The 59,014-nt window shown below is 41.0% G+C and overlaps 1 protein-coding gene and 2 pseudogenes across 3 annotated transcripts; 1 reads left to right on the top strand and 2 right to left on the bottom strand.

The window, feature by feature from the left end:
* Positions 1 to 13,480: 13,480 nt before the first annotated feature.
* Positions 13,481 to 57,542, top strand: Rnf8 (ring finger protein 8). 3 transcript variants are annotated; one of them, XM_076860187.1, is made up of 9 exons: positions 13,481 to 13,507; positions 14,001 to 14,206; positions 22,749 to 22,877; positions 33,631 to 34,359; positions 36,779 to 36,841; positions 47,582 to 47,671; positions 50,565 to 50,672; positions 52,846 to 53,050; positions 57,086 to 57,542. In XM_076860187.1, the coding sequence occupies exons 2-9, from the start codon at positions 14,096 to 14,098 to the stop codon at positions 57,100 to 57,102; spliced, it is 1,452 nt and encodes a 483-aa protein (XP_076716302.1). In that variant the 5' UTR covers positions 13,481 to 13,507; positions 14,001 to 14,095; the 3' UTR covers positions 57,103 to 57,542. The 3 variants fall into 3 exon arrangements, with proteins under 3 accessions (XP_076716302.1, XP_076716301.1, XP_076716303.1); XM_076860186.1 differs by lacking the exon at positions 13,481 to 13,507 and having other exon boundaries at positions 13,980 to 14,206; XM_076860188.1 differs by lacking the exons at positions 13,481 to 13,507; positions 36,779 to 36,841 and having other exon boundaries at positions 13,980 to 14,206.
* LOC143402619 (ribose-phosphate pyrophosphokinase 1 pseudogene) lies at positions 16,606 to 17,536 on the bottom strand (annotated as a pseudogene).
* LOC143402640 (U6 spliceosomal RNA) lies at positions 37,491 to 37,585 on the bottom strand (annotated as a pseudogene).
* Positions 57,543 to 59,014: the final 1,472 nt, after the last annotated feature.

The following is a 59,014-nucleotide window of genomic DNA, read 5'->3' as shown; positions in this document are numbered from 1 at the left end:
AGCATCACACAAGTAGGCTAAGGGATCTCAGACATGCACCAGCTCCACTTTCCAAGCCACAGAATGGATTAAAGAGGGGGCAAAATAGAAGAAGGAACCAGGTGCAGTAATGCCTGCCTGTAATACCAGCTATTGGGGAGGGGGAGGCAGGAGGATAGCAAGTTTGAGTCCAGCCCAGCAACAGCCATATCCTGTATCAAAATTAAAAAAAAAAAAAAAAAAAAAGAAGGGCTGGAGGCAAAGTTCAGTGAAGAGCTGCTTGCTTAGTGTGCACAGGGCTCTGGGCTTGATCCCCAACACTGCAGAAAACAACTTATGAAAATAAGTTGAAAATGGAGACAGACTTTTCCATAAGTACATGGAGGGAATTTAACTTTGAAATTCTAGTGACTGTTCACAATTAACTTTAGAATTTAACTTTTGTCATGAAAACATGGTCACTCTTTCTACTTCATATTATTTGTACTGAGGCCATTCGTTGTTCCTGAGGCTGAAAATAACTAATCTGAACTAGGCTTTATTTAAAAAAATCTGCTTTTCATTTATGCAGAAAGTCAAGCATCTTCTAACATATGTTTGATTCTGACTAAAAAATAGATGAAGACTTCCAAACTGATCCTGGCATACTCTGACCTGCAGTTCATCCAATGTTTCTGCAATCACAATCTCCAGAGTTCGTCTTAAATAGCCCTTCCCTGAAGCCGTTTTTATTCACCAGTGAAAGGATAGTGTCACAGATTCCTCAAGTAGTGACCTCATCTTCTAGAGGAGAGAGTCTCTTGTTGACAGCAATGGCTTGGATTGGACTTCTGCATGTCAGTATGTCTATGTGAAGCTTTGTGCACTTGAAGCAGAAACAGCCCCAGTAGCCCAGTCCTTCAGTAGCCAAGTCCTCTCTTGGGACTTGGCAATACTCATCTCCTGGTAGAAGACAGTTTGGGAAGCTACTAGAGACACCAGAGTGGTGACTTTTAGATTCATGATGAAAAAGGTGAAATTCATACAGAATCAGAAAGCATGAATTACAATGCCCCAGGACCAGTATCTTGTGAGCCTGTGCCCATTTTGCCAGGGTAGTTGCAGCACACGTACAGCTGTGTCAGATCAAAGCCATCCTCCCAAAGAGTGCATTCCCTGACTTTGGCAAAGGTTGAATTAGAATTCTTGGAAGTAAAGGAACCCCTGATCAGTTTGGTGCTTCAGGGGGTTTATGAGCTCTGAATTCTTGGGGTGAGGTGGTGTGATAGTCCCTGCCTAAAGTGACAGCTGTGTGGGGAATGTTGAGCTAGTCCCTGGGGTACATAGCTTATAGCCACACTAGCTCATTTCACTGGTGACCACTCCACTGTACCACCCAACCCAGGTATCTAAGAGAAGAAAGCCCAGACCTGCTCTTCAAACCACTGGTCTCCAATTTTTCTTTTTTTTTGACCCTTTTAAGTTATGTGTGTCTTTAAGTTGTTACAATGGTGAAGGCAGAGATGCCAAATGTCTTTAAGTTGTGTGTGCCTTTATAGTTAATGTGGATTTCTTAGAGACAAATAGAGCTGGGTCCTATTCTCCAATTCAGTCTAACAATCTCTTGGGTTTTTCTTTTCTTTTTTTCTTTTTTCTTTTTCTTTTTTCTTTTTTGTTTGTTTGTTGTTGTTGTTGTTGTTGTTTTGTTTTGGGTGAATTTAGACCATTTACAATTAATATGGTTGGATTTAGGTCTGTCTTTTTATAACCAGAGTCCTAGGCCAGAGACCTGACTTGGGCTGTTCCAACAAAGTAGGTTCAGCCATTTACCCCAAAAAACAAACAGAAAAAAAAAGAAAAACAGCTGTATTAGGAAGACAAAGTGAGATCAAGCATCTCGCCCTTTGAGTCACTGATAGAAGTTTTAGATTTGTTTATTTATTTATTTAGCAATACTGGGGATTGAACCCAGCGGACTCTACCACCAAGCAACAACCTTTTATTTTATTTATTTTTAAAATTTTGAGACAGGGTCTTGCTAAATTGCTGAGGCTGACCTTGAACTTGCAATCCTCCTGCCTCAGACTCAAAGTTTGCTGGGGTCGCAGGTGTGCGACTGTGCCCAGCTGAGTTTTATGTTTAAACAGAGGAAGAACTGGGGGCAAGGGAAGAGGTGCACATAGTTAAGCAGTCTTGGTCAAACTGTGGTCTGGTTGATCATTCTCTTAGTTCTGGTTCTGTGCGGTGGCTCTGGAGAAGTCCAGAGAAGTCATTATCACTTGAGGGAACAATTTTTATTCATTGCTTAGGATGTTTTATTTATTAAACCTGTGATCCTGGAAGGGGCCAGTTCCCAGTTCCCATGAGATGACTTCTTCTTCTTTTTTTTTCTTTTTTTAAGAGAGAGAGAGAGAAAGAATTTTTTTTTTTTTTAATATTTATTTCTTAGTTTTCGGTGGACACAACATCTTTGTTTGTATGTGGTGCTGAGGATTGAACCCTGGCCGCACGCATGCCAGGTGAGCACTCTACCGCTTGAGCCACACCCCCAGCCTGAGATGACTTCTTCTATTTCAGAAGGCAGTCTTCTTGTGGGGTAATGCCTGCAAGTTCCCCTGTTCCTGGAAGGTGACTGCAGATTTAGGGCAATGACAGGAGACTCTAGACACCACTCCAGGGGTCTAAAATAGGGTGCTGTAAAAGCTGAGAGTCAAATGTACCTGTAAATCTTGGCTTAGTCTTAAAGGGAAGCAAGACGGATTAGGTAAAATTAGGGCTAATAAACCTCACATTACCAGTTTTTAGATGAATACTCCTTAAATGATGAATATGCCTATGTGCAGAGCAGAGCAGGGATCTGAAGACAGATACAAAATGAAGGCAGAGATGCCAAGTTCTATCCTGCTTTTAGTTGCCCACTGGGCATCTGCAGGCCCAAGAGTCACTGCCAAATTGATTGCTTGCTCAGTGTGTGTGGGAAAAAATCAACACACTGGTGTCAGAAGTAGTCTGATTGACTGGATGTGGTGGTGCACACCTGTAATCCCAGTGGCTTGGGAGGCTGAGGCTGGAGGATTTCAAGTTCAAAGCCAGCCTCAGCAATTTAGCAAGGTCTAAGCAACTCAGTGAGACCCTGTCCCTAAATAAAATATGAAAAAGGGCTGAGGATGTAGCTCAGTGGTTAAGCGCCCCTGGGTTCAGTCCTCAGTACAAAAAAAAAAGAATCTATGTTGCTTGTTGAGTGAGAATATAGGAGAACCTGACTTGTTTTTTCCCTACATAGTTGAATGAGTTCATCCTGTTTGGAGTTCACTGAGTTTTCTTTCTTTTCTCCACCCCCCCCCCACGCCCACCCTGGGGATTGATGCCAGGGTCTCATGCATGTAGGCAAGTGCTCTGCAGCTGAGTTATACCCCCAGCCTACACTGAGTTTCTTGAATCTGTAATTTTATGTCTTTTGCCAAATTTGAGAACATGTCTTTAGCTATTTTTTTCCTGCATCAATTTCTTCTCCTTCCGCTGGGACTCTGATAATATGAATGTTAGGCCAGTTCTGAGACTAGCCATTACTTTGTTAATTCCCTTTTCATGTCATACTTCAGATTAAATATTTTCTCTTCATCTATCTTAAGTCATCTATCTTAAGTCATCTCCATTCTGCTATTAAGCACATCCAGTGAATTTTTATTTCAGATATTGTGGTTTCGGTTCTAAAATTCCCATGTGGTTTTTTTTATAGTTTCTGTTTCTTTGCTGAGAAGGTCTCTCTAGCCTTTAAGTGTTTTTACTTTTAACACAGAAAACACAGTTATAATAGGTATTTTAAATCTATATCTGATAATTTCAACCTCTGGGTCAACTTGAGATTGCCCCAGATCATAAAAAATGGTTACATGTTCCTAGGGCTTAGTTGAAGAATTTTGGATTGTATCCAGATTTTATTATTATTACTATTATTATTATTATTATTAGTGGTGGTGGTGCTGAGGATTGAACTCAGGGCCTTGCGCATGTGAGACAAGCACTCTACCAACTGAGCTATATTCCCAGCCCCTGTACCCAGATATTTTGAACATTATGTTGTCACTCTGGGTCTTGTTAAAATCCTCCACAGCAGGCTGGGAGCATAGCTCAGTGGTAGAGCACTTGCCCAATATGCACCAGGCCTGTGGTTTGATCCCTAGCACCATTTAAAAAAAATATATATATATATATTTTTTTTTCTCTACGATACCGTCATTCTCCTTTTGTTTTTGGTTTTTGCACATGCTGGAGATTGAACCCAGAGCCTCAAACATGCTATGCTATGACCCTAGCCCGCTCTTGTTTTTGTAACTACTTTTCTACTGAAATACAGTCAAACCTGTTCATTTACATACTGTCTACAAATGCTTTGGCACTACAACAGTAGAGATGAATAGTTGTGACAGAACTTCATGGTCCACAGAGCCTAAAATATTTACTGCCTGGGTGGGGGTGTAGCTCAGTGGTAGAGCACTTACTTGCCTGGCACATACAGGCCCTGGGTTCCATCCCAACATACACACCACACACACACACACACACACACACACACACCAAAAAAAAAAAAATAGATGAGAATCATTTGCTTTATAACCTTGGATTATAAAACTCAAGGTTCATTAGCACCTTATCTCCCCATCTTCTCCAACCCTGAACAAAGATGAATTGAATCAGGGAACTTTGTGATTTTTATAGTGCACAAATAGCCAACTCAGAATGACATAATTTAATATTAAATCAGCCCATGACTGAATTTTATATTAGGCACTTGATACTGTATATTACTTTCAAAATAAACAACCTGAAGCCAACTCTTCAGGGAAAGGAAAACGGGCAGTAATTATTGATGCCTGATCCCCCCTGCCTTCCTTCCCTCCCTCCCCTCCTCCTTAATAAAATCAGATGGGCAATAAACATTGGAACTGGATGCTGATCCTTTGCAAGCTAAGAGATATAGATGCTTACATAGCCAGGACCCAAGCTAAAAAGAAATTAGTCAAGAAGACAATTACCTACAATACTAATTATAAGCACCTTCTCAATATCTATCTTAATTATCAAGATCTACAGATACCTCCAGAATATAATAATGATGACTTGTTATAACTATTTCCAAAATACAATAAACTTGATTAAAGGTATTAGAAATATCTTAAAGCAGTTATATACTAGAAACCTGTGTTTACATAAAATAGCACTGAATACACAAGCCATCCAAAGCAGATGGTCCCTTTTTTTCCTCCACTTTAAATTTGCTAGAACATTTCATAATCGAAAGACATCTTCCCCTGATTCTTTCAACATAGAGTGTGACATCCTTGGAGGTGGGTGAAGAAATGGTAAGGAATAAAGGAGTTAGAGAAAAGGTAGAATTAACTAGAATGTGGAGCCATCTGCCCTCCACCCCATTCCCCAACCCCCCTTTCCAAGGGTGGATCATCCCAACCTGGACTGCACTGCCTCAATCACCCTGCTGTGTGCCCCAAGCTTAGGGTGCCCCAAGCTTGGAGTGCCCAGTTCTCACTCTTCCCACCCTCCTCCTAAGATATTAAGCTTAGTGCCATGTTGAAAAGCTGACCTGTGGTTGCAAGATTAGAGAGTACTGAGTACATGGGACTTTGCATGAGAAGGGTGGCACATGCCTATAATTCCTGCGGCTCTGGAGGCTGAGGCAGGAGGATCATGAGTTCAAAGCCAGCCTCAACAATGGCGAGGCACTGAGCAACTCAGGGAGACCCTATCTCTAAATAAAATACAAAATAGGGCTGGGGATGTGGCTCAGTGGTCGAATGCCCCTAAGTTCAACCCCCAGTACCAAAAAAAAAAGAAAAAGAAAAAGAAGCAGAAGAAAGAACCAAAAAAAAAAAAAAAAAAAAAAACAGCCAACAACCTCTTTCCTCATTGTTCAGTCTTTCAAAATGTAAAGAAAAAATGTTCCATCTCACCTTGGACCTCACACAGGAGAATGACACTTCAAAGCGAATAGAAGAGTTATGGATCCACCTTTGCTCATAGGAAGAACTATTTGGTTTAGACTTTTCAAAGCCCCATCTTGCTTGGATATGGCTTGTAAAAGAGTCTAAAATTGCCTGAAGGGATTTCTATCTTTATAGCCTTCCCAATGTAAAGAGGGGAAATATCTTATTTTTATGTGTTGTGGACAAGAGAGCGTAGAGTGGGCACAGAGGACAGTGTTTATGCTGGCAGGAAGTAGCTTCTGCAGAAGAACTGACAGTCCATTCTTCAAAAGAATAGCCAACAGTAATCAGGAACTGTTTTGGTTTGGATATGAGATGTTTCCCAAAAGTTCCTGTGTTCATGCAGGAATATTAGGTGGTCTAATGATTGGCTTGTGAGAGCTGTAACCCAATCAGGCCATCTGGGTTTGAATGGACTAACTGGGTGGTAAAGGGTGCTAAATAATGGGTGGTAACTGTAGGCAGGTGGGGCGTGGCTGGAGGAGGGGGGTTACTGGGGGCGTATCCTGAAGGGGTGCAGCTTCCCTGTGGTTCCTTCCTCTTTTTCTCTCTGCTTCCTGACTGCCATGAATGGAGCAGAGTCCTCCACCATGCCTTCCGCCATGATGTTCTGCCTCAACTGGGTGTGGAGTTAGTCCACCATGGACTAAACCTCTGAAACCGTGGACCAAAATAAACTTTGCCTCCTCTAAGTTGTTCTTGTCAGTTATTTTGGTTGAACTGATGAAAACTAACACAGGTCCCTGTTCTGCACCAGGCATAGCCATCTGACAGAATTAACACACTGAACAAGTTAGGTGCTATCATTAGTATCACCTTTACTTTATAAATGGGGAAACTGAGACTTGAAACAGTCAAATAGCTTGCTTAAAGTCTCTTATCTGGTAAATGACAAGAGCTAGGATTTGAACTTGTAGCTGGCTCCAGAGTCTCCGCAACCAATCATCCTGTTCAGCAACCATGGAGTTGAATGAGTTGGTCACATAAGCTTTGAAGTGAGCAGAATGCCAAGCTTTTACCCTGGAGATATAAAGAAAGGAGACTGGAGGGGCTGGGGATGTGGCTCAAGCAGTAGTGCGCTCGCCTGGCATGCGCGCGGCCCAGGTTCGATCCTCAGCACCACATACAAAGATGTTGTGTCCGCCAAAAACTAAAAAAGAAAAAAGAAAGGAGACTGGAGAGAGAGCTTTGTTACCATCGTCATTTTTATGGGTTCCAGTCTGGTAAAATTCATGCTGCCTAGCTGAGCACAGTGGTGCACACCTGTAATCCCAGCAGCTTGGGAGGCTGAGGCAGGAGGACTGTGAGTTCAAGGCCAGCCTCAGCAACTTGCCAAGGCCCTAAGCAACTCAGATCAGGTGGAAGTCGTATCACCTTTTATGATCTAGCAACACTTCTGATGGAGTCACATGCCCACCTGTACTCACTGGGAGGAATAACAGACTCCATCTTGCAACGTGAAGAGGACTAAAGTCACATCATAAGATGTTGTAGGATGGGAGATCTTGTTTATGTTCATTCTCTTCCTCCCCCCACCCTCTGTCTCTTGGAATTGAACCCTAGAGTGCTTAACCACTGATCCACATCCCCAGCCCTTTTTATTTAGAGACAGGGTCTCCATAAATTGCTTAGGGCCTCACTAAGTTGCTGAGGCTGGCCTTGAATTTGCAACCCTTCTGCCTCAGCCTCCCAAATCGCTGGGACTATAGGCAAGTGCCACCATGCCCAGATTGTTGTAATCTCTTGTAAAAGTGTAACTAGCCACAGTTCCTTTCCATATTTTCTCCTCCTTTCCCCTTTCCTTTTGCCCTGTACTTCCTCCTACTTTTTCTTTCCTGCTCCCCAAGTGTTTGAGTCAGCTTTTCTCTGCTGTGACTAAAGGACCTGACGAGAATAATCTTAGAGGAGGAAAAGTTCACTTGGGGGCTCACGCTTTCAGAGCTCTCAGTCTGTAGGCAGCTGGCTCCATTCCTCAAGGCTGGAGGTGAGGCTGATCGTCATGGCAGAAGAGTATGATGGAGGGAAGTCGCTCACATGCTGATCAGACAGCAGAGAGAGACCCCACTCTCCAGATAGATGCCAAAGGCATGCCCGTGACCCACCTCCTCCAGCCACACCCTACCCACCCTACCCTGTTAATCCCTTTAGGGGATTAATTCACCAGTTGGGTTAAGGCTCTCATAACCCAATCATTTCTCCTTGAACCTTCTTGCACTGCCTCACACATGAGCTTTTGGGGGACACCTCACATCCAGTCCATAACACCAAGCCTCTCCACAGTCGACACCAACATTCCTCATCTCTGTTCAGTTCCTATCAATTGAGCATATATAATGTGAAGGGCTCGGGTCCTCCAAAGACACCGACAGCACTCCTCTTGCATTTTTGCACACTGTTTTCTCTTTCTCCATTTTGAGAAATACAGGGCTTCTCATCCTCAGCATTACTGACATTTTGGGCTGGGTCTCTTACTTGGGGGGTGGGGGTGGGCTATCTTGTGATCTGCAGGGCGTGTTGCAGCATTCCTGCTGGTCTCTACTCATTAGACATCAGTAGCACCTTGCCCCGGTCATGATAATCAAAAATGTCCCCAAACATTGCCAAATGTCCTTCAGGGGGAAAATCACTCCCCAGTAAAGAACCACTGTTAATAGGGAGTACACACAGGAGGTGGAGTTGACAAACCCCAAATCTTAGAAGGCAGTGGTCTTCAAGCCGTTTTGATCATGCAGTCTTAGCTACTGGGTAGCGTTTGAGCACAGAGCCCAACAGATGCTTATTTACTTATTCATCAACAGTATACATGTCCTCCATGTTGTTCTTTTATATAGTTATAAAGGATTCACGAAAGTGGACTCTTTTGAGAGGGTACTTGGGATTGAACCCAGGAGTGCTCTTCCATTGATATCTCTCTCTCTCTCTCTCTCTCTCTCTCTCTCTCTCTCTCTCTCTCTCTCTCTCTCTCCCCCCCCACTCTCTCTCTCTCTCTTTTTAAGTCCTGGGAATTGAACTCAGGGGCACTCAACCACTGAGCCACATTTCCCAGCCCTATTTTTTTTATTTAGATACATGGTCTCACTGAATGCCTGAGTGCCTCACTGTTGATGAGGCTGACATTGAACTTGTGATATTCCCACCTCAGCCTCCTAAGCCACTGGGATTACAGGAATGTGCCACCACAACTGGCTCCCAGCTCTTTTTTAATTATTAATTTTTTTTGAAACATGGTCTAAGTTGTCAAGGCTGGCCTCAAACTTGTGATCCTCCTGCCTCAGCCTCCTGAGTAGCTGGCATTGATCACAGGAATGTGCCATTGTGTGTACACAAAATGGACATTTTTTTAAAAGGATAGGATAAAACCTAATTAAACATTCTTTTTTTTTTATGGTACTGAAGATTGAAACCAATGCCCTGTTCATGTTAGGCAAGTACTTTGCCAATGAGCTACACTCTCAGTTCTTTTAAAACTTATTTTGAGCCAGGCACGGTGGCACATGTCTGTAATCCCAGCAGCTCTGGTGGCTGAGACAGGAGGATCATGAGTTCAAAGCCAGCCTCAGCAAAAAGTGAGGCACTAAACAACCCAGTGAGACCCTGTCTCTAAATAAAATATCAAAAATAGGACTAGAGATGTGGCTCAGAGGGTGAATGCCCATGAGTTCAACCCCCAGTACCCCCCCAAAAAAATTATTTTGAGACAAGCTCTTCCTAAATTGCTCAGACTGACCTCAAACTTGCAATCCTTCTGCCTCAGCCTCCTGAGTAGCTGGGATTACATGCCCAGCTGGAGGATTGATTGATTGATTGATTGATTGATTGATTTTTGTACTGGAGACTGAACCTAGAGGGGCTGTACCACCAATCTACATCTCTAGCCCTTTAAAAAAAATTTGTAGTTGTAGATGGACAGAATGCCTTTATTTTATTTATGTTTATGTGGTGCTGAAGATAGAACCAAGTGCCTCACATGTGCTAGGCAAGCACTCTAAAGTCCTGGCCCTCTAGCACTACCTCCCTATTTTTTATTTTTTTTTAGTTTTTGATGGACACAATACCTTTATTTTGTTTATTTTTTAATGTGGTACTGAGGATCGAACCCAGTGCCTCACACAAGCTAGGTGTGCAACCCCAGTACTGCCAGCCCTTTTATTTTTTATTTTAAGACAGGGTCTCACTAAATTGCTGTGGCTGGTCTTGAATTTGCCATCCTCCTGCCTCAGTCTCCCAAATTGCTGAGATTACAGGCAGTGCCACTGGAGAATTTTTTTTTTAGTGTGATGAAATTATTCTTTATTGATAGTATACTGGTAGATACGTAACATTGTGCATGTGTACACCTATGGAAACAACTTTTTCAACTACAGTGCAGTATGCAAGTCTTTTGCCTTTAGTCCTTCAGACTTTGCTTATTTCTGAAGTTATTTAGATCATCACTTTTCACTCAACTCCTTCAGAGTTGTAAAACATCAGTATGGGCTCATGTTTAGCTTGGAGACATGTATACAGTTGGCCTTCTATATTCAAGGGTTCTGCATCTGCTGATCCAACCAACCAAGAATTGAAAATACTTTGGAAAAAATGTACCTATACTGAATATGTACAGACTTTTTTTTTTTAAATTATCATTCCCAAAACAATAAATTTAAAAATAACTATTTGTATAACATTTACACTGTATCGGTACTATAAGTAATATAGGGGTGATTTAAAGTATTCAGGAGGATGTGTACATGTTATATACAAATACTATGTTAAGTAAGGGTCTTCAGTATGCTCCAGTTTTGATACCCGCAGAGAGTCCTGGGAATTGATCCCTCTGGAGATCAAGTAATAATTATATATAATTATTACATAAGTATAGAAAGTATGCACATGAATATGTGTAAGCATTCATAAATGTGTGTATAGAGGAGCTAGTTCACCTGTATATTTACTTGCTCCAACAGGTAAGAGGGTCTAGAAGCAATGACGTCCCAGCAGCAACAATAATATCTAGTGCCCAGATCTTGGTTTCTTAACCAAGGAACAAAGGCGCTTTGGAGAATTGGTTGATTTTAGGTCTGGATCACTTTGTGCCAGAAGTATGGAGGTGCTCAATAAAATACAAAGATGGGAGTATGCCATCACAGCCCCCTAGAAGAGCATTCAGTGGCCAAAGCAAAAAAGGATTTGAGTAATATAGTAATAAAGCAGTACTGGACTATAACCCAGAGTATAAAATAAATATCCATAGGTCCATAATGATATTAATAAATTATGGAACAAATAAATAAACAGGAGGAGTGACAAACCTTCTTTATAGAGAATCCCACTCTCTTTCTCTCTTTTCAGTACTGGGGATTGAACCACTGAGCTATGTCCCCAACCCTTTTTATTTCTTACCTTGAGACAGAGTCTCACTAAGTTGCCAAAGTTGGCCTCAAACTTGTGATCCTCCTACCTCAGCTTCCCAAGTTGCTGGGACACCATCCCCTGCCCCACTTGCTCTTAAAGAAGTGGAGCTTAACTCCCCACTTCTTCAGCCTGGGCTTCTAATATTGACTTTTTCCAAAGTATACATTATAGAAAAGGAGAAACAAGAGTAAGTTTACTGTGGAGAAACCTGACAAACACTAGCCCAGCCAGGTGCTCAAGATTAACATCCATAGTGATTATTTGTGTTGATAGCACATACCCCAGATATGAGTATGGTGGTTTACCTTCATGGTCTTCCATCTCAAAGTAACCCTGGTCTAAGTATAAGAAAAACATGGGGTAAGTTACAACTGAGAGGATTCTTCAAAATACCTGCCAGTAGTCTTAAAATTGTCAAGGTCATCCAAAGTAAGGAAGGCTGAGCATAGTGACATACTCCTGTAATCCCAGCAGCTTGGGAGGCTGAGACAGCTGAGAGAGGAGGATCACAAGTTTGAGGCCAGCCTCAGCAACTAAACGAGGTCCTAAGCAACTTAGTGAGACCATTGTCTCAGGAGAAAAAAAAAAAAAAAAAAAGGTTGTGGGGAGGCTGGGGATATGGCTCAGTTGGTAGAGTGTTTGCTTAGCATGCACAAGTCCCTGGGTTCAATCCCTAGCACCAAAAAAAAAAAAAAAAAAAAAAGTGTAGAGATCTGTCACAGGCAAGAGAAGCCTAAGGAAACACAGATTAAGTGTCAAGATGGCCTCTATGTGCAGTTGCTGGGACAGAATGCTAAGGTGGGAAACCAACAGACACACATCCATACATCCACAGTCTAGGGAAGCTTGTCCTGACTGCATCTATGGCTCCCCCTCATTGTCCTGGCCCTCTGTGAAGATATGGGGCTGCAGTTCTTGATCTTATAGTGCCACAAAGATGAATCAGTCCAAGCTGGGTTTGCAACCAGAGTTAGGACATTAGGCTTTGGAAACAGACTAGTCGTCATTTTTTTTTTTTTTAAACACAGGTGTGCTGGGTTACTGAGGATGGAAACCAGGGAGGGCCTCAGGCATGCTAGCTCAGCTCTACCACCCAGCTCCATCCCCAGTTCCCCCATTTGTTACTTTTCAAACCAACAAATTTGTTTCTTTTTTACTTTTCAAAGTCACAAATGTGTTACTAAACCTCCCTATGTCTCTTCTTTTATCCTCCCCAAAGTAGGAGTTATAATTGTAACCACCATCATCAAATAGTTCATGAAGAACTCTTAAAATCAAGTTGGTAGGAGGTTTGGACTAGTCTCTGGTTAGTGCTCAATAAATGTTAGCCCTTGATTGTTATACTTTTTATTATTCATTTAGTACACTTTTTTTCTGATAGAACTTACTATAACTAAATTATTAAGCAGGTATTGGAAAACTGAAAAAGCAAAAGGCAGCACTGAGCTATCAGAATAGTTACTACAGGTAGCAACTATGACCCTATACTGGAGAATCCAAGGGAAGGAGTTGAAATTGCAATTAAAAAAAAATTAATGGCTTATAGAGGATAGTTTACATACCACAAAATCCACCCATTGGAAGTGTGCATACCACAAAATCCACCCATTGGAAGTAAACTTGTACAGGTGTGCAATCATAACAATATACTTTTAGAACATTTCTATTACTACCCACTTCACAAGCTCATTTGCATTCAACACTCACTTCCTCAATTAGCCTCTGGTACCTGTGCTTCCTGTCTATGTAGATTTGCCTAGAATAAAATTTTAAAATCCGCTAACAAAAGGAGATCGTGCAAAATGGATGAAATTTAGGAAAAGAATAAGCAACCTAAAATGTATCACAAGTGTGTGTGGGAACACACCTGTAAACCCAGCTACTAGGGTGTCTGAGGCAGGACGATGGCCAATTCAAGGCTAGCCTCAGTCATTTAGCAAGATCCTGTCTCAAAAAAAAAAAAAAAAAAAGGCTAGAGATGTGGTTCAGTGGTAAAGCGCCCCAGGTTCAATCTCCAGTATCACTCTCCACCCCCCACAAATCTCAAATCTCAAGTTATTTTAAAAGTAGGTCATAATGGGTTGGGGGTGGGGCTTACTGGCTGACCAGGTATTTCAAAAAAGCCCGGCGCCGGCGCGGAGGACGGACGCGAGGTGAAGGCAGGGGGTCCTGTTGTGGGGAGCGATGGGGTCCCGCTGGGGCGACCTGGGGGTGGAAGAGAGCCGGGGGACGGGAGCGGCGGCGTCGGGGCGGCTTATCCCAGCTCTTTGGGAGGTAGAGGCAGGAGGATGGGAAATTAGGCAATTGAGATACTGGGTGAGGGAACGCGGGCCACAGTTTAAGTAACAGGGTTATCATCATCACCATGTGGTCATAAAGCAAAAAAAAAAAAAAAAATCTTTAAAAGGGGAAAAATAAGGAGCGGTTCCAGTTCGGGTGCGTAAGATTGGGGTGAGATGTGAGGAATTTGTGACACCAGAATCACAGCTGTGGGCCAGCCCGCCCCAGCTGGGACTAGCACCTGCGCCACCCAACGCGCAGGCGCGGCGCTCCGACTTCCCGGCTCCGGGTGCACCAGGCCCGCAGCCCGAGCTAGAGTTCCCATCGATCCCGATCTCCTAGCGATTGCTTCTGTCTGTTGTTTAGGTATGGCGCCGGCGAGGAAACCGAGAGACGGCTGGAACCGGGATCGGGACCAGAGTTTCGCTCGTTGCTGAGCGGCACCCAGGGCCTAGTGGGCTATGGGGGAGCCTGCTTCCTTGGTCACTGAAGACCACGCCGGTGGCCGGAGCTGGTGCTTGCGGCGGGTGGGGATGAACGCCGAGTGGCTGCTGCTGGAGGACGGACGCGAGGTGAGGGCAGGGGGTCCTGTTGTGGGGAGCGATGGGGTCCCGCTGGGGCGAGCTGGGGGTGGAAGGGAGCCGGGGACGGGAGCGGCGGCGTCGGGGTGGCTGCGATGAATGGGGTAGCCGGGGGATGGGAGAGCGAGGAGCAGCAAGAGGTGGGATCCTGGGCCGCGTAGTGAGCGCGATCGCGGGCGCGCGGTGGAGGGGTCTGAGGCGGGAGGTGTTGCGGGAGAAAGATGAAAGGGTTCCACTCGGGGGAGACCTTCGGGGCCCCGGAGGGCCGTGGGGACCGGGTCCAGGCCCGCGGTGCCGAGGCGGGAAGATGGCCCCTGGAGGGCGGCTGGGCCGGAGGGCGGCTGGGCCGGAGGGCGGCCGGAGCTGGTGTACGCCGACCGCGGCGTGGAGGAGCAGGGCCGGGCAGAGCAGAGGCCGGGGCCGCGCCGTTGGGGTCTCCCGGAGCCCGCGGTGCCGGCCACAAAGGCGGCCCGGCCCGGACCGAAACGCCGCCCGAGGTCTGATGCGGTGTGGACTTTCTCGAGTTTATTTTGAAACCGACTGCGAATTAGGATTTGTCATCCTTCAGGTACTCATGTAAGAATGACTTCTTTCTTTCCGTCTCTTTGAGGAAGATCGGCTGTTCGGGATGGGTCACGTTTAGCCTGGGAGTCTGTGTGCCTCCAAGTGGCGCCCCCTGAGATGGGTCAGGATGGGGATTCAGAGTTCTCTCCAGAGGTTGCTGACACTGTTTGATAAATGCAGATGAACAAAGAATAATGAATGCATGTTAAAAATAAAAACAAAAAGGAAGGGTGAGGCATGGTACCAGTGGGGGAGAGGGCGCTAGAAGTGGGGTGGTAGGGAGAGAATTGCAGACAGCTTGGAAAGAACTGGGTCAGGAACAAGCTCTTGGTGATGAGGAGCCATTTGGGTTTTGGAAATCATTTGTATGAAAAGTTCACTTTGCAGTAATACTGAGTGGTAGTGTTGTAAATTAAACAAGTCTTGATTATTATTTAGTTTTAGTTAGGTCTTTCTTTCTAGATTATTTTTTTAAGGTTTTTCTTATAAACCATCTAGTCTCAATGTAGTTTCCCAGATATTTATCTAGTGCTTATGTTGTTTGGTGTACTAGAGACAGATGATGACTTCTGTAGTCAAAGAGCTTATGGCTTGAATGAGAAAATTTATACAGTGAAGCAGTCTGACAGTATCCGTGTGGGCTGAATAATTAATTGCCAAAACGTGAATTATTTAGCAATAGTCTAAAGCACTAGTTCCTTAAGTCAAGGAAGGATTCAGGTCCAGCCTTAAATGTTGCTAAATTAAGAGATTATGAAGGGTTACTTTGTGTATAATTTATATACATTACTTGATCTGGTCCTGTAGATGTACTACACACACACACAACCGGTATGGCACTTTAATAATCAAGTGTTAGCTTATTCCTTTTTTTTTTTTCTTCACACACAGACACTTTATTAGTTTCCTCTACAAGAGACAATAACATCAAACTTTTAACAGAAATGTCAGGTCATTTGAGAGGCCAAACAAATTCCAGGAGGGAAGACCACCTAAAACTCACGACCACAATGGAAGTAGGAAGGTTAAGCTACAGCAGATTATTTAATGTGAATGTTAGCAGTTACACAGCAGGAAGCAAATTTGTGTTAAGAAGACTATGGTACAATGATTATTTGGACCCAGGAGTATATTTGGCCAGAAAAAGGTCAAGATGGCTGAAGGTAAAGCCATAGAAAGGAATTGGCACAAAGGGACTACATGCTATGTGGTCAAGCAGATGGCAATGAATCAGGCTTCTTCCTCCCTAGAAATATTGGCTGCACTGTGCTACCCTCTCCCCCATGGTGATCCCACCCAACCATTGTTTGCGGGTTTTTTTGTTGTTTTCAGGTTGAGCTGCCTGCTTCTGCCTTAAAGGGTGCTTGCTCAGCTATGGAAATAGGTCTATGGAAAGCCCAGGGCTCTTGTTGTTAATTTAGTTTAGATCTTAGAGAACTTGTCACACATGGGCTGCTTTGTTACTAGTTGTTCTGACAAGGAAAAATCTCCAAAGCATTCACAAGCAGAGTCTGAAAGTCCCCAACCATTCAAACAGCTTTATTCAACATCCTTAGAAGTCTGAAATCTGGCAGCAACTGAACTCTAGTTAGAGCTGTAAGGTTCACAAAATCATTAAGGAAGCCAGGATGAGACAATGCAGTTAAGAAATCCCAACAGTTAATATCAACCTGTCTTTCCCCAATTTCCAATAAACTCTCAATTACATGATATGGGATGTAGAAGGGCTATAAGGAGCAAGCTGGGTCTTCTGAATTTGTCATCAAATACCAAGGGAAAGAAGGAGTGGGTTGATTTTATTTTTTAAAAAGCCTCAAGTTATTCTGTTATAAAGGAACATGGCTGAACAGGTAGGAAACAGATTCCCCATTATGAGTTCTCCTGATGGCTTCTGCAAGGATCACAGAGATGTCATTCACCTGTATTTTGGAGCTTCATCTTGTCCTCCTGAGGTATGGTATCGTTGACCACTACTACTTCAAAACATATATTACTGATGCAAGAAATGCCTGGCCCAGAAAAGATTTAATGAGTCAAGATAGCATGAACTCTGGTGGCTCCAGCTGAGATAAGTTTGTCAGCTGCATGGCAGATGGTACCACATGTGACAGCCATGTCATCTACAAGGATAGCCACCTGATCTTTCACATCTCCCACTAACACCATGTGGTCCACTTCAGTGGCCTTCTTCCATTCCTTGTGAAACAAGGCAAAGTCCACATTCAACTGGTCTGCAATGGAGGTCACTCTTGGTTCCACCAGCATCAGGTGACACAATAGTGCAGTTCCTCCACTCTGAGATATTCCCCCTACTCCACTTCAGGACAGCTGGCTCTGATGTCTGCTAGGATATCAAAAAAGCCCTGATTTTAGGAAGCAAGATCCATGGTGATAATATGATCTGCACCAGCTACAGACAGCGTATTTTTAACAAGCTTGGCTAAGATTGGAACCCGGTTCTTATCTTTATCCTGCTGGGCATCTGGGAAGCGTGGAATGATTGTAGCAATCCAGCTGGCTAAAGTGATCTTGCAGGCATTAATCATGATCAAAAGCTCCATTAGATTGTTGATTTTACCACAGCCACTATGAATGATGTAGACATTATCTCCATGTACACTTTCACCGTTTCCACACGGGTCTCCTGGTTGCTGAATTTCTTGGTTGCACCTTGCCTAGCTGTAGGCCCAGGTGGTTAGCAGTTTTCTGGTGTAAGTCCTGATGGGAGCTGCCACTGAAGATTTTGATATTTGGCATCTTGGGCAGTTACCCTAGGTGTTCTTCACTCAGCGATCACTGCTGCTGCAGGGTTCTGAACTGAAATCGACTCAGAGACTTAATATTAACCGCTAACCTTTGCTACTGCGCCATTTTCAAGTGTTAACTTCTTCTTTTAGATCAGATCAATGAATTACTTCATTAATTTCTCCTGAATAGCTTGGGAGGTAGTCCTGGATTTTGTGGGAGAAGGGAGGATAAGGGAAAATAATGATGTAAGACAAGGAGTCTATAAAGCTGGGCATGGGATTATGTTTGTAATCCCAGCAATTTGGGAGGCTGAGGCAGGAAGATTGCAGGTTCAAGGCCTGCCTCAGCAATTTAACCAGGCCCTAAGCAATTTAGTGAGACCCCTGTCTAAAAATAAAAAATGGCTGGGAATGTAGTTCAGTGGTAAAACATCCCTGTGTTTAATCCCCTCTGCCCAAAACAAAAAACCCAAGTCCATAAAGCACTTCTAGATATGTTCTAACCTATTTGATAGATTTGTGTAGGCCCACCTCTGTGGGGAGAGACCAATACAAACCAAGTGAATGGAAAAAACATACTGGGGACATTATGGCTTGCCTGATAGCCTGTGTGTAGAAGCTTGCCAGGCCTGGTTGTCTGCAAGGTCAGGTCTTAGACAGTAGTTAGAGCTTAGCCTATAGTGTGTGTGAAGAGAGTCTGAATTAAAGCCAAGATGAAGTCTTACAGTAATGGTTCTTAAACCACTAGTTGGTTTGCACAGATTTTTAAGAGGTGTGGTGATATCATTTAATTATAACAGCAGTCAGTTCCCCACCTTTCCAGTTCCTTTCAAAGTTTCAGATTTTGCAGATGAAATAATAAAACATGGCTTCCCTCATTTTGTTGAAGGGAATACTATAGTAAAATTATCTGTTGGTCATGGTATTTTAAACTTTTTAATACCTGTTCCGAGTTTGGTGTAAAAACAAATGTTTTATTGCAAATTGACTAGTTCTTAGGTCCTATAACTATCAACCCTAAAGCCATAATATCTTTTTTTCTTGTTTTCTTCTCTCATATCTGGTTTTCTTAAAGCTTTCTGCCCTAAGAGGGTTGAAAAAGGGAAAGGATGGTTCTAGAGTATTTTCTGGTCATCTGGAAAACAGCAGGAGTTGTGCCCAGGTGGAAAGGGTAGCATTAGTGAAAGTGGACATGGTCAAGATGAACTTCTAGATCAATAATGTCAACATGCTCAAAGACTTGCAAAACTGTTGTACATGGATTTCCAAATGAGCACAGCTGTACTCTTTTAACTGTAGTATAGGTGAAATATCAGAATGCTAAGGTAAACTCTTGGATGAAAGAGTGAAAGGATGTGAAAAAAATCTTTTTCTGGATTTGCAGTCTGTAGGAGGCAATTCAGAAAAAGGCACTCCTTTGTTTTTTCTGTACTATTTTCCCTGGTGGCAATCAGGCTGTTTCCCCCCCAAGTATTAAAATGGCAAGTGGAAATTTTTATTTCCTCTCTTTGGGGGAAGAAAAAAAACCAAAAAAACTATCAAAGCTGGGTGTGGTGGGTGCAGGCCTATAATCTCAGCAACTCTGGTGACTGAGGCAGGAGGATCACAAGTTCCAGGCCAGCCTCAGCAATTGAGTGCATTCCTGAGCAACTTAGGGAGACCCTGTCTCAAAATCAAAAATAAAAAGGCCTGGTGATATAGTACTGTGGTAAAGCACCCCAGTTCCAAAAAGAAAAATGAAAAAAAAGCTATCAGGATGGAAATTCATACTGAATATGAATGACAGGTAATCTTTATACACTTTCCTCTCCCAACTATGATGGGACCAAACCTAGCGCCTCTTGCATGCTTATCTAGGGCTCTACCATTGAGCTATGCCCCAGCCTTCAGAGGAACTTCTGTAATTAAATGTTAAACTGTCAAAAGCTTTGGACAAAAGAGTTTTGGTAGAGATGGCCACCACAATGTTTTAAAGGGAAACAAGTCTGATTTTAAGAGTTCCTAGCTGGTGCTCCATATTTTCCAGTGTAATAATTTAGCTTCCAACTTCTGACCTAAAAAATGTCCATTCTAGAATCTGGAATGATCCATAGGCAAGATCTCTTTGTCCTTCTATTCATTTAGAAATATTTGCTGAACACCATGTCCAGTATAGGAATACTGTGTTAAAAAAAAGATAAAGTCCCTGCTCATGAAATTTATGTTCTAGGAAATGCGGAGGGGGAGGTGAAACAAGCAAGATAATTTAATCGTGATAAGTGCATGCGGAGGAGTGTAGACAGCAACATTAGATAAGGGTAATCAGTGTAGGCCTCTGAGGAGTTGAAACTTGAAAAAGATGAGAAAAGTAGCCTATGCAAAAGTCTGAGAAAAGAGTGTCTTTTTTTTTTTTTTTTTTTTAGAAAAGAGTATCTTAAGAAAAGAGTGTTTTAAGCAGAGGGGACAAGTTTAAAAAAAAAAAAAAAAAAGCCTTCCAGTAAGCTGGAACTTGGAGGAGGTTAAGGAACAAAAAGAAGGCTCAAGTGGCTGAAGAAGCAAGCTAGTGTTGGCAGCCCAGTATGAGTCAGAGACTAAAGAGGAGGTCAGGACATTCAGGGCCTTATAGTCCATGGAAAGAAGTTTGGATGGTAGAAGGATTTTAAAGAAAGAGAAATGATCTGATTTAAAATTTTTACATCACCACTGATGCTACATGAAAAATACAATTTAGGGGAGCTAGAGTAGGAGCAGAAACAGCAGGTGGCCAGGACATTTGGACTCAGATAGTGTCTGGAGAGGTAGAAGTGAATAGATTATGAATTACGGCCAGTAGAATTACTGATGTTTTATTGTTTATTTATTTATTTTTGGTACTAGGGATTGAACCCAGGGGCACTCAACCACTGAGCCACATCCTCAGCCCTTTTTTTGTATTTTATTTAGAGACAGGGTTTTACTGAGTTGCTTAGGGCCTCGCCAAGTTGCTGAGGCTGGCTATGAACTTGGGATCCTCCTGCCTCAGCCTCCCAAAATGCTGGAATTAACAAGTGTGCCCAGCAGATTGCTAATGTTTAAAATGTGGAGATGAGGAATAGATGAATCAAAAATGACTTCTAGATTTTAGGCTGAGCATTTGGTTGGATGACATTGTCAATTACTGAAATGAGAATTTGGGAGGAGTGACTAGATTAGGTCAGAGACAGTCAAGGTAGACTTTTATTTTTCCTTCCCCCCACCCCCTCCTCCCAGGGGTGCTGTACCACTGAACTACATCTTTGAGCCCTTTTTAAAATTTCATTTTAATTCAATTTTATTCTTTGAGCCCTTTATAAAATTCTCACTAAGTTGCTGAGGCTGGCCTTGAACTTGAAATTCTGCTGCCTTAGCCTCCTGAGTGGCTGGGATTACCAGGGTGCAATGCCATACCTGGCTTCATTAATCTTTAAGGAACTGAAGACAAGGATGATTCTGAAAGATTTTCAGGAAGAGCAAAGAGGGTAGGTCTTAGAACACCACAGACTTTCTATATATGTGTGTGTATGTTTCTGGGGATTGAGCCCAGGGTGTTCTTCCACTGAACTACATCCCCACCCTTTTCAAACATTATTTTTTATTTTGGAAAAGGATCTTGCTAAATTGTAGAGACTTGTGAGCCTCCTGCCTCAGCCTTCCTAGTCACTGGGATTATAGGCATGCACACCGTGCTTGGCTAGAAAACCACAAACTTTAAAACTTTAATATTTCCAGTTAAGGTTTTGGAAGGGGTCATTAAAGAGAGCACTTGTGCACTGAAAATAATAAGCAGGAAAGATCTGGATCTAAGAGGAATTTCATTTCCTTCCTTTACAGGGTTATTATGAACTTGACAAGTCCATCAGAAAATATGATAGATGTGAATTTGGGCTTCTTTTCAATCTTTGCCAGAGGCACTCAACACTTTCCTTATGGCTAAGATGGAGGATGTTGACTCAGTGCAAAGACTTTTGGTTGAATTTTAATTGATTGAAAGTATACCTAGGTTGTGTGGGAGAATGTTTGCTAGGCTTTCCCTGAGAGCTTTGTTTTTGGCTACTTCCCATTTCAATATTTTTTAAAAAATATTTATTTTTTAGTGTAGTTGGACACAATACCTTTATTTTATTTATTTTTTATGTGGTGCGGAGGATTGAACCCAGGGCCCCATGTGCTAGGCGAGCGCTCTCCTGCTAATCCACAACCCCAGTCCCCCAATTTCAGTATTTTTTATCTGTGTCTTGAGTGAAGGTACAGAATGAACTGCCATGTTAATTTGGTGAGAGACTGAATCTAGAAGGTATATTGAATATGTCTGATCAGATGGCCGATTAAAAATTCAGAAAAGTCTTGACAAACTGGTGTGATAGCCTAGACTAACAAGATGAAATTTAATAGAAATCAATGTAAGGTCCTACACTTGAATCCAGATTTTCCCAACTAGTCAAGTATAGAATGGAAGAGACATGACTTAGCATAACAATTCTTGGGGGAGGGGAGACCAAGAAATATAATCATTTCTAAGTCTGAGATTACATGGGCAGAGTACTGTATCTACTGTGGAAGCAAATGCAATTTACATTCTATGCTAATAATATCTAGAACTGGGAAAGTGATAACTTGAATTTGACTGTGTAGTAAAATTAAGTTTAATTTTCTTAATACAGTATCCAGGAATAAAGACAAACCAGGAGTCCTTTCACAGACCCATTAGGGACAGATTCAAACCCATCCCCTGGGAATTAGGTTGAAGTAATTGGGAACACAGCCAGGGAGAGAGAAGTCTCAGTAGACATTTTATAGATGATTTGGAAGGGAGGATTAGAGATTTTCTGATGGTCCCCAGTGCAGAACCAGGGCCAATAAATGGAATTTGTAGAGAGAAAGATCCAAGTTATAGCCATTAAAAAATCCTAAGGCCTGACTTATATAAAGGAGTGTTCAAGAAGAGTTGATGGACTTGTGTAGAAAGAATTCTTCCATGTTATGGCTTCCTGAACCAGATAACCTTTCAGGGTCTTAACTTCCTTCAGCTTTTTCTTGTCACAATTTCTTGACTTTCTACTTGGTGGCTCCCTTGGCAGCTGAAGAGGAGATAGCAAATGAACTGTTTGGATTCCACAGGAATCTAGTTTCTCAAACTGGGGCTTGTGTACACTGTTGGTTGATAAGATATAAAGGACCTCCCTTTTCAGCACAATGACTGATTATCTCTCTTGTTGTTTTCCCAGGTGACTATAGGCCGAGGATTTGGTGTCACATACCAACTGGTATCAAAAATTTGCCCTCTGATGATTTCTCGTAACCACTGTGTTTTGAAGCAGAATCCTGAGGGTCAATGGACAATTATGGACAACAAGGTACAGGAATTCACAGATTCACCTAATTGCTTTTACTTATTTTTAAATTTATTTTTAAAAATTTCTTTTTTTTTTTTTTTTTGCTATAATTTTGATTATGCCAAGATAATTTCTAATGCTTGAGTTGAAATTTGTTACCATGAAGGAAACATCTGAATTGGGGATGTAGGTCTTATTCCAAAAACTAGGCTAAGTTACTGGAGGAATTGACTCTTTTGAGATGCAGAGGTCTAGAGATCCTGGGAATCTGCTGAAATTTCTGTAGTGTATCTATAGCTCAGGGGACAGGAGAGGAGAAAGAAAGTGAGCTGACAGCACTTAGCTTCTTCCCTTCCTCACTCCTTTAAATCAGAGCAATTCCCTCCCTCATCTATTTCTCTCTCTCTATTTTTGGCATTGGAGATTGAATTAGGGCCTTGCATGTGCTAGGCAAATGCTCCTCTGATGTACATCCCAGTTCTCCTCCTTTTTTTTTTTCCTAACTGTTTTATATATTAGTGTTCTGTGGAAGATTTCCTTTGGGGAAAAAATAGTTGTTCTGCTTTAAACAAATTTGAAAACCACTGCTCTAGTGGTCAATATACATGGTACAGTTGAATGAAAAATACCAGGTTAGGTCATATATAACTTCAAAAAGGCCCAAAGGAGGGGAAATAGTATATAAAACCCAGCAATTAAGTACCTTGCTAGTCTGATGTGGTGGTACATGCCTATAACCCAGAGATTTTGGAGGCTGATGTAGCAGGATGACAAGTTCAAGGCCATCCTAGACAACTTAATGAAACCCTGTCTCAGACTTTTTTAAAAAATTAAAAGTCCTGGGGATGTAACTCAGTAGTAGAGTGCCCTTATGTTCAATCCCCAGTACCACAAATAAACAAACAAGGGAGAAAGAAAGAAGTATGAAGAAGTACCCAGCTACTCAGGAGACTGAATCAGTAGGAGTGCAAGTTCAAGACCAGTCTGGATACCATAGCAAGACACTGTTGCCTCCCCAATCCTCTCCAAAAAAAGACTTACCTAAAGTGCAGATAGGCAGATACACTAGTACCCATGAATATAATGAAAGACTGTGAAGGGAGAGAAATTCTAATATGAACAATTAAATTTAAGAAGTATGAAATATCTTTAGATATCATTTTATACTGCTTCACTACTCTGATTGGAAGGATTTTAAAGGTACCCATTAGAAGGAAGGATATCCCACAAGCCTGCCCAGCAGACTCATTTTGCATGCATAAATCTACTAGATGTAAGCTGTTGGAGAAAGTATATTTCTGGTCTAGAATTAATTTGAGTTAGCACTGCATTGAAGGAGCTAATTTAAAAGCTAAATGAATTGTTTCAATATTATTTGTAAGGTACAATAAACAGAATAGAAATTGGTACTGAAATTATCTAGTTTAACCCTTTCTGTGGACACAGATACACCTGAACCTCAGAGATACACTGTCCTCCCAAACTGGTGAATGAGCGAATAACTGGTGAGTTAGTGAATGAGCCATTACTTAAACTCAAATTAAGATTCTCTACAGTGCCCTGTTGATAAATACCAATAGAGGACGTAAACAGTTTGCTGTGATAGTTTCATGATTTTAAAAAATTGAAAATTATGCATATCTAAGCTGTAAGTTTTTTTCTTTCTTTCTTTCTTGGTACCAGGGATTGAACCCAGGGGCGCTTAACCACTGAGTCACATCCCCAGAGTCTTATTATTTTTTTTTTAGTTGTAGTTGGACACAATACTTTTATTTATTTATTTTTATGTGGTGCTGAGGATTGAACCCAGGGCCTCACATGTGCTAGGCGAGCGCTCTACAGCTGAGCCACAACCCCAATCCCTAGAGAGAGGGCCTTGCTGAGTTGCTTAGAGCCTTGCTAAGTTGCTGAGGCTGTCTTTAAGCTCCTGATCCTTCTGCCTCAGCCTCCCAAACTGCTGGGATTACGGGCATGAGCCACCATGCCCTGCTAAGGTTTTTAAAGCCTCTAATAGTTTATTTTGAAGTACCTTAGGAGCCAGGAATAGTGGCATGTGCCTGTAATCCCAGCACTTGGGAGGATGAGCCAGGAGGACTGTTTGAACCTGGGAGTTTGAAACCAGCCTGGGCAACATAGTGAGACATCCTCAAATAAATAAATACATAAATAAAAATTAATCGTTAGGAAGGATGTTTTCTTCATCAGAGTTGGCCATTCAAGAAATGAATTAGTGCAATAGAGGTGAATTCTCTGCTGCTGTTATCTTTGGTTATGAGCCACATGGATGTGATCCATGTATGGGATTAGCAGACTTTGATAGGTTGGGAAGCTACCAGCTGACTCATGTAGTGCTCCTGGAATGACAGCCACAGGGATGATAGAAGCAGCCTGTGTTAGCTCTAGGGTTGCACTCCAGTGTTTCTTCGTACCCTTTCTTGTAAGGCTGTCATGATTATCATTGTGACTCTTCATGTCTCAGTTGGCTAATTTGGAGGAAAGATAGGTTCCTCATTCTTCCAAACCTTTTCCGTACAATTGGTTTAAACCTCTTAGTTTAGTTGGGTCTTTTTTGTTGTTTTTTGGTTCCAGGGATTGAACCTAGGGACACTTAATAACTGAGCCACATCATCCCCAGGGTCTCACTAAGTTGTTGAGGCTGGCCTTGAACCTGCAGTCCTGCTGTGTCAGCCTCCTGAGCTGCTGTGATTACAGGCATGTGCCACCTTGCCTGGCATAAACCTCTTAATTTTGATTCTGTTTATGAGGTGACTGGTTTTTGGGAAAAGCTATGACAAGGGTTTTTTGTTTTTGTTTTTGGTGGAGTTGGGGAGCGTGGTACTGGGGAATCAAACCCAGGGAACTCTACTACTGAGCTACAACTCCAGCCCTTTTTATTTTTTATTTTGAAACAAGGTTTCATTAAGTTGCCCAGGCTTGTGGTCCTCCTCCCTTTTTCTCTCAAGTAGCTGGCATTACAGGCTTGCACCACTGTGCCTACCTAGGAACAATTTTTATAAGTAAACCCCTTCCCTCATTTGTTTACTTACTTATTTGGCTTGACAGATGCTCCCTTTCCTTCGGGCTTTTTTCTGGCACAATAGTATTGCAGTTGTCTTTTGCTGATGAGAGATTTGAATTTCTGCTGCAAGATATTATTGTTGTGGTTATTTTTGAAGTCATTTGTCAAGTCTCTTTTTAAATTATTTTTTATTTTGTGTGGTTCTGGGGATTAGCCCAGTATAGCAAAACAAACACAAAAAAAAAAAACAAACAAGAAAACTGATGGCAGTATTACAAAATTTAGAACTTCAAAAGATACTGTGAGATGAATGAAAGGCAGACTCAGTAGAATGTTTGCTATATAACTGACAGAACTCCAAATCTATTAAAAAAAAAAAGGCAAAATGGAAAAGACAGGCACTTCACAAAAGAATGTTCCAAATGTTTGATATTCATGAAAAGTTATTCAGCTTCATTAGTGTTCAGGGAAATCAAAGCTACAATGGAATACACTGCACATTCACCAGAATGGCTAAAATTAAACTGGTAGTGCCAGGTTCTGGCAAGGATATGGGACAAATAGAGTTCTTTTATATTTGATGGGAATAAATTGATACAACTACTTTGGAAAAGTATTTGACATTACTTATTAAATTTAAACATATTTAGCTCATGACACAGTATTTTCTCTCTCCAGAAACAACTGGAATGTCCATCAACAAAATGGATAAACAAACTGTGGAGTAGTCTTATATCTTACAATGAAACATTATACTGTAGTAAACATGAATGCATGACTACACTATCCAACAATATGAATGTATCTCACAAGCATAATATTGAGTAAGAGAGTAAATGTATGTGTGTGTGTGTGTGTGTGTGTGTGTATGTGGCTTCTTTTGTGAAGCCAGACACACAAAATACTATATTGTATTATACATACATAATCTATATATATCTTTTTTCCATTTTAAACATTAAATGTTCAAAATTATGTAATGTTCAAAACTAGGCAAAGCTGGCATGCTTTTTAATCATAGTATTATCTAATTTTATTTATCCATTTCATTAGGAGCAAGGACCTTGCTTATCAAAACTGCCAAAAAAGAGTACTCTACCTTTTATCATTATTATTTTGTAAATAAATTTTTCCAACCTAATTTTTGGAAAAAGTTTAATTTTCATATTCCTACTAAGATGCCAGTGTTTTAGATTTTTTTTCACATGGCATTTGTTTGAAAAGAGTAAACCTTACCCCACCCCCCCCTTACCAGGTCAAACAAAAAGAATCCAAAGAAACAACTCAAAATGCCTGTAAAATTATTGCTTTTCTTTCTCTAATGCAGGTGAGGCTACAAATAGAAGGAAATTTGGTAAATAAGTTACAGTTTGTGCTTGCTCCTTCTAATGTGATCGCATGTCCATGAGTGTCAGTCAGTGAGACAGTCTGATACTGTGGGTAGCATTTGTTCAACCTGCAACACTGAGGAAGAAAGCCACACTGAAGACACAAGGAAAATGAGTCGATCCAATCTGTCTAAAGAACGACATTGAGAAATGGTACTAACACCTTCTTAGAACATGGAAATAAAATATAACCCCGTCAGAGGTACCTTGCCAAGGAGCATGTTGAAAGTCTAAATAACACCATTCATCAGTGTCCTGGGTCTTATGGCAGCATCTCGGTCACTTAACATAGGAAACAGTGAATTTCAGACTTCTATACATCAAAAGAGTGCATGGAAAAATGCATAGATCATAGACAATTGATGAACATAAGCTGCTAGGCTTATTGCATCTATATGAAAAAAAAGGCGTGTGTTGAGGGAGAGACTCCCAGCCTCTGCAAGAAGCAGTCGAGAGCTGAGTGAGTGGAAAGGCAGGAGTGGACCCATTGTGTGAGCACAGTAGGAGTTTGAGTTGAGAAAGAAATTGTAGTAGTGAACCAGGCCTGTTCACTACGCGGGTTCACAGTGTGAAATACTATGCATTTTTACTTGAGTCAGAATGATTAAAAACTGGTTTGATGATACCTTTTTGTTCACTGTAAATTCTCTCTTTTTTTTTTTTAACAATGCTGGGGATGGAACCCAGGGTTTTACACATTATAGGCAAGTAACTAGTGCTCTACCACTGAGCCACATTGCCAGCCCTCCACTGTGAATTTTAAATCAAGGCTCAGACTCCTATAGTTCCTTCTTTATTTTAGTTGGGGGGAGTACCGGGGATTGAACTCAGGGGCACTCAACCACTGAGCAACACCCCCATGCCTATTTTGTATTTTATTTAGAGACAGGTTCTCACTGAGTTGCTTAGTGCCTCGCTGTTGTTGAGGCTGGCTTTGGACCCGTGATCCTCCTGTCTCATCCTCTTGAGCCACTGGGATTACAGGTGTGTGCCATTACGTCAGGCTTAGTTTCGTTGTCGTCATCGTTGTCGTCTTCTTCTTCTTTTTTTTTTTTAAAGACAGAGAGAGAAAGAGAGAATTTTTTAATATTAGTTTTCAGTGGACACAACATCTTTATTTTATTGTTATGTGGTGCTGAGGATCGAACCCAGGGCCCCGAGCATACCGGGCGAGCGCGATACCGCTTGAGCCACATCCCCAGCCCTTAGTTTCTTCTTATACTCGATGATTTAAACAGAAAAAAAAATCCCATTTAGGATACCATGACCTCATCAGTACCCATATACTGTTTGCAAAACAGATGGAGATGTTACAATTAAGAAGAGTGGAGGTGGCTTGGCACAGGTACTCACATGTAATCCCAGCTGCTAGGAGGAGGCTGAGGCAGGAGGATCACAAGTTCAAAGCCACCTCAGCAACTTATCGAGACCCTGTCTCAAAAGAAAAAAGGTGAAAAAAAGAAAAAGAAAAGTGGAGCTAACTGGTACTTGGGAAGTAGAATTCATTGCTGCCCAGTGGATTCAGGGAGAATAGTGTTGGTCTCTTCTTGTGATTCACTTCCTTTGGGACAGGAAGTCTTCCCACAGGAAACCTTTCTTCCATTTCCTTGCCTGCAAATGGATCTAGACTGATCCAGACATAGAGTTCTGGATAGTAAATGGTTTTGGAGGCTGGATGTCTCTGGAATGCCTATAATTTTTTTTTATTTCATGGTTGTTATAAAAGATATATTTACTCTGTAATTAGTTATTTAGTTGTACATTTATGATTTGTGCACTTTTACGCCTGTATGTTGTGCTTTTATTAAAGACTTATTTATTTAATTATTCATTTGAATTTTTTTGGAATACTGGGGTTTGAACTCAGAGCCTCATGCATGCTAGGCAAGTGCTCTATCACTGAATTACATCCCCAGCTAAAAATGACTTCACAAATATTGACCAATACACTCTGTTTAGGATTTCTAAAATAAAACTCAGTATCAAGTTCTGGCGAGCATGCTGAGTAACTGGAACTCTTATACGCTTTCTTCCTCAGTGTTGCAAGTAGGAATATAAAATAGTAGCTCCACTTTGAAAAACACTGATGGCGGGCTGTGGTGACACACACCTGTAATCCCAGTGACTCAGGAAGCTGAGAAAGGAGGATTGCAAGTTTGAGGCCAGCCTCTGCAAATTAGTGAGGCCCTATGTAACTGAGTGAGACCCCGTCTCCAAAGAAAAAAATAAAAATTGGGGGGATGTAACTCCGTGATAAAGCACCCCCGGGTTCCATCTTCAACCTAAAAATAAAACAAACCAAAAAACACTTTGGTGATTTTTTTTTTTTAAAGAGTTAAGCAGTACATTTATCTAGTTTCCTATTTCTAAAATATTTACCCGAGATTAATAAAAATTTATCCTCTCATAGCAACTTGTACATGAATGTTAAGGTGGTTTTATTCATAATCATCAAAAACTGGAAAAACAACTTGGGAATGGCTGAATTCTAGTTACTCATACACTCAATACTACTCAGCAATAAAAAACTAAATTCCTCTGATAATGCAGCAGCATAGAGAAATCTCAGAGCCATTATGCTAAATGAAAGATGCCAAACTCATCTAGAAAACTCCAAGAAAATATTGCCTTGGAGCTTTGGGTTTTCACTGTTTTTTACAATTGTTTAAAAGTAGCTGGATAGAGATTGAGCTTTGGGTGAAGTAACAAGTCTGGGGGGTGTGCCCTATCCCATCTTTTTTTGCCATTGATGGCTTGGAGACTGCAGGGTGGCTGAAAGACTTCAGACAGGTTTTTCCTCTGGTTATAATTTTGCTGATGCTGGACCTTGTCCAAGCTGGTGACTATGAAAACCAACATTAGAAAATCCTTGAACAAAGCATGATTTATTTAAACCACTGTATTTGTGACCATATTCCTGGGCAAGGCTTGACTGTCCTAATCCAGTCATAGTTTTTTCATCATTTTGTAATGATGAAAAAACTTTGGAACAGACCTGATTCAGAGCTGTGGTTCAAATTATACCACTAGGTGTCACCAAGAAGTGATGAATGGTTAAACAGAGGGATCCAAGGATAAAATGTACTGGGAAATTTTTGAGAACTTATTTTGCAGGCCAAAAGAACCCTGTAGGAGACGGGTTAATGCAGAGAATCCAGTGGTGGGCTACAAGACAACTCAAATGTTTGCTTCAGTTTCTTAAAGGTTGCTTGTTCCTTCTAGCCTGGAGCTTCTATAGCCTATTTATGATACTTTTTAAGACTTTTCTTAAATTTCTGTATACAGGCATCAGGTGGCCTCCTATATCACGTTACTTTGCCAGAGACCTTTTTCCTACGTGTAATGTAAAATCAACGGTTATGTTCTAAAATTGTTCTCAAATGGATTGTTCTGGCTCCATCCCCATCCTTTGTTGTTTCCCTATGTGTTGATGCAGAGTCAGCAGGACTGATCATTCCCCTAGGCTGAGTAGAAGAATGGGGGAAGGTTGCCAGGTGAGCCATGTTAGGCCCAAGGAAGTGGGTTGACTAGCATTTATTTATCTATCTATCTATTTATTCATTCATTCATTCATTCATTCACACACACATATATTCTGCTCAAGCCAAATACTATAGAAAAAGCCAGAAATAGAGGCCTAATACCAAACCATGGCTAAGATCCAATCTCTATTCCCCATTCATCCTCTGTGCCTTGTGGTGAAGCCCTCTGTCATATTCAGGTTGACCAGGGAGTTTTTTCTGGCTGAAAAGTAAGCAGCTGTAGTTGCTAGTATAAAGATAAATTTTTCTTCTCCTATGCTGGTGATCTAACCCAGAACCTTGGACATGCTAGGCAAGCACTCTACCACTGAGTCACATCCCCAAACCCCAACATAAGTCTTTTTTTTTTTTTTTTTTTAATATTTATTTATTTCTTAGTTTTCGGCAGACACAACATCTTTGTTTGTATGTGGTGCTGAGGATCGAACCCGGGCCGCACGCATGCCAGGCGAGCATGCTACCGCTTGAGCCACATCCCCAGCCCCAACAACATAAGTCTTAGACTCAATTCAGAAGTGAGTTTCATCTTTGGCCTCTCCCCTAAAGTCAAGTCCTTGATATGGGTTAAAATGACTACCAATATCTGTTTAACTCTAAAGCCTACGTTTGTTTCAGATCTTTTTGTGGACCTATCATTTCGGTTTAGCATCCCTTAGCTAGGACCTATCATTTCCATTTAACACCCCAGCTTCATGTGATATTCCTTTGCGTTTATAGGCTGTGCCATGTAACACACCTGTTTGTGCCCTCGGGTTATTCTTTCTATAGTCAGCTGCTAAAAGTTTTCAGATGGGCATGGTGATACACATCTGTAATTCCAGCGTCTTGGGAGTCTAAGATAGGAGGATTGCAAGTTTGAGGCCAGCTTCAGCAACTTAGTGAGACACTGTCTCAAAATAAAAAATAAAATAAAGGTCTGGGCATATATACCTTGGTACCCCTGGGTTTAATCCCCAGTACAAAAAAAAAGTTGTTTTCTTCTGCCTTTGCACTTGATGTATTTACCTTGTAAGATGTGGAGCTTAGAATCGGAGTGACTTAATAAATCAGTTGAGCCAGGATATAATAGTAGTGAACATTTATAAAATGCCACAGACTAGGCACTGTTCTAACTGCACATTAACTCATCAAATTCACACAAAGATCATGAGGGAGAGACTGTTATTATTCCCCATTTTATAGATGCAAATAAATGATCCATAAAGAGGCAAGAAATCTGCTCAAGGTCATACAGCTGGTAAGTGATAGAGACAGATTATAAATCCAGGCAGCCTGACTCCAGGTGCAGGGCCCATGCTCCTTTTTTTTTTTTTTTTCATGGTGCTGGGGATCGAACCCAAGTCCTTGTGATTTCAAGGCAAGCACTCTATTACTGAGCTACATCCCCACCCCCAGGTTCCATATTCTTTTTCTTTATTTTAGTTGTAATTTTTTAAATTTTTATTTTTATTTTATTTGTAATTAACAAATAATAATTATGATTATGTTGGTCCATTATAGTTGCAGCTAATGATGGGATTTGTTGTTACATATTTGTACATGTACCCAGGTTCCTTTTTTTTTTTTTTTGGTAATTTTGTTGTTGTTGTTGTTGTTGATGGACCTTTACTCTATTTATTTATATATGGTGCTGAGAATTGAACCCAGTGCCTCATACATGCCAGGCAAGTGCTCTACCACTGAGCCACAACCCCAGCCTCAGGTTCCATATTGTTTTTTATTTATTTAGTTAGTTAGTTGTTGATGGACCTTATTTATTTATTTATTTATGTGTGGTGCTAAGAATCAAACTCAGTGCCTCATGCATGCTAGGCAAATGCTCCACCACTGAGCCACCCCCACCCCACCCCCAAATTCTTGACCTTTACACTTCTTTAAAGCCAGACAAGTAAACATAAAGCATTTACTTTATTCGAGTCACATATAATAATGTTTTATGCACATTATCTTTTTTGCTCCTTACCTTCCCTATTTTATAGACAAAATTGAGGCACAGAGAAGTTAAATAAATTGCTGAAAGGATATACAACTAATAAGCCCAAGGTGTTGCATTCAGGCTCTGGGCCCAAGCCTGGGTCCAGAGCTCTAGCACTTAACCACTATGGGCCTTTGTTGGTATTAATTAGACCAGATCCCACCTACAGTTTGATCCTAGTACAGAACATTGGTATTCTTTTTTTCGTTTATGCATATTGAGAAGTGCTTTGTTCATTGTGTTGAGGCATCACTTCAGAAACGGTACTTGAGCAGCATTCCTGGCCAAGCTGGCCTTGTGGACTTCACTATTAGATGACGCTTTCTTCGCTAATAGCAATTTTTCCATTCTTGGGCTATTGCCTGCAGTTTAGGTCAATAAGAACAATTCAGTTTCAGTTTCTTTAGTGCTATTGCATGTGTTTGAGCAATTCATCCACCAATAATAAGGTGATTCTTGCCTGTTTTCCAGGCAGTTCTCAGTGGAGGCATGAATGTGAAATATGGGTAAAAAGCCAAAGCACTGTTTGAAGAAGGCTGTTTCTAAGGATGGTGGTTTATGGACCTTTCTTTTCTATTTGTTCTCAAGGGTGTTTGTTCTGAAAAGGCAGAAGGTTTTGCAGCAACAGGTGAGAAATTTCATTAAGAAGAACAAAACTGGGCTGGGGTTGTGGCTTAGTGGTAAAATCCCTGCCTAGTATGTGTGAGGCACAGGGTTCGAGTCTCAGCACCACATATAAATAAATAAAATAAAGGTCCATTGACAACTAAAAATATATATATTAAAAAAAAAAAAGAAGAAGAAGAGCAAAACCAGGAAACTTACTTCATCTTTCTTTCCCTTTCCCCAGAGTCTGAATGGTGTTTGGTTGAACAGAGAGCGCCTGGAACCATTAAAGCTTTATTTCATCCATAAGGGAGACCACATCCAGCTTGGGGTGCCTTTGGAAAATAAGGAGAATGCAGAGTATGAATATGAAGTTACTGAAGAAGAATGGGAGAAAATTTATCCCTATCTGTCCCCAAAGAGTGACCGGATGAATGAAAAAAATAAGGACTTGAGAACTAAAAGGAAATTTAGTTTAGATGAATTGGAGGGTCTTGCAGCCGAAGGCCCCTCAAATTTGAAATCCAAAATAAGTAAAGTGTCATGTGAACCTGGTCAGCCACTGAAGTCACATGGGAAAGGTGAACCCTCTGAATATTTGGATCCTAAGTTGACTTCTCTTGAAGCACATGAGAAGACCCCAGGGGCTAGTATTTGCCCTGGCCCTCCCAAAGTCATGGAGCTTCATCCAAAGAAGCAGAAAGCCTCAAATCCTTCAGCATCTCAGAGCAGCTTAGAGCTGTTTAAGGTGACCATGACCAGGATTCTGAAGCTGAAAACGCAGATGCAGGAAAAACAAGCTGCTGTTCTGAATGTGAAAAGGCAAACCCAAAAGGGGAGCTCAAAGAAAATCATGAAAATGGAGCAGGAACTGCAGGACTTACAATCCCAGCTGTATGCAGAGCAGGCTCAGCAGCAGGCCAGAGTAGAGCAACTAGAAAAGACTTTCCAGGAAGAGGAGCAGCATCTCCAGGTACCACACTGAAGGGAAGGCAAGGTTGCCCATCGGTGGGCTGCTACTTTGGGAACCTCTATCTAGAGCTGTCTGTTTCTGGTACAGAGACCAAATGTTTGAGTATCAGAAACAGGAGATAGAATGGGAGAAGAAAGTTGAGAAGGGGGTTAAAGTTTGAGCATGCTGACCAGGAGCCAGACTTGGGGTGTCAAGATATAGGGTATGATGACTGAAAGAGCCAGCTAGAGCATAATTGATCTCAGGACAAGCCAAGGTATCTCAGACCCACTGTCAGGTGAAGAAGTTGGATGAAGGTCAGGATGGCACAAAACCACATTCCACTCCAATTACGCCAAGAGTTGACCTCATGACTTATCTGTCTTTGCTCAGTGATCAAAGCCAAATCACTTAGCCACAAGGCAGTAGGTCAGCTGGTTACTCTGCCCTTGTACCTGACAGTTTGTTAGCTCTGAGGATGAGTCCACTCTGTAGCTAACCTAAGAGGTCAGAGGCTAGAAAAACAGAAAATGTTTTTGTTTCAGTCTTGAGCATCCAGCATGCAGAGGACAGGGACACCATGTCTCTGGTATTATGTTGAAATGATAAGCCACTTACTTTCCTTTACTGGGGTGACTGTCTTGGTGGTGTCAAAATAATGCTAAATGTGTTTCCATGCCTGAATCATTTGCATAGATGACAAGCTTTTGCACAAGCTTTAGGCAAACCTGATTCTGTTCCTACTCAAAATGTCAGTTCCCATCTGGCAGGAACCACACATTACTCCCACCCATTTGCTCAGGTATCGTTGAATGTCAAGAATTCTCAGTTGTTGACTTAGAAATAAGAAGGACCAATCACAACTGAAGTGAATAAGCTTTTATATTTTGCTTAGGTTGCTCAGGGCAAGGAACAACAACTGGCTTATTTCTGAACAATTTATAAATTTCATTCTAACTTCTGTTATCCCTTTGAGCTGGCTAGTAGTAGCGGAGAACATGGATTAAGAAACTCTTTTTTAGGGCTGGGGCTGGGGCTCAGTGGCAGAGTGCTTACCTCAAACGTGAGGCACTGGGTTCGATCCTCAGCACCACATACAAATGAATAAACAAAGTAAAGATATTGTGTCCATGTATTACTAAAAAAATATTTTTTAAAAAATGAAGCTCTTTTTAGGGTATATACTGTTGCATGTGTGTACCTTTTTGTTTCCCTTATGTAGCCTAGACTACTAGTTCTTGAGATTAATAAAGGGTGGTTTATCTCTACCTATTTAGTGTGTCAAACCTTCACTAGAACAGAACCCTCTTGAAGGGATAATGTGTTCAGGAATAAGAGTTACTCTTTGTTTTGTGATGGTGGGGATTAAACCTAGGACCTCACGAATGCTAGGTAAGCACTCTACCACTGAGCTACATCCTGAAGAGTTATTGTTAATATTTGTGGCCACTCTGTATGCTTCAAGGTATAGGTGCAAAACCTATTCCTGTAGCCAAATGTTAACGAAAGGTGAAAAAGCCTGGTTTAGAGAATTTCTCCAGGGGTCGTGTATTAATGGCTCAAAGTGAAGTGTATATAGTCCTAGCTGCATTTCTCTCTGCCTACCCAGCCCTGGGGATTTAACCTACCCTTGCTCCTTGTTCAGAAGTTCACATAGATTTTTTTATTGTTTTTGTTCTTTGGGTAACCATGATGCCTGGCACTAAGAAGTTCTCTGGGCATAAAATGCTTAATAAATGGTTTTTACCATTAAGTAATTCATCCTGTTGAAGAGACAAGATGTATTATGCACATAATATAATGGGTTTCTAAATATAATATAATGGTTTTTATCGAGTTTCTAAACCAGACGACAATTTCAAGAATTACCTACCTAAATGGGTAGGTAATTCTTAAGGAGGGAAGAGCCCAGAGGTTCTTTTGGAAGAAGCTGGACTAAGTTAATGAGATTGTGGAAGGCTTGCATTTGGCGGACGCTCACACCGTCAGGTGGAGGAAATATAACATAAGCTCATGCAGGGGGATAGGAAGACTAGTTTATAAGCAAAAAGTGGTCTCAGAATGAGGAGACAGGGTGACCAGAATTTAGGGAAAAAACATGGAAGATCTTCTGAGTCCCAGCATTAGACATTATGTCTGAGTTCAGAATCAGAAGTTCTCAGTTTATATCCTTTGGGGTGTCTTGGCATTAGCCAGTGTTCTGTTCCAGAACCACCCAAGTGGTGGCTTGAAGCTGATAGTCCTGAGGTGTGCAGTGTTTGTGGGGATAACTGCTCAAATTCTTTACTGCCAGAAGCTTTAGGTGAGAGTGAAGAGATTTCCACCTGCTCACTGACCTCTGTTATTTTCAGATTCCAACACTAGCTCATCGGTTCTGCTCCTTGTTGGGTTTTTCCCCCCTTTTTATAGGAAAACCTTTCATTTTGTTTTGGCTTTGCAGGGTTTGGATAAAGAGCAAGGAGAAGAAGATCTCAAGCAACAGCTGGCCCAGGCTCTGCAGGAGGTAACTTATCTCTTGCTTCTGGAAGGAGATTGTAGAGTAGCCGGGCATCACATGGCCACTAGCTGCCCCTGTGGCTTAGCCCATACCTCTGTAGCGTCTCTAGTCTGCAGACAGAGCAGGTGGCAGATGCTCACACCATCAGGCTGGAGACTTGGAGCCTCACAGATATGCCAGATCTCAGTATGAAAACTTACATCTTCATCTGAGCAGAAGTTGCTCTGGTGTCAATGGAACCGAGTCTGTAGCAATTAGGAGGCTCTCTGGGGAAGTGGCTCTACTTCAAGAATAGTGAGGGCAGCGGAGAGGAAATGTGATCTATGACTTGGCCCTCAAGGCTTGTGAGGGCCTCTAAGCCTCATCATTTCTGAGCTGTGGCCATCCAGAAACCATTCGAGAATGTTCTAATTAAGCATTTTCAGTCAGATTGAAAATGTGCAGTTTTAGTGGTCACCAAAACACATTAAATCAACAGAAGAGTAAAGCTCACAGGAATAAAATTCCTCTGTAAGATTGCCTATAATTTATTTCATTCAACTTGGCTACTTCTCCCATTTAATTATATATATGTTGTAGGTGGACACATTTCTTTATTTTTTTATGTGGTGCTGAGGATCAAACCCAGTGCCTCACACTTGCAAGGCAAATGCTTAAGAATATGGAACCGCTTCATGAATTTGCACACCATCCTTGCTCAGGGCTATGCTAATCTTCTCTGAATTGTTCCAATTTTAGTATATGTTTCACCCATTTGATTATTTTTATGTATTTTTTTTTGCATCTTTAAAACCTGCTGTATTTTCTGCCCTTTATGTACTACAATTAGTAGTTTGATAAAAGTTTACTTAGATTAGTGGGGTGACTTGAATTTCCTTGATGAAAGTTAGCAAACTGTGTTAGAATTTATCTTTTCAAACTTACAGTACTAACAGCTACATTGTTTGGAAGCATGACAGGGTGCCTGCCTTAATTTCCTTGAGGGGTCCACAAGTAGCTTTGGAAAGAATTGGGTGAAAATCAATTTAGTCTTTTTGGAATTTTATTTCCTGAGCTCTTTTATTTTTATAGAGTGGGAGGGTAGGCATGTTTCCCATTTGGAGCATTATTAAATTAATAATTTTTCATCAATTGGGAAAGAGTAAGGTTCCATGAGGATCATTGAATTCCCTGCACCCACAACCCCTCACCTTGCCTTGAGGCAGACAGGAAAACACTTATGTCAGAGGGTGGTTGGGCATGCACTCATCAACTAAAGTGTGATGCAAATATGGCTCTGTACCATCATGCCTGAGGGCATGCCTTTCTCAACTTGAGAGCAATGGTTGTTTTCTCTTCCACCCTGATGGGCCTTCTGAAGTTCCTAGGCCCATAGAAAATTTTGTATTTCCATAGAGCTTCTTTTTTTTTATATACTGGAGATGAAACCCAGGGCTGCTGAATTTATTTATGATTTTATTTTGAGACAGGAACTTGCTAAATTGCCCTGGCTGGCTTAGAGTTTGTGATCCTCCCACCTCAGTCTCCTGAGTAACTGGTATCACAGGCTGTGCCACTACCCCTGGCTCCATAGAGCTTTAAAAACTTTTTTGAATGTTTTTCATACCTATTATTTTTATCAACACTGGGGTTAAGAGGGGCACCAGTTTTCCCATTTTCAGATGAAAAAGCTAAGGAACATAAATCTAATTAGCACATTCACTGGTGGGAACAAGTTGGGTAGGGGTGATTGGTTAGTACAAGAGGGGGATTCGTTTGAACTGATTGGTTTAAGCCATGAGGGGTGTTCGTGCTGAACTACATGGTTTCCCAACACGTTATCAACCACCATAAACTACCGGGAGGGTCATCTGGCATCCCAGGTATTTTCCCTGTCTCATGCTGATTGGTGGTTGCTAGGGGGCTGCTATGGGTCCTTACCTAGCCTGACTTGAGTCAGGGACACCTGGTGCCACAGATCTCTCCTGTTTTTTGTAGATAAACAACTCAGCAGGGTGGGTATGTGCCTAAGAGTGCTCTGTTGGTTTTTCCAAGGACAAGGGTCATGCCCCCTTCCTTGGACAGGCTTTGCTCTGAGGTAGAGGCTGGTTTCTCAAAAATGGAGTCACATCAGTTTCTCATTCCCCCCTTTATCTGGAAACTTGGGAACCAATGATGGTTCCCTCAGTTGAGGGTCTATTTGGGCAGGCTCTACATCTTGGTAGAGTAAACAGTAACCCTCAGGGGACAGTCTTCAACTTCCCAGACTCACTCCAATTTGGCCTCCTAAATCCAACCTGACTCAATTTACCTATCTACACTGTCTATTTCTGGCATCATTCCCCCCTCTAATTTGAGGAACACCTTATTGCTGTAAGAAGGGCGATGGCTCATTCTAGCTGCTTCAAAGCTGAGAGGGGGGCGTCGAACATGAGGGGACTCGACGATGCGGGGGACGACAACATAGGGGACGTGGGGGGACGAGAGTTCCCTTTTAGAAGTCAGTTCAGTTTGAAGTCTGGTTGGGGAAGAACAGATTGTAAAGTCATCTGGGGATGGATGCTTCTATGAGAGAAACAAAAACCATGAGTACTGAATAAATGTTGCAGCAGCTGGAACATGTCGCTGTATAATAGAAGTTTCCTCACCAGGCTGTAACATCCCCAGTTGTTAGGACTGAAAGCATAACATTTAACTCTAACTTTTAGTGTTACAGATGTCCTTCCCCATTAAGATACAGTTTAATAATGTCATCTGATCTTGCAAAATCCTATTACTAGTATGACCTCTGTGTCTAATAGAGAAACCTTTAATTCTGTTACTTGGGGCTGCATGATTATACTAGCAAACACCAAGCCTACATGTGTATGTTAGGAATATCTGTAGGCCTTAAACTAAAAAATACTCTGGCAGTTCTTCTTGATATAGTTTCTTTTGATAGTAATCAGGCATTCCTGCCTAAGAATCTCTTTTGTAGCCTCCAGTCTTACTTATTCTTGGGGGCTAACACAAGGTGTATACCTTAAGTTATATTTAATAATAATAATAATAATAATTATTATTATTATTATTTAAAATGCCCAAGAATAACTGTGTTTTAGTTTTAACTGTCTTTGCTAAGTGTTTAAGATGAAGCAAATTGACTTTTGTTTCTATCTATTGTTAACAGTCAGCTGAGTTTCCCTGGGATTCCTGGGGAAACTTTACAGCAGCTTCTCATTTCTGCTAGTGCCATTTGCACTAGGATGGGTCCAGGTCTTGCTTGACCATGTGGCTTCTCTTGGAAGCATCAGGGATGTCTCCCTTCTCCAATGACCCTCCTCTTCACAGCAAATGCACTGATTGGCTTTCTGTCCTCCAGCGGTGTCATTAATCTCCCTGATCGGGAGGTTATGTGGCCCAGAGTTGCAAAGCTCCTGAGAGAAGTCCCTTGTTTCCTGGATTCAGACTGACTCAGAGGGCAAGAGCCAAATATTGGTTTTCTTGGCCCTTTTAATTTAACTTTAATTCTAAATCTTAAACATTCAGCAAATCAATTTCAACAGCCTTATATTAAGAGCACTGGGCTTTAATATCTATCTCTCTATCCTGTAGGTGATAACTTATTATCTTAAATTAACCCAGGTTGTGTGTTCTTAAAGCAGTACCTCTGCAAAACATTAACAGGCAATCTTTAGACCATTTATAAGAAAACTACAAAACAAAATAAATAAGAGTTAAAAACATATTTAGTTCGTGAAATAGCTACCTTGAACTTTGGCAAAGTTATACATTATATATCCCCTGTTTGAGATCCTAGTAATCTTGACAAAAGCCAGCTTTTGGACACAACTTTAAATGTATTGAAATCTGGCCTACTTCTTTCGTAGTCTTTCTCACATGTAATAAGATGGGACACAGAGCCTTATTTCAGGTAAGGCAGGGCTTTCATAATTCTTAAGTATTAAGTGCTCTAGTTCTGAAGCTGATCTTTGCTTTTTAAACATCATTTTACAAAGCCTACATAAATTGTTGCTTAAGTTCACATGAATATTAGCTAACACAATATAATATCACATCTAAAACTTGAATTAAAGAAAGGCTGAAAGCTTTTAACCTTTTGTAGAAAAGTAGCAAAGTACTTTTGTGTTTTACAATATTAACTTTTACATAGATTAGGCTCTCATTAACTTAAAAATAGATTTAAATTGTACCTCAGTGTAAAAGTAACATAAAACTTTACATATCTTATTGATAACAGGTCCAGTTATAGAACATCAAATGATATAAATAAATCTCCAATATGTTTTTCTTTTTTTTTTTAGAGAGAATTTTTTAATATTTATTTTTTAGTTATCGGCGGACACAACATCTTTGTTTGTACATGGTGCTGAGAATCGAACCCGGGCCGCACGCATGCCAGGCGAGTGCGCTACCACTTGAGCCACATCCCCAGCCCCATGTTTTTCTTTTAAGCCTAAAATTACCATACAACTTTATAACACCAGTTGATAAAATGCTCTTTTAAAGCTTCTACCTTACAGACTTGTATACCTGGAAGATATGAACACATTAATAGCACAATAATTACATTGATTTTTTTTAACCATACAATTTATTTTTATTTTTTTAGTCATACATAACAGCAGAATGTATTTTGACATATAATACATACATGATTCCATGTACATACATGTATGTACATACATTCCATGTACATACGTCAATCATAATGTCTATTCTATTCTGCTGCCCTTCCTATCCCCCCCTACTCCTCCCTTCCTCTCCCATCCTTTCTCTCTATCCAATCTAATGTGACACACTTTTTTTTTCTTTTTCTCATCACAACATCATATATGTATTCTGTATAACAATGAGGGTCTCCTTCCATCTTCCGTGCAACTCCCCTTCTCCCTCTTTTTCCCTCTCACCTCTCTTCCCTCTTTAGTGGTAGTCTTCTTCTCATGCTCTTCCTCCCTATCCCATTTTGAGTCACCCCCCTTATATCAGAGAAGACAATTCGGCATTTGTTTTTTAGGGATTGGCTAACTTCACTTAGTATAATCTGCTCTAATGACATCCATTTGCCTGCAAATACCATGATCTTGTTATTTTTTAGTGCTGAGTAATATTCCATTGTGTATAAATGCCACATTTTTTTTAATCCATTCATCTATTGAAGGGCATCTAGGTTAGTTCCACATTCTAGCTATTGTGAATTGTGCTGCTATAAACATTGATGTGGCTGTGTCCCTGTAGTATGCTCTTTTTAGGTCTTATGGGTATAGTCCGAGAAGGGGAATAGCTGAGTCAAATGGTGGTTCCATTCCCAACTTTCCAAGGAATCTCCATACTGCTTTCCAAATTGGCTGCACCAATTTGAGTCCCACCAGCAATATATGAGTGTACCTTTTTCCCTGCACCCTTGCCAGCACTTATTGTTGTTTGACTTCATAATGGCTGCCATTCTTATTGGAGTGAGATGGTATCTTAGAGTAGTTTTAATTTGCATTTCTCTGACTGCTAGATATGGTGAGCATTTTTTCATGTATTTGTTGATTGATTGTATATCCTCTTCTGGGAAGTTTCTGTTCAAGTCCTTGGCCCATTTGTTGATTGGGTTATTTGCTTTTTTCTTGTTTAACTTTTTGAGTTCTTTGTATACTCTAGAGATTAGAGCTCTATCTGATGTTTGAGGGGTAAAAATTTGTTCCCAGGATGTAGGCTCCCTAATTCACCTCACATATTATTTCTCTTGCTGAGAAAAAACTTTTTAGTTTGAATTCGTCCCATTTGTTGATTCTTGGTTTTAACTCTTGTGCTATAGGTGTCTTATTAAGAAATTTTGGACCTGCCCCCACGTGGTGAAGATTAGGGCCAACTTTATCTTCTAGTAGATGCAGAGTCTCTGGTCTGATTCCTAGCTCCTTGATCCATTTTGAGTTGACTTTTGTGCATGGTGAGAGAAAGGGATTCAATTTCATTTTGTTGCATATGGATTTCCAGTTCTCCCAGCACCATTTCTTGAAGATGCTATCTTTTCTCCATTGCATGTTTTTAGCACCTTTGTCTAATATGAGGTAGTTGTAATTTTGTGGATTTGTCTCTGTGTCCTCTATTCTATACCATTGGTCTACTTGCCTATTTTGGTACCAGTACCATGCTTTTTTGTTACTATTGCTCTATAGTATAGTTTAAAATCTGGAATTGCAAAACCACCATTTCACTCTTCCTGCTTAGAATTACTTTAGCTATTCTGGGTCTCTTATTTTTCCAGATGAATTTCATGATTGCTTTTTCTATTTCTGCAAGGAATGTCATTGGGATTTTAATGGGAATTGCATTGAATCTGTAAAGTGCTTTTGGTAATATGGCCATCTTAATAATATTAATTCTACCAATCCATGAGCAAGGTAAATCCTTCCATCTTCTAAGGTCTTCTTCTATTTCTTTCTTCAGGGTTCTGTAGTTTTCATTGTATAGATCTTTCACCTCTTTTGTTAGGTTGATTCCCAGGTATTTTATTTTATTTTTATTTTTTGAGGACATTGTGAATGGAGTAGTTGTCCTCATTTCCATTTCAGAGAATTTGTCACTGATATACAGGAATGCCTTTGATTTATTGGTATTGATTTTATATCCTGCCCCTTTGCTGAATTCATTTACTAGTTCTAGAAGTTTCTTGGTTGAACTTTTTGGGTCTGCTAGGTATAGGATCTTGTCATTGGCAAATAGTGCTAATTTAAGTTCTTCTTTTCCTATATTTATGCCTTTAATTTCTTTCGTCTGTCTAATTGCTCTGGCTAGTGTTTCAAGAACTATGTTGAACAGAAGTGGTGAGAGAGGGCATCCCTGTCTTGTTCCAGATTTTAGAGGGAATGCCTTCAGTTTTTCTCCATTTAGAAAGATGCTGGTCTGAGGCTTAGCGTATATAGCTTTTACCATGTTGAGGTAATTTCCTGTTATCCCTAATTTTTCTAGAGTTTTGAACATAAAGGGATGCTGTATTTTGTCGAATGCTTTTTCAGCATCTATCGATGATCATATGGTTCTTATCTTTCAGTCTATTGATGTGGTGAATTACATTTATTGATTTCCGTATATTGAACCAGCCTTGCATCCCAGGGATGAATCCCATTTGGTCATGGTGCACGATCTTTTTGATATGTTTTTGTATCCGATTTGCCAGAATTTTATTGAGGATTTTTGTATCTATATTCTTTAGGGATATTGGTCTGAAGTTTTCTTTCTTTGATGTGTCTTTATCTGGTTTTGGAATCAGGGTGATGTTGGCTTTATAGAATGAATTTGGAAGTACTCCCTCTTTTTCTATCTCCTGAAATAGATTGAAGAGTATTGATATTAGTTCTTCTTTAAAGTTCTTGTAAAACTCTGCCGTATATCCGTCTGGTCCTGGGCTTTTCTTGGTTGGTAGTCTTTTGATGGCTTCTTCTATTTCCTCACTTGATATTGGTCTTTTTAGGTTGTTTATATCATCCTGACTCAATCTGGGTAGCTCATATGCCTTAAGGAATTTATCGATGCCTTCACTATCCTCTATTTTATTAGAGTATAGGGTTTCAAAATAATTTTTAATTATCTTCTGTGTTTCTGAAGCGTCTGTTGTGATATTGCCTTTTTCATCCCGTAAGCTAGTAATTTGGGTTTTCTCTCTTCTCTTTATTAGTGTGACTAGTGATCTATCAATCTTATTTATTTTTACAAAGAACCAACTTTTAGTTTTGTCAATTTTTTCGATTGTTTCTTTTGTTTCAATTTCATTGATTTCAGCTCTGATTTTAATTATTTCTTGCCTTCTACTGTATTTGCTGCTGATTTGTTCTTCTTTTTCTAAGGCTTCGAGGTGTAGTGTGAGGTCATTTACTTGTTGGCTTTTCCTTCTTTTAAGGAATGAACTCCATGAAATGAATTTTCCTCTTAGTACTGCTTTCATAGTGTCCCAGAGATTTCGATATGTTGTGTCTGAGTTTTCATTTACCTCTAAGAATTTTTAAATTTCCTCTTTGATGTCTTCTGTAACCCTTTGTTCATTCAGTAGCATATTGTTTATTCTCCATGTGATGTAGGATTTTTCTTTATTATTTTATTATTGATTTCCAATTTCATTCCATTATGATCAGATAAAATGCAGGGTAGTATCTCTACTCCTTTGTATTTGCTAAGATTTGCCCTGTGACATAATATATGGTCTATTTTTGAGAAGGATCCATGTGCTGCTGAGAAGAAAGTGTATCCGCTTGATGTTGGGTGGTGTATTCTGTATATGTCAATTAAGTCTAAGTTATTAATTGTATTATTGAGCTCTAGGGTTTCTTTATTCAACTTTTGTTTGGAAGATCTGTCCAGTGGTGAGAGAGGTGTGTTAAAATCTGTTTAACTCTTGAACTTGAGAAGAGTTTGTTTGATGAACGTAGCTGCACCATTGTTTGGGGCATATATATTAATGATCGTTAAGTCTTGTTGGTGTATTGATGTTTTTCTATTAACCAAGTTTAGCTTTTAAAGACATAGCACAATTTTCTAAAATAACAGTTCTTGTTTAATCAGCTGTTTAATTCCTTTAAGATTACTTACTTTAGAAACAAGAAACAAAACTTAATAAAACACAATGTTATAAGAAATCTTTGTCCTTTTAACATATGACTGATTGTAAAGACAAACTTACACAGACCTTTTTTATCACTTACTTAAACCTTTATAGCCAACATACACAGACCTGCTTTATCACTTACTTAAACCCTCTTATTTACTTAATCACATAGACTCCTATCCAGAAACACATTTTCCTTCCATTAAAATCCATACCTAGAACCTTCTAATTTCCCTTTTCCATCTGTTAACCTCCTTTTCTGTTTACATTTTGAAACAATCCTTGTAAATTTCTGAATTTAGGCAGATTATTTCATAGAAATCAACATTTTATTAGTTTTTTCTTTTGGACACCTAGAAAAACTTGTAAGCTTAATTTTAAAAACATCTTTATTTTCATCTGTTTACCCAATTTAAATTGAACCGTTTAAATCACGTGAATCAAAGATATTTGGATCCGTTTTTTTTTTTAATTTTCATGAGCGCTCTATATATCTGCCAATTTTCATAAAGACATCATTATTTTTATCTGTTTACAGCACATAACACTAGTGTGCACACATAACACAATAGTAAAGGCCTTGTAGCTTTTCACAGGTGAAATATCCACTGCAATGTTTAAAGACTCCACAGTTGATATCAACACATTATTGCCCATGTCTTAAAGGGCCAGAAGCAGATACAGACAGACACAAAGACAGGTAGACAGGAGCTCCAGACTACGGCTGACAGACAGGAACTTTTAAAACAGACCAGATAAGAGAAAAATCTCCCCAAGTTTCTAACTCCCATTTAATTATAACTCCTACACCAGTGGCACCATAGATGTCCACACTAGTGGACCAGATGTTCTCACAGAGGGACAATCAGAAGTGTAAAATCAAGGGTGTCAGTGTGGCGATTTTACTGCATTCAGTGTCCCCCCCCCCTTTTTTTTTTGAAGCAGACAGAGATGGAGCAATCTTTACAGTGCAGAGAAGGAAGGAGGGAGTTCCCCGAAGCAAAAGGGGCTTCGGCAGCTGCTGGGAGTCCCTCAGTCCCTCCTTTTACTTACAGGATTAGCTCCTCTGCTTAGGTCCAATCCCAGGCACGCTGCATGTCTCCTAAATTTCCAGTAGTCAGCTGTCAAAAAGTTAATCCTCTGCATGCAGTTGCTTGAAGTGCTAGGCCTTCCCAAGAAAGCAGAGCAGGGGCTCCTCTAGAGTTCGCCCTGGGGTGCCAAAATTTGTGACTGAAAGTTCGGTTCCTGTCCTTGAAGCCAATTAGTGCCAATTTAATAATGAGGACAGAGTTTTGAGAAAAAGGGAGATATCAAAGTTCTTAGATCCCCAGCAGGCATTTCCCTCTGCAGTGGGTGCACTCAAGCCAACTACGGGAAGAAAAGAAAACATTGCTTCCCTAATCCCATTTAACAAAGTGGAGTAAAGTTTATCAAAGTTTTTAAAACACAGCTCAAAGGGGTGTAAAGGGTGAGAACAGAAAAGCTGGCGGTTCTATTGACTTTTGGTCCCTTTCAGGGAAGCAGGAGAAGCATACCAGGGACATTTTCAGGCTAAAATTTAGCTACAGTTACCTCCACACATCTAAGGCAGACGGAACTTGGGACACTGCATCTGTCCAAAGTAAAACAATGCCATCACACTTAACAGAGACACAGACAAAAAGACACAGATTCCCTTTTCAGATTGTCGACAAAAACGAAAGTGGGGTGCTGGCCCTAAGCCAACTGGGGCCTTCCTCTCAGACAAATAGATTGGGGGAGTATCCCCCTCAGATTGGGTCTGACAATCTCAGATTGGGGGATTAGTTCCCTGCTGGGGAGCCTCATAGTACTTACACACTGGTTTCCAGAATCATATAAGTGACCCTTTAATAAGATGCACATTCATGGGCCCCAGACCAAAGGTACAGAATTACACTTCCTGGAAGGCCGTGTTAAGTTTTTCAGTTGGTTTGGTTGGCTACTGAGGCTGGGTTAATGGAGAGAGACTAATAGACTTGATAGCTTTCTTCCCTACCGGCCCCTTTGCATGAAAAAAGCAGCAGGTAGATGGGATACTCTGAATGAAAGAAGATATTTTGAAATTGTTAATTCATTGATTTCTAAATCGAAGTCAGAGACTGTAAGGGGGGTAAACAGGTGTGAAGCTCATCTATGTATCTATTATGTTTCTACAGCATCGAGCTCTAATGGAAGAGTTAAATCGCAGTAAGAAGGATTTTGAAACAATCATTCAAGCTAAGAACAAAGAATTGGAGCAGACCAAGGTACTGGAAAGAAGATGAAGGTTTAGAATTTGGTTAGTACATGCAACTCAGCATTTTCAACAGTGCAAGGGTTGCTATGGTGAATGAGAGAGATTGTGGCTGCTCCGAGCCTCGGGGGAAATAATCTGTAAAATTATTCAGGCCTGTAGAGGACTCTGCTTGCAAGACAACATCTAATTTCTTTCCCTTGTTTAGAAGCTTAGTGCTGGGAATGAGGCACTTGCACCCTGCATTCTAGTCCTTTCTGAATGATGGGTGCTCCTTCAGGGTATGGTGAATGCAGACTAAGGAGTATTGTAATCAAAATTAAAAAATAGTTCATCTTGATGCATTTATGCAATTCCTTCCCTCAGTGAATCGGCAGAACTCTTAAATTGGGTTATAAACCTAAGTGCCTACCGTGGCCAGTAATAAAAGTGAGCAAAGGGGCCTGAGTATAAAAACATGGTAGGGATTGCTGAGGACTGTGGTACTCGCCTTCCACACAAACTGATGAATCAGCTCTTTGCTCAGTCATTTGTTGCTGTTGTTGGTGTTGTCATATATTTGATTTTTCCCCAGGAGATGGAAATCCAGATGTTTGTATAAAGTACCCCAGTTTTCAAACATTGGCCACAAATATTTTTTTGTTTTTATTTATTTTGTATTATTTGTTTATTTATTTATTGTTGGTACTGGTAATTGAACCCAGAGGTGCTTTGCCACTGAACTGCATCCCCAGTCTTTTTTATTTTTTAATTTGAGCCAGGGTCTTGCTAAATTGTGAGAGTTTCAGTAAGTTGCTGAGACTGGCCTTGAACTTGCAATCCTCCTACCTCAGCCTCTCAAGTTGCTGGGGTTATAGGCATGTCCCATCATGTCTGGCACAGTTTTAAATTTTTTAACTGATGCATAAAACCATAGAAATTGTACATATTTAAGAGGTTCTACATGACGTTTCAATACACATGTAAGTTTAGGGTTTTTATATGTGCTTTTTAATACCATAAAGATCAAGCTAAACAAGTCTGCAGGATAGAGTCAGTCCACAGGTTACCAGTTTAAAACCTTGAAATGAATACCTGACTGCATCCCTTCCTACTCCACATACAGACCTGAAGCTGAGTGGAGAAGAAAGAGACTCATTTTCTTCAGTTGACTTGATATCCGTGTCCTGTATTCAAATCACTTGGTACCTTCTTCCCCAACCTCCAAGAAACCACCATATCTTTTTTTTTTTTCTTTATTGTGGTGCTGGGGATTAAACCCAGGACCTTGTGCATGCTAGGCAAACACTCTACCACTGAAGTACATCCCCCAATCCCTGTGCTCTTAAGTTTTTAGGGAACTTTATTCTAGTTAGAAATGGGTCCAGAATCTCTTCACTTCCTTAGGTAACCTGACAGTCTTTGCTTTGATTGGAAGAGAAAATAAAAGATGAAAAAAGAACCAGTTACTCAAATATACTCCAAATGGCTTTTTCTTTCCTCCCCAGGGGCTCTTGTTGCTTTTGTTTGAGGGGATGAGTTAACTGTCTTAAATGTATCAAAAGAGCATGCCTATAGCTGGGCATGGTGGCGCACACCTGTAATCCAAGTGGCTTGGGAGGTTGAGGCAGGAGGATCGTGAGTTCAAAACCAGCCTCCGCAAAAGTGAGATGCTAAGCAACTCAGGGAGACCCTGTCTCTAAATAAAATACAAAATAGGACTGGGAATGTGACTCAGTGGTTGAGCGCCCCTGAGTCCAATCCCTAGTACCCCCTCCCACCACCAAAAAAAAAAAGAGCCTGCCTAGGATCCTCCCCAAAATGTATGTCCATAGGCAGTCTGACTTCTTAGAAAAAGCACAGGGAAATTATCCTTGAGACCTCTATAGGTGTGGGGAGTGGCAAGCATCATAGAGCTTGGAGCCTGAAAGTATTTTAGGAGGCCATCTGTCCTGCCTTCTGCCTTCAGGGAATATAGATATTATCCTTATATTATAGAAGAAGCTACTACAGAAAACACAAGGAACCTTATAACTAATTGAAACTTCCTGCCTCTGGATTGGTCTTCATAACTCTTTCTTGTCCAGTGAGTTTTTTGTTGTTGAGATGTTTTTATATATTACCTCTGAATTGCAACTTGTTATACTTCAATATTGCTATCTTCACTTTTTTGATGAGTTAATTTTGGGGAATGAGACAAACTATCATGCAGATACTGAAAAAGAAAATAGTGTTTTAGTCCACTCAGGCTGCTATAATAAAATACCATAAACTGGATAGCTTGTAAACAACAGAAATGTATTTTTCATGTTCTACAGGCTGAGAAGTCCAAGACCAAGGTTCTTGACCAATCTGCCAGATTCAGTGTGTGGGGAAGGTCTACTTTCTGGTTAACAGATGATATCTTCTTTGCATGTTAGAAAAGGAGAGCACATTTCCTTGAACCTCTTTTATAAGACGGCTAATCCCATTCATGAGAGCAGAGGCTTCATGACCTAGTTCCCTCCCAAAGATTGTACTTCTTAATACCATCACATAGGGGATAGGTTTCAACATGTGAATTTTGGAGAGATATAGACAATTTAGGAAAAAAAATTATTTATATGTGGTGCTGAGAATCAAACCCAGTGCTTCATACATGCTAGGCAAGTGAGGTACCACTGAGCTACAAACCCAGCCCCAAGACATTTAGACCATAGCAAATATGAGAGGAAAGAAAGGAAGTTAGTTACCGCTCTGTATTAGAAAGCAATTCTTGAGAAACAGTAACTCGTAGCAAAGAGTTTTATTCTCATGTGGCTGCACCAGAATGAATTTTGATTTAGACTCCTCCTGAGTCCTACTTTAGTCAATGAACCTTGTCCCATGTCCTGTTATACGTTCTTGTCGGTTTTTCCAATGACAGATGGTATTGTGTATCTTTGCAGGAAGAAAAGGAGAAGGTGCAAGCACAGAAGGAGGAAGTGCTTAGCCACATGAATGACGTGCTAGAGAATGAGCTCCAGTGTATTATTTGTTCAGAATACTTCGTCGAGGTAACGATGAGCTGTGGCTCACCCCTTCCCATCCCTCCAGCCCTGAGTGGAACATGAACTATGCAGCCTCCTTCTGCTAAAGGGAAACATTTTGAAGAGATTTTTATTTCTCTCAGGAATTTATAACTGTTTGCTTTCAAAGTGACATCTAGAGATGGCCGCTTATTTGATTTTGTAGTTGTCTTTCCCTTCACTAACCTTTTTTGTATTTATCCTTGAATATTTATTATTATAATTAATGCTTTTAGCAGAAATAAAGCCTTATCTCTTTGTGGTGAGGGAGGGGAAAACAGGGCCACATTACAATTTCAAACAGGACTCAGCTGCTCAATAAAGCTTGCTTGGGCTGGAGCTAGAGCTCAGTGGTAAAGTGCTTGCCTTGCATGCGTGAGGCACTAGGTTCGATCCTCAGCGCCACATAAAAATAAAGATATTGTGTGTTCACCTACAACTAAAAAAAAAGTATTAAAAAAATAATAAAGCTTGCTTTACTCTGAATGAGCACAATGCTAAGAATAGGCTTGTAATGCCACCTTTTTTTTTTTTTTTTAGTTGTAGTTGGACACAATACCTTTAATTCCATTCATTTATTTTTATATGGTGCTGAGCATCAAACCCAGGGCCCCGCGCATGCTAGGCAAGCGCTCTATCGCTGAGCCACAATCCCAGCCTATAATGCCACCTTTTAAACAAGGTGGTAAATGTCGTTGATGTGTGGTCACTTTGGGAATTCAGGGGCTAAAGTGAATACACTTCAGGAATCTGAAGCTCCTTTTGAAAAATGAAACCTCACTCTCCAAGGCTATCATTTGTTCTATCATATTTTTGCACCATCTCTTTCTGGTTTCATAAATTTCTACCATTTGTAACCAGTTCCTGTTAGACTACAAATGTCATAGTCAGGTTGTTAAATGCCACTTCTTTTTAGACTAGTATATAGTGGTACTCACCTGAATCCCAATGACCCGGGAGACTGAAATGGGAGGTTTGCAGGCTTGAGGCCAGCCTCAGTAATTTAGCAGGACCCTTAGCAATTTAGAGAGACCCTATCTTAAAATAAAAAAGGCTGGAAATACAGCTCAGTGGTAAAGCATCCCTAGCTTCAATTCCCAGTACCAAAATAAATAAATAGGAAACACATATGTACACTGCTTTATTTTCCCAGGCAGTCTTTGCAGAGGTAGGGTCTATCAGCTTCCTGAAAATATCTCTCCTGAGGAAACAGTTTCTTTAGTCTGGATCCACTTTGACTTCAGGTCATAATTTTCCCCACACTTTCTAGTTAGATGATTCCCTACTTTGGGGAAACTCAGTGTTGTGTTGACAGGGCTTATGGACACCAGTAGAGGAAGAGGAAAGGGAGGTTGGAATGGGTGATGTGTCAGCCAACCTGGAGCATCTTCAGAATCAGAGGAAAGACAAATAACTTGGCTTGGTTTGTATTTACACCATATTGCCTGACTTACTCTTCTGATCATTTCCTCCTGCCTCTTTCTCTTTTTTTGCCATGTTTGGGATCAACTCAGGGCCTGGGCACGGTAGGCAGATGTTTTACCACTGAATCATATTTTTAGCCCTACTGGTCACCTTTGGGATTTGTTTTTTTTTTTGTTTTTTTTTTTTTTTGGTACCTGGGATTGAACCCAGGGGTGCTTAACCACTGAGACACATCCCCAGCCTCCCCTCCTTTTATTAAATTTAGAGACGGGGTCTCACAGAGTTGCTAAGTTTAGCTTTGAACTCCGCCTCCTGAGTTGCTGGGATTACAGCAAGACATGATTTTGTTTTTTAAAAGGGAATTAATAATGTATTTGAATCAAAGCATTCACACACCTTCTACTTATGTCCAGTGATATCTGTTTGCAAGTGGCTGATCTTTCTGGCAGTGGTGGAACTTGATTTGTGGAACAAAACAGGCAAATCAGCCTACATGAGACCTGAATATGTGACTTTGATTGAGTCTAGGACCTTAACTGAGTTTATGGCCTTTGAGAAAGGAGGAAATGAATTGTCTAATAAGAAATTTAAAATTTCCCATCACCAAGGATAATTCTAATACCCTTTGTAAGCTTTCCAGATAGAACTGTAGCCCACTTTCTTTTAGGCCTTGGAAACTAGCTTTTGAGAAAGTAAGCATAACAAGTATGATTCGTATCTTCCCATTCCATCATAGGCGGTCACCTTGAACTGTGCCCACAGTTTCTGCTCCTACTGTATCAATGAATGGATGAAGCGGAAGATAGAATGCCCCATTTGTCGGAAGGACATTGAGTCCAAAACCCACTCCCTGGTTCTGGACAATTGCATTAATAAGATGGTGGATAATCTGAGCTCAGAAGTGAAAGAACGACGAATTGTCCTCATTAGGGAACGAAAAGGTGAGTGCTTCTGAGAATCCCTGTCCCTCAACAGAGGACCTATTTACTTCTTAACGCCAACAAGTGGGGTTATTGTTGAAGAAGAGAGAGCGGTAGGTATGTTATTCTTGAACTAAGGACAAGGTAGAAGGAATGCAAAAGAATAAAGGAAGTTCAGATAATTGTGTGAGAAAAAGTTAAGGCAGAAGTAACCTCTGCTGTTTGAACATTGGAGAAGTGGAAAACTTAGGTAATTGTTCCTTGGTGGTGAAATTAGAGAAAAAGAGATCTGATTAGAAAACACATCATTTGCTGCACTGGAGGTGCTGTTGCTCAGTACAGTTGAGTTGCGTCCAGGGGTTGCAAAATCCTTGAGTTGTGTGGACAGTTTCAAGTAGAGTGTGTGTAAGTCACAGATTCACAGCTTGAAGAATGCCCGAAGAAAACACATACTGGACTTATCCATAAAAGCCACAGCTTAATTAGACAAATTGGATATAATGTTAAGCTAAAGAGATATAAATATAATCCTGCTGCGTGTGATAGCACACACTTGTAATCCCAGCAACTCAGAAGGTTGAGACAGAAAGATTGCAACTCAGCAGGACCTTGGCTCAAAAATATAAAACGGGGCCAGGGTTGTGGCTCAGTGATAGAGCCCTTGCCTAGTATGCATAAGGCACTGGGTTCGATCCCTGGCACCACATAAAAAAACAAAAACAGGGCTGGGATTGTGGTGTGCACCACTGCACCTGGCTCACTCATTCTTTAGGACCAGTGTTTCCCACTGATACCTCTGTGCTGTTGCTATTTGATCCCCTCCCCCAGGTTTTTATCTCAAAGGTCCATGTGATTTTCCCTTGCTCTTCCTTTTTTTGCTTCCTATCCCCCACAGGACCACTGTATTAAACATCAGGATAAAGAGATAATAAGGCCTCATCTAAAGCCTCACAGCACTCACTGATGGAGGAGATAAAGGCCGTAGACAGTGTAGTGAATTCCACAGCAAGGTGCTGTGAAAATTCAGAGGAGGGGCCACGTAATTTGGCCTGGGCAGGAGGAGGTCTGAGAAGCTCCACAGAGAATATGACTTTTGAACTGAGCCTTAAAGGTTCCCTAGGGGATTTGTTTTCCAAGCAGAGGAAACTGCACAAGCAAAACACAGAGGCATGAGAAAGAGGTGACCTGTCTCCCACCCCTGCCTCGTGTGTCCATATGAGACAGTATTTACATGGTGCTAGTCTTACAGGACAGCCAAGGCTTAGGAAGTATCTACTCAGGCCAGAAAAATACTTTTTTTTCTTCCCTCTTTGCCATGCCCTGGGAATCCAAATTTAATTAGAATTAGGTCATGACCTTTTACATATGAAGTATGCTGGTTGTTGCCTAGGTGGGGACACCCATGTGCATTCTTGGCCTGGCCTGCTGCCTAGGTTCCTTCTCACAGTCCAAGCACAGTAGATGACTTCATGAAGCATTGGAAAAGGAAAGAAGAGCCCTATATTCTATGTCCACCTCTGCTTGTTTCCCTTACACAGTTCATTATGCAGAGAAAGTACCAAATCCCGCTTTTCTCTCCAGAGGTTACCTCTTGCCCTTTCTGGTAACCGTAGGGGCTACACAGGAAACAGAAACAGCCTCTCCTATTGCATGTGCTTGCTGAGAACAGTTCTGGCAACCATCTCAGTTTCTGTAGTTATCACAGTGAATGCAGCTTTGAGGTTTTCTCTAGAGATAGAAGTTTCTAAAACCTTATTTAGGGAAAAATGTGCCAAAGGCAGCTTCACAGGGCTGCAGTATGGGGTTTAGAGAAAATTCTAAGTTCAAATACCAATCCTCCTTGCATGTTCTAGGGCCAGTTGAAAGCTGGTTTAATCCTTTGTGCATGGGAATTTTTTAAAAGATCAAATTTAGGATCTAGAAACTCGATTGGCAAATGTTTGGTGATATTAGTTCTTACTTTGTGGCAGGACCCTGGGCGGGGTTGCTCTCACCCATGGACTACCCAGGCTGACAGCCTGTGCTTCAGTTTCACAGCCCCTTCTCCCTTGACACCAAAATGTTGGTTTGAGGTTAGAGTGCACTGCGGCCTTTGTGAACTACAGAGTGAACCACACCCTTTATGACTCTGTGAGACAGAGGCTTCTCCAGAGTTGGGGATTTCTGGAAAGATGTACCTGACCCACAGCTCTGTCCAGGTTGCTGGATATTAAGAGGAGAGTGGTCCAAACATAGGACAGGAGCAGCTGGCAGAGTCCAGACTCTGAAGTATCTTCCTGATCTTGCCCATCCTCCTTTGCTGACATGTTCAGAGAGTGACAGCAATATGGTTATCTGGCAAACTATACCCACCCAGAGAGAGTACTTGTTAATAGGTCCTTTTAACTTATCTAGTCCTGTTCTGAGGGAATCCAGAATTATATGCATGAAGTGTTACTGCCTGCCTTGTATAGGACCACACTCGCCCAAGAGAAAATGGCTCTCATGCATGCACTGAAATAGCGTGTTAACATTACTCTAGGAAGTTTTGATTTTTAAAAACGTATCATGGGATAGAAAATGAATGATCTCGTTACTCAAAGGTTTTATTTTTCTAATACCACCCCCCCCCCCTTTCCCCTCTCTGTTCTTTCATCTACTATTATCCTTTTCTTGTCATCAAAATGGGATCGTCCTCTGTTTAGCTTCCTCCCCTCGTCACCCATAACTGACATCTAGGTATGCAGTGTGATACGGAAAGGGCGTCACAGGAATGTCCTCCCAGTGCTTAGTGGAGGGCAGCTGTGGCATTAATTGGACCATGTGAAACAGCAGCCAGAGTCCTAGGACTTCAGATTCCTTGTTGAGGTGTACTCCTTGTGATTCCAGAGCCATCCTTCCATAAGGAGGCCAGATTCCCTGACTTGAGTGCTCAGTGGAGAGGGTCTTTTTCCTTTCACCAAAAGCTACCACTTCCCTGCTAGCCCCTGGAAAAGCCTCCACAGCTCAGGAGAGTGGCTTTGGATACTGTTAACCCTCCTTCATTGAACCCTAAATGCAGAGTTGAATTTAAAAAAAAATTTTTTTTGGTTCTAGTTAATTATACATGACAACGGAATGCATTTCAATTCATTGTACACAAATGGAGCACAACTTTTCATTTCTCTGGTTGTACACGACATAGAGTCACACCAGATGTGCAGTCATATGTGTACCTGGGGTAATGATGTTCGTCTCATTTCACCATCTGTCCTGCCCCCAGTCCCCCTCCCGTTCCATCCCTCTCTTTGGCCCAATCAAAGTTCCTCCATTCTCCCCACAGCGCCCTGCCCCCCTTATGGATCAGCATCCACGTATCAGAGAGAGCATTCAGCCTTTGGTTTTTTGGGATTGGCTTAGTTCGCTTAGCATGATGTTCTCCAGCTCCATCCATTTACCTGCAAATGCCATGATTTTATTCTCTTTTAATGCTGAGTAATATTCCATTGTGTATATATCTCATCGTTCTTTATCCGGTCATCTATTGAAGGGCATCTAGGTTGGCTCCACAGTTTAGTATTGTGAATTGTGCAGCTATAAACATCAAAGTGGCTGTAGACAGTTGAATTTGAGGGAACTGTGCCTGGCTACAGTAGAGAGGTCAAATGCTGACCTTGACTGCCTGCCCCTTCACCTTTAAATAAGCCCTGCGGAGGCCAGTGCAGGAGAGGGGAGTCTGGTTGTGGGGAGCCCCAATGAGTGAGTGCAGTTTTCTTGAAGGTGAAGCCTGGGACTGGGGATATGGCGCAAGTGGTAGCCCTCTCGCCTGGCATGCGCAGGGTGCTGGGTTCGATCCTCAGCACCACATAAAAATAAAATAAAATAAAATAAAAAGGTGAAGCCTGGAACCTGCTGGCCCAGAAGGGACCCTGTTGCTGCCGGGGCAGTAACTTCAGTCCTCAGCCCCTCTTGCTGCTGGGCACAGGCTTTGAGCAGAGGGTGACATGATCCAACTTGTGTTTATCCCTTCCTTCTGGCTGCTGTGGGGAGGAGGGAGAGAACGCGGGCTCCTCCTTATTTCTTTTTTTCTTTCCCAAGCAAAGAGATTGTCCTGAAGACCAGCGTGAAGGACATTTGAAAGACTCCAAGGTGATGGGAGCTCGGGATGTTCCTGAGGAATGTCTCTGGGTGTGACTCGGGCCACTCTAGAGGTCATCTGAGAAGCCACATGGGACAGAGACTGAGTTAGGAAGCCCTGCGTCACCCGCCTCCGTGATGGCCAGCTCTGCTGCCATCGTCGTCTGAAGCACTACCAGGACTCACAGCACCAAGTGCTTCAGGGTACTTAACAGACTGCTTCACTACATGTTGGATGGGTTATTTAAGTTCTGTTTTTTGTTTTTGTTTTTTTTAATTTGTTGTTGTTGTTTTTGATACCTCAGAAGCACTCAGTGGATGTTCGTTTTGGACAGTTGGGTGTACTTCATGCTGCCCCTAAAGGCAGCCTGTTTTTGACAGTGTAGTTTCTCTCTTTTTTGTGAAAACAAGATGTCATTTCTTGGAAATAAAATGTAAAACCTATCGGTTGCTCAGCTGAGCTTTGGCGTATTTACCTTCCTTCCCTTCCAGCTCCCAGAGAGTCTCACGAGTAAACACTGGCAGCTCATAGATCACAACCAAGAAAGTGACTGTAGCAGATGATAGACTTCAAGCAAATCTTAGCCTGAGAAGCCAAGCCCGAGACCCTGGCCACACGAGGGGGCCTCTGTCATGTCCTGTTTTCATTTCAGTGTCTGGTCACTACTTAACTTGTTTTCAGGTTCCTTGCCTTCAGCTGGTGTTCTGAAGACATTTCCATGTCTGTTTTCCCAATGTCATGAACTCAGGGGCAGGGATTTTTCTTTCTTTCTTTCTTTTTTCTTTTTGTTTTGTTTTGTTTTGTTTTAGTACTTTTACTTGTGCGTTTTTCCTCATCTTTTAAAAATTAAAAAGTGTCTCCTTTCTGCTTCCCCCATTTTATGTGTGGGGTTTTTTGTTTTTTGTTTTTGTTTTTTGTAATTGGGATTGAACCCACAGATGCTTTACCACTGAGTTATATCCCCGGTTATTTTTATTTTTTTTCTTTTGAATCAGGGTCTCACTAACTTGCAATCCTCCTGCCTCAACCTCCTGAGTAGCTGGGATTATAGTTGTATACCACCACACCTCCCCGTTTTAAACAGAAGAAAAAAAGAGAGGAAAAAAAAAACTTAGTTTTATTTATTTATTTATTTATTTATTTATTTATTTTGAGAGAGAGAGAGAATTTTAATATTTATTTATTTATTTTAGTTTTCTGCGGACACAACATCTTTGTTTTGTATGTGGTGCTGAGGATCAAACCCGGGCCGCACGCATGCCAGGCGAGCGCGCTACTGCTTGAGCCATATCCCCAGCCCAACACCATAGTTTTAATGTTTGGGAGAGAGACGCTTAGGACAGATTGTGGTGTCCTTGGTTACTTGTGATGAGAATGAAGGAAAAACACAGGAAGTTGAACAGTAGTCATTTGAAGCTAAGGGCTCTCTAGTAGAATTGTGAAACTACTTGTGTCATCAAATGGTTCCCTCTCACTTTTTACTGTCTAAGAACCTTTCTATTTTGTATTTTCATAAAATGTTGAAAACGATTGACTTGGCAACTTTTTAGGAATGTTGGGAGTGCTTTATTGAATATACCATGAAATTCTGATTCTGGAGTCTCTGGTCTTCTTATCCATCTTTCTACCCAGAATGACTGACTGAAATGCTGGTAGAGGGCTGGGAATGTGGCTTAGGGGTAGAGCATGTGTTTGCCTAGCATGCCTGAGACCTTGGGTTTGATCCTGCACTGAAAGAAGTAAGAAAGGAAACCAAAAGAAAATACTGGTAGAGCCAAAGAGGAAATAAGGTTAAACATAGAAAAATTGCATATAAAGTATTTATTAGGAACACACCATAAGAATTTGGAAAAAAAAAAAAACAGGGAAAAGATTGTTACCATTTTTTT

This window comes from Callospermophilus lateralis, chromosome 6 (assembly GCF_048772815.1).
Source record: "Callospermophilus lateralis isolate mCalLat2 chromosome 6, mCalLat2.hap1, whole genome shotgun sequence".
In the NCBI taxonomy this organism is placed as follows: Eukaryota; Metazoa; Chordata; class Mammalia; order Rodentia; family Sciuridae; genus Callospermophilus; species Callospermophilus lateralis.
Note: the sequence above shows the minus strand (reverse complement) of the source record. Positions and strands in the feature narration are given on the sequence as shown.

Bases quoted from the DNA above. Each gene is read 5' to 3' on its own strand.
- Rnf8 (XM_076860187.1), top strand. From the start codon at position 14,096: ATGGGGGAGCCTGCTTCCTTGGTCACTGAAGACCACGCCGGTGGCCGG. The intron at 14,207-22,748 runs GTGAGGGCAGGG...TTGTTTTCCCAG, and splicing joins TGCTGGAGGACGGACGCGAG to GTGACTATAGGCCGAGGATT. The intron at 36,842-47,581 runs GTAACTTATCTC...ATGTTTCTACAG, and splicing joins TGGCCCAGGCTCTGCAGGAG to CATCGAGCTCTAATGGAAGA.